At 44.0% G+C, this 70,077-nt stretch overlaps 1 protein-coding gene across 1 annotated transcript; it reads right to left on the bottom strand.

The window, feature by feature from the left end:
* Window positions 1-29,515: 29,515 nt before the first annotated feature.
* On the bottom strand, window positions 29,516-64,839 carry PRR13 (proline rich 13). Its single transcript, XM_073613589.1, has 4 exons — window positions 64,732-64,839; window positions 45,996-46,041; window positions 42,507-42,850; window positions 29,516-29,815 (listed from the first exon to the last, which is right to left on the bottom strand). The coding sequence occupies exons 2-4, from the start codon at window positions 46,012-46,014 to the stop codon at window positions 29,783-29,785; spliced, it is 396 nt and encodes a 131-aa protein (XP_073469690.1). The 5' UTR covers window positions 46,015-46,041; window positions 64,732-64,839; the 3' UTR covers window positions 29,516-29,782.
* Between the last annotated feature and the right edge of the window lie 5,238 nt (window positions 64,840-70,077).

The following is a 70,077-nucleotide window of genomic DNA, read 5'->3' as shown; positions in this document are numbered from 1 at the left end:
GCTTTACTGAGTGGCGGAACTACTGCCATAGCGACCCACGTGGGCGCTATGGGGCCCGCAGCCGAGTGGGGCCCGGTCATAGTTGCCAAAAGAATTATTTTTTTCCCAATTTTTCACCGCTAGAGGTCTGCAGCCAGTGGAGATAATGTCTCCACGGGCCGCCATTTTCCAGAAGACCAGACGAGTTAGAAACGGGAAGCGGAGCCTGACGAGTGGCTACAATAGAAATAGAGCTGCGGCGCTGCCCACCCCCTGTCCCCAGTCTGTCTGTCTGTCATCTGTGACCTGTTGTGGAAAGGGGTGGGGGGTGGGCGGTGCCGCATCTCAATTTCTATTATAACCAGCCGGCTCCGCCTCTATTTTTTTCCCCCTCGGCCTTCAGTAATGGCGGCAGAGACACAGCTTCTGGGATATAGAAGGGCTCCAATGGGAGGGAACACCTGAGATGTAAGGAAGCACTCCGCTGGCTGGGGACAGTGACACCTGAGATGTGAGGAAACACTCCGCTGGGGACACCTGAGATGTAAGGAAGCACTCTGCTGGGGACACCTGACATGTAAGGAAGCACTCCGCTGGGGACACCTGAGATGTAAGGAAGCACTCCGCTGGCTGGGGACAGTGACACCCGAGATGTAAGGAAACACTCCACTGAGGACACCTGAGATGTAAGGAGGCACTCCGCTGGGGACACCTGAGATGTAAAGAAACACTCCGCTGGGGACACCTGAGATGTAAGGAAACACTGCGCTCCACTCCGAGGAATGTAAGTTTACTGTTAAGCCTCCCAGGCCCCGCGAGTCCGGCCATGTCCCCACACAGGCAGCCGCATACAGCAGAGAGCAGAGTGGGCGGGGCAGAACGCTCGAGTGCACCTTTGAAGGGACATAGTTTTCGGCACATGAGGCTCTGGAGTCTGGACAGGAGGTAGGAAGGGAGTGGGAGACAGACTGTCATCTGTTTTGCACAGTGCCTGGAAAAGCACCTTGTCCCCGTGCAGATGGGGACAAGGGACTCTTCCCCATAAGCCCTGGGGCGTTAGTTGTGGTGGTGCAAAAGTTGAAAAAAACTTTTTTGACTTCACTTACACTATAATGTACTAAATGTAACCTGTAGATTTTATTGGCAAATTTTTGTTTTGTTGTTTGAAATTAATATAAGCTGTTGCCTGGGTACTGTGCCACATGAGTGTGGTAATCTGTTGTTCAATGGCATGTTTTTTGTGGGAGGGGGCTGTTTGCAGGGGGGGGGGGGGGGGGGGCATACAAAATTTTGCTATGGGGCCCGTGATTTCTAGTTACGCCCCTGGCTTTACTGTACATATACACAGCGGCTTTACATGGATGAGCACCAGACTCCTTAACATTGTGAGTGTAAATCTTTTGTTTTTACATTAAAACTGTGGTCCTTCTTTTTTTTTTCAACACAGAGGTACAGTACAGTATTCCTACTAGCTTTTGCTCATATTTTGATCATTTGTATATAAATAAATGGTTGTAGAAGGAATCATCTGAGTTTCCATTATTTCTTTTGGGAAAATTTGCTTTGACATAAGAGTGCTTTTGATTACATACTTCTGGAATGAATTATGCTTGCAAACCAAGGTATTACTGTATATATATTTTTTTTAGCAGAATAAAATGGCAATTGTTGCAATTTTTGAATTTACACAGTATTTGTGCAACGTTTTTTTAAATGCAATTTTTTTGAAAAAAATACACTTTAATTAATTTAAAAAAGAACCCACACTATATATCTTATTTTTTTTTGTAAAATATGAAAGATGATGTTAAGCTGAGTAAATAGATACCTAACATGTCATGCTTTAAAATTGCGCACGCTCATGGAATGGCGACAAACTACGGTACTTAAAAATCTCCATAGGTGACGCTTTAAGCTTTAAAAAAAATTACAGGTTACCCATTTAGAGTAACAGAGGAGGCCTAGCACTAGAATTATTGCTCTAGCTCTAATGCTTGCGGCGATACCTCACGTGTGGTGTGAACACCGCTATGTTGTTCACTTGAATCCTGGGGTTTACTTCCACCCTGGTCATGACATCACACTGATCCTCCAAGGCCATAGAGGCGATCAAAGATGATCTAGACTTTTATCGCCTCTGTGACCAACTGGCCACACCGTGGGATCGTTTCTCAGGCGCACTGGTGAAAACAGTAAGCCAGAGAAACACCGTCGGGAGGGGGCGCTTCTGAAAGCGTTCCAGCGGCTCATGAGCCACCTGGAGAACTGTCATGAGAAAGCCAGTCGCTGGCTGAAGAAAAAGTTATCGGAGTTATGGCTGATAGCTTAAGCCATAACTCCGTATATATACGTATTGCGGTTGGCAAGTGGTTAGACAGTACAAACAATATGTACACATTAACAATATTAGCACTATTCATACCAACTAATCTGCCTGGCTTTAGAAAATAAATATTAATCTGTCCTGGAAGATTCCTGGAAATTCTGTAGAGGAACTAAGGCCTTGTTCACATACTTAGGTGTACACCCATGTGAGGGCTGTCTTTGCCCATATGGGATGCGCAGGGGATTTGTACATACCCATGCAGGTAGTCCCATTCATGTCTATTGGGGCGCAGTGGCCAAACAGACACAGCTGATGCTCTTAATTTGACATCCGTGTGGATGAATGTCCTCAAGCTCACACTGCGTTAATAAAGTCATTCTGACATGTTGGGGTGGAGGATAGTAAGGTGCACAGGATGCTGCTCCAGTGATCTAGGCAGGGAAGTCTGCGGAGATCTCTGAAAGGGGGAGAGTCTGTGTTGGCAAAGACTGGCATGAGCTGAAGGACAGTGAAAGGGAGCCAGTTTGATATGCTTCTGTGTGCTGTTTTTTTATAGTGCTATTGTGCACTAACAAAAATGTGTGTGGGCCCAGATTTTGAATTAGATCATGGCTATCGAGACCTTGGTCGTGGAGGATGGTTCTGATCCAGAGAAGACATGTGTACATGCCTTTACATGCCTCCCAACTTTTTGATATGGGAATGAGGGACACTCGCTAGCAAAAGTATGTAGGCTTAAATCAGGAAGTTCATAGGAGGTAGAATTTGTCCTAACTTTTGGATCAATTCCAGTCCGGATTTCGACCTGGCTGCGGAACAGCGACGAGCCTCATCTGTGTCTATGATGATGTCCTTCACAGTCTGGAATGGGGTGACTCAGTAGCACTGGTTCTCTTGGATCTGCCGGCTGCGTTTGATACCATAAACCATACAATTTTACTGGAGCGGAGCAGTTTTGGGCATGAGCGGGTCGGCTTTGGCATGGGTGGCCTCTTTTTTAGAGGGCAGAGTTGAAGGAGTCAAGACTGGCTCCTTTTACTCTAAGAACACTGCCTTGGACTGCGGAGTGCCACAGGGTTCTGCCCTGTCTCCAACATCTATATGAGGCCTCTTACCGACCTCCTAAAGACCCACGCCGTCCAGTACCATGTATATGCAGATGACACCCAGGTTTACCTGAGGATTCCTAGGAACCAGCCGGCTGATGCCACCCTTGCCAACTGTCTGGAGGTCATCAACATAAGGATGTCCACCAATTTTTTGAAACTCAATGATGGAAAAACTGAAGTGATTATCTTCAGTGATTTGTCTATTTCTCCAGATATTCCGCCTTGGCCTCCCTCATTTGGTTCTCCTCCGGAAGCGCCCTCCTAGGTTCGTGACTTGGGATTCGTCTTAGACTCAGGTTTAACCTTGGCCCCTCAGGTAAATAAGGTGGTCAGTGCATGCCACTGGCAGCTAAAACGCCTGATGTTGTTGTTCAAATACCTGGATCTTCTGGACAAGAAAACCGTCATCTGTGCCACGATAGGCAGCTGCCTAGGCTATTGCAACTCATTATATCTCGGATTGCCAAAGAAATAGTGCAGAGGCTTCAACTCATACAGAATGCTGAGGCAAGGCTACTTATGGGTGTCCCTTTGAGGGATCATATCACCCCTGTTCTTTGTGCCTTGCACTAGCTGCCGGCCTACCATCGTACTCTGTTTAAAGCAGGCTGTATCAAGTTTAAAATCATGAGAAGCCTTGCTCCAAGTTACCTCTGTTCACGTTTCCACAAACGAGTTTTGGGCAGATCACTTAGATCGAGCAGAAGAGACCTCCTCCACATCTCCGTGCCTAAGAAGACCCGGTGTGGTGGTCAAGCTTTCTCCTACCAGGGTGCCGTGCTGTGAAATAGCCCCCCTGCTGAGTTCCAGGAGGCCCCTACATACTGGTCTTTCGCAGGAAATTGAAGACTTGGCTCCTCACACAAGCTTTTCCTGCATAGCCTTTCTGGTTCCATCTTTCATGCTGCTTCCCTGCTGTTGTCTCCTCCTAGTCCCTGGGGTTTTTTTTCTCCAGGGACTCCGCCAAGCACGTCGAGACCCTTCGGGGTAAGACTGCACCATATCAAGATACCTTTCAACTCAACTCATAGGAGGAGCAAAGAGTTCAAGGCAGGATCATCCAATGAATTGTTTAGGGAGCTGTCTAGCATTCCAGATGGCTCAGCAAGAAGATTTACTGCCAGACACAGCAGAGGTTCTGTGTTCAAATCCAGTCTTTAAAATATGCCTTTACTAGATGGCTTTCATAATGGTCGCTAGCCATTTTGTTTGTAACACATTTATTGTTCAACATAGGTATTACTCTGATCTTTATTCTATACCAAATTGCGTTTTAATGTTACTACAGTACATTGCAATTATTTGCCTTCCTGTATGTAAGCATTATGAAAATATTTTGAATAAAAAGTTCTTTGACAAAACATTCTTTGAGTGGTTTCACCTTTTAGGCCCCTTTCACACGATAGACCCGCTCTGATCCGCCTGTCCGTTTTTCAGGTGGATCCGAGCAGGCCACCCATTGACTTGTATGGGCAGGCAGATATCAGCGGAGATGTGTCCGCTGACACCCGCCTGCCATCCAATCCGACAAGATCTTCTGAAAACAGACGGATGGCAAAACGTTCGCCATCCGTCCAGCGGATGGGATCGGATGAAAATGGACATGCTGTTTGTTTTCATCCGATCTTCCCATAGAGATCAGCGGGGCTCTGACAGGTCCGTCTCCTCACAGTGAGCAGAGACAGACCTGTCATCCGCCATCAGAGCAGGGATCAACGGATCGATCCCCCGCTGAGCTAGCGGAGTCCGCTGAGTGGATCCACCCCGTGTGAAAGGGGCCTAATATTTAAGATTGTTACATTTTTATTACACTATGTGTGATTCCTCTTTGTTTATTTAATATATCGATAATATACATGAGCTAGATGATCACATATAAAGGACCAAATAAATGCTGAGGATTAACTCCTAGATTGAAAAAGCATGTTTCCCCATCTTGAAAACAACAGGCAAAGGAGAGGGTGAGTATGATTTCAGTTTTGGTTGGAGGTGCACTGAGGTGTTGGGTGTAAACCTAAAGAAGTTCCACAGCAGAAGAAATTAAAGGACATTTACACACATTTGTCACTGGATACAATTTAAATAGTCATGTGACTGATTTAAATACATATTTTTTCCTGTGTGAAGATTCTGCATTCAATTGATAAACTTGCATCAAAAACACACATTCAATAAACTTTATCTGATTGATGATTTTCACCATAGGGTTTATTGAGTGCTGTTATATCTTGTGTTAATCCATTTGGAGGTATGAATACGATACATTTTTAGAAAGATGTGAGCAATGTGCACATTTTACTAATAATACAAATAAATGTGTAAAAAAAATGTTTTCATATACTGGGCATGCACAGCGGCTTAGTGATTAGCAATTCTGCCTTGCAGCACTACCTTTGTTTGAAGTCCCAACCAGGACACTACCTACATGAAGTTTGAAAGTTCTCCCCATGCTTGCATGGATTTCCTGCCATGTTACAAAGACATGCTGGCCTGGTAGGTTAATTAGCTCCTGTCTAATTGGCCCTTGTATGTGTTGTTAATATGTGATGTAGGAATCTTAGATTGTAAGCTCCTTGAAGACAGGGCTTGATGTGAATGTACTACTGTAAATTGTCATTGATTTATACAGTATCTCACAAATGTGAGTACACCCCTCACATTTTTGTAAATATTTTATTATATCTTTTCACGTGATAACACTGAAGAAATTACACTTTGCTACAATGTGAAGATGTGAGTGTACCAGTGGTGGCTGGTGATCAAAAATTTATTTTTTTTGGGGGGGGGGGGGGGGCGCAAACAAACTGAAAAATTCTGAAAAAAAACCACATCAATTGCAGCCTCACTGTGCCCATCATATGCAGCCACTGTGCCCCATAAAATGCAGCCTCTGTGCCCATCTTATGCAGATTCTGTGCCCATCTTATGCAGATTCTGTGCCCATCATATGCAGCATGTGCCTGTCATATGCAGCCTGTGCCCATATGCCGCTTCTGTGCCCATCTTATGCAGCCTGTGTCCATCATACAGCCTCTGTGTCCATATTATGCAGTCTGTGCCCATCATATGCAGCATGTGCCTGTCATATGCAGCCTGTGCCCATCATATGCAGCCTCTATGTCCATATTATGCAGTCTGTGCCCATCTTATGCAGATTCTGTGCCCATCATATGCAGCATGTGCCTGTCATATGCAGCCTGTGCCCGTAATATATGCATCTTCTGCCCATCATATGCAGCCTGTGCCCATCTTATGTAGCCTGTGCCCATCCTATGCAGCTTCTGTGCCCATCATATGCAGCCTCTGTGCCCATCTTATGCAGCCTGTGCCCATCATATGCAGCTTCTGTGCCCATTTTATGCAGCCTATGCCCATCACATGCAGCTTCTGTGCCCATCATATGCAGCGTCTGTGCCCATCTTATGCAGCCTGTGCCCATCTTATGCAGCCTCTGTGCTCATCATATGCAGCCTCTGTGCCCATTTTATGCAGCCTGTGCCCATAATATGCAGCTTCTGTGCCTATCTTATGCAGCCTCTGTGCCCATCTTATGCAGTCTGTGCCCATAATATGCAGCCTGTGCCCACCATATGCAGCTTCTGTGCCCATCATATGCAGCCTCTGTGGCCATCTTATGCAGCCTCTGTGCTCATCATATGCAGCCTCTGTGCCCATTTTATGCAGCCTGTGCCCATAATATGCAGCTTCTGTGCCTATCTTATGCAGCCTCTGTGCCCATCTTATGCAGTCTGTGCCCATAATATGCAGCCTGTGCCCACCATATGCAGCTTCTGTGCCCATCATATGCAGCCTCTGTGGCCATATTATGCAGCCTCTGTGCCCATCTTATGCAGCCTGTGCTCATAATATGCAGCCTGTGCCCATCATATGCAGCTTATGTGCCCATCTTATGCCGCTTCTGTGCCCATTATATACAGCCACTGTGACCCTCATTTTATTAATAAGGCAGTCCTGACTTTAAAAAAACAGACAATTTGTTCAAAATTGATGATGCAGAAAATGCATATATTATGCTAGAATTCGTTTAACAAACATTCAGCTTAAAATCTGAACTGCCTGCTCCTGGTAGATAGTGTAGGTCAGTCACTCTCCTTCTCCCTTGCAGCGCATTCCAGTGTTTAATCAATCCTGGCACTGCTAAAGCCCAGACAATCAGTACCTCATGTCAACCCAATGCCTGTAGCCCACTGTGCCAGCCTGTCCTTCAAGAATGCCCACTGAACAGCCCAGCTCATGGTGGGAAGATTCTCCAGCCACTGTAACCCCCCCCCCGCTCGCCCATTCGCCGTCTGACCAACACACACTTACCCCATCCTGGTGGCAGGTCAGGCAGTGGGTCAGGCGACGGCTCCTGCATCCTCCATCATTCTCTGTCCTCCCCTGCGTGTGTCTCTTCTTCCTTCTACTAGGCGTCCAACCGGAGCACCTTCGCCTTAAGCCAATCAGATGATGGTAATAGACTTGCGCCACCTGATTGGCTGAGAGGCGGTTCAGTGTTAGAAAAGTGAATATTCATTATATTTGTCTACTGGTGCGCAGTCATGTTGGAACAGGAAGGAGCCATCCCCAAACTGTTCCCACAAAGTTGAGAGCATGAAATTGTCCAAAATGTCTTATGCTGACACCTTAAGAGTTCCCTTCACTGGAACTAAGAAGGCAAGCCCAACCCCCGAAAAACAACCCCACACCATAATCCCCCCTCCACCAAATGATTTGGACCTGTGCACAAAGCAAGGTCCATAAAGACATGGATGAATGAATTTGATGAATGAAACACCTTTAGGATGAATTAGAGAGGAGACTGCGAGTCAGACCTTCTTGTCCAACATCAGTGCCTGACCTCACAAATGCGCTTCTGGAAGAATGGTCAAACATTCCCATAGACACACTCCTAAACCTTGTGGACAGCCTTTCCAGAAGAGTTGAAGCTGTTATAACTGCAAAGTGTGGGCCAACTCAATATTGAACCCAACAGACGAAGACTGGGATGCCATTAACGTTCATGTACGTGTAAAGGGAGGCGTCCCAATACTTTTGATAATATAATGTATCTGTTTATAGTTTCTCAATCCCAAATCCATCTTCAGTGAACAAACTCTTCCAGCCACCAGTGAAAATACTTTATAATTCCTGTGTATCTTTCTTCAACACAATATTTAGTAACATGAATAAGCGAGTCCTCTATTGCAACAACTGTATCTTCTGTGTATCTTGCAAAACCAACTGCATGCAAAAAGAAAACAACTTCAAGGCTGTGCAGTGCCCCACACCAGTGCTCAATAAATCAACTTCCCAGAGGTATCTAACTTTACAAGACTGTTCAGATCTAAAGGCGCTTTGTTTGATAATCCTTCCATTTGTGGCATTGATGTATGTTGACACGCAACATTCGTGTGTTACTGTTGTCATCAATAGGCCCTTTAACCCCCATCTGCCCACCCCCGGCATCCTTTTAACTGCGCACAGTATTCACTTGATCAAAAGCCATTCCTTCCTGGGCCATGATCATTACTAGGGACCGGAAGCTGTCTTTAATACAGCTGCATGTCACAATTTGACAGGTATGGAGGAAAGAGTGTAAAGCCCCAAACATAGACAGTATGTGCTCAGGGCCATGCTCCCGCTCCTGCTTGCCTGACAAATTTTGCAGCTGTGTCTGTGCAGCCACTGCAACTGCATCCACTTCAATGGGCTGCCTGCATGCAGCTGGGGGGGGGGGGGGGGGGGATGCAGACACCAAAACAAATGATTCGTGTACACAGTAAAGAGCCATCACCAAGCTGAATGAGGGCTAAAGGAGCAATACCATAATCTTTGTGAATTGTCTGCTTACACTCAATATACCGTAAACATGAAGAAAAATAATATACATTCTGTAAAATCAGCTGATCTGTTTGATAATACATATCAAATTGAGGAATATGTTTTCTATAAAAAAATATATAATAATGACAATAAATCTAGCATGATGCATTTGTGAACTGAGCCAATTGCAATTTTGGGTTTTTAGAACTTATCAGTTTAGCAGTTTAAGGTGAGTCAGTCAAGTTTTAATAGTGTAATATAGATAATTTACAACATCCTTAAAGGCATTGTACACTTTACATTATCACAGTATTAAAAAGTAAACTTAATGGCATTTTACAATTAATCCAAAACCCAGAAAGGAATATTGCCAATCCAAACCTTATGGACTTGGACTTGCTGCCCTATCCCGGTCAATTCTTACGGTTTACGACAACACATTTTTGAAAATGTGCCCATCAGTACAGCCTAGTCTTTGCAGAGGGGGAAGTTCTTTCCATCTCCTTGCTGAAGAATCCACCCAATGCTGAAGGGCGTAAGAATTTGAAACAACATAAAAGGACCAACATGCTTGTGGCCCACCTTATATAGAGATTCTGGCACATATGCCTGCTATGTGGATCCGGTATTTTTTTTTTCTTAAAAATGTTAACATGAGCAGACTGGTGCAACAGATTAGGTGTAGTTCAGAAACATCTGCTATCTGCAAATCAGACTCATCTGGTTTGGACATCAATTTTGGCAAACTGTTATTTTTTGTGTGTGATCATAAATAACAATGTATATGGTGCCTTGAAAAAGTATTCATATCCCTTTAAATTTTCCACATTTTGTCATGTTTCAACCAAAAACATAAATGTATTTTATTGGGATTTTATGTGATAGACCAACACAGAGTGGCACATAATTGTGAAGTGGAAGGAAAATGATAAATGGTTTTCCAATTTTTTTACAAATAAATATATGAAAAGTGTGGTGTGCATTTGTATTCAGCCCCCCTGAGTCAATACTTTGTAGAACCACCTTTCGCTTCAATTACAGCTGCAAGTCTTTTTGGGTATGTCTCTACCAGCTTTGCACATCTAGAGAGTGACATTTTTGTCCATTCTTCTTTGCAAAATAGCTCAAGCTCTGTCAGATTGGATGGAGAACGTCTGTGAACAGCAATATTTAAGTCTTGCCACAGATTCTCAATTAGATTAAGGTCTAGACTTTGACTGGGACATTCTAAAGCCTCGTACACACGGTCTGATTGTTGGACGACCAAGTGTCAAAAGGGCGTGTGCAGGATTTTGTCTAGCATACTCAACTATCCGCAAATTGTCGTTTTAACAAACACGAACATAGTGATGTACTATGAGAATATAAAGAGGAAGTTCATTTCTCAAGCACCACCCTTTGGGCCCCTTCTGATAATTTTGTGTTACTAGAAGTTAGTAGAATTTTTGAGAGCGCTGATTCGCGATTTTCAGAACAAAACAAATGCCTTTTAAAATACGTTTGGCATAACTACATGAGTATCACCCGCAAATCAGCTTCATTATTATCCCATTAAAGAAGATGAGAATGTGTGTTGCATTTTGACATTTCATCACTTGCCGCATCACGAATGTTAATTCTAGATTACGAACGGTAGTTTACAAGACCAAACTCTTCCGGCTCGTTCCTTGATTCCGAGCATGCATGGTTGTACTTTCGAAAATCAGACGTTGAGTTCACGTCAGACAAAAGTTTTATAGCCTGCACATCCAGCTTTTGTTTGACGTAAAAGTCAAATTGTCTGTCGAATGCACCGTACTAACGATCCGAAAATCCGCAGACAGCTCATCTTCAGACTTTTCCCTTCTGATTTTCACACCATGTGTAAGAGCCTTGACACATGAATATGCTTTGATCTAAACCGTCCTAATGTAGCTCTGGCTGTATGTTTAGGGTCGTTGTCCTGCTGGAAGGTACAGCTCCACCCCAGTCTCAAGTCTTTTAAAGAATTTTGCAGATTCTAACAGGTTTTTTTCTAAGATTGCCCTGTATTTGGCTCCATCCATCTTCCCATCAACTCTAACCTGCTTTCCTCTCACTGCTGAAGAAAAGCATCCCCACAACATGATGCTGCCACCACCATGTTTCGCAGTGGGGATGGTGTGTTCAGTGTGATGTGCAATGTGAGTTTTCAGCCACACATAAAGTTTTGCTTTTAGGCCAAAAAGTTCAATCTTGGTCTCATCTGACCAGAGCACCTTCTTCCACATGTTTTCTGTGTCCCCCACATGGCTTCTTGCAAACTGCAAACAGGACTTCTTATGGATTTCTTTCAACAATGGCTTTCTTCTTGCCACTCTTCCATAAAGGCCAAATTTGTGGAGTACACGACTAATAGTTGTCCTGTGGTCAGATTCTCCCACCTTAGCTGTGGATCTGTGCAGCTCCTCCAGAGTTACCATGAGCCTCTTGGCTGCTTCTCTGATTAATGTTCTCCTTGCCCAGCCTGTGAGTTTAGGTGGATGGCCATTTCTTGGTAGGTTTGCATTTGTGCCATACTCTTTCCATTTTCAGATGATGAATTGAACAGTGCTTTGTGAGATGTTCAAAGCTTGGGATATTTTCTAAAAAACCTAATTCTGCTTTAAACGTCTCCACAATTTTATCTCTGACCTGTGTGGTGTGTTCCTTGGCCTTCATGATACTGTTTGTTTACTAAGGTTCTCTAACAAACCTCTGAGGGCTTCACAGAACAGCTGTATTTATACTGAGATGAAATTACACACAGGTGGACTCTTTTTACTAATTAGGTGACTTCTGAAGGCAATTGGTTCCACTATATTTTGGTTAGGGGTATCAAAGTAAAGGGGGCTGAATACAAATGCACGCCACACTTTTCACATATCTATTTGTAAAAAATTTGAAAACCGTTTATCATTCTCCTTCCAATTCACAATTATGTGCCACTTTGTGTTGGTCTATCACATAAAATCCCAATAAAATACATTTACATTTTTGGTGTAACATGATAAAATGTGGAAAATTTCAAGGGGTATGAATACTTTTTCAAGGCACTGTATATATCAAATGTTGTATGTGGCCTACTTTAATCACTTCCCGCCGGGCCTATAGCAAAATGATGGCCGGGTTGTGGTTCCGTTATCCTGGCTGGACGTCATATTACGTCGTTCAAGATAATAAGCTGGCACACGCAGCGAGGCAATCGGTGGTGTGCAGCGCGGCGATCGGTGGTACGGTGTGTCAGTCTGACACACCGCAACACCAATCTTGGTAAAGAGCCTCTGACAGACACTCTTTACCACATGATCAGCTGTGTCCAATCACAGCTGATCATGGTGTAAACAGGAAAAACTGTGTATCTGCTTTTTCTCTATCGCGTCTGACAGTAACAAGTAGAGTAGAGCCAATCGGCTCCTCTCCTGACAGGGGGGGTCTGCGCTGATTATCAGCCCCCCCTGAGGATGCCCACCCAGGACCACCAGGGATGCCACCCATGGCCACCAGGGATGCCAATCTGTGCCCAGAATTTATGCCAATCAGTGCCCACAAATAATGCCAATTAGTGCCCATCACTAATGCCTGCTAGTGCCTGCTTATCAGTGATGCCCATCAGTGCTATCTATCAGTGTCCATAAGTGCCACCTATCAGTGCCATCAGTGAAGCCTAACAGTGCCCATCAGTGCCAACTATCAGTGCCATCTATCAGTGCCACCTATAAGTACCCATCAGTGAAGCTTATCAGTGCCACCTATGAGTGCCCATCAGTGCCACCTATCAATGCCGCATATCAGTGCCACCCATCAGTGCTGCATATTAGTGCCCATCATCAGTGCCCATCAGTGCCACCTCATCAGTGCTCATCAGTGAAGGACAAAACTTTCGGTCTATTTTTTATTTGTTTAGTAAAAAATAAAAACCCCAGAGGTGATCAAATACCATAAAAAAAGCTCTATTTGTGGGAACAAAATGATAAAAATTGTGTTTGGGTACAGTGTAGCATGACCGTGCAATTGTCATTTAAAATGCGACAGCGCTGAAAGCTGAAAATGGGCTTGGGCAGGAAGGGGGGAAAGTGCCTGGTATTGAAGTGGTTAAAAGATAGAGGTTGCCACACCTAAGGAAATGTTTGCCTTTCAATTTCCAGTTCACAATCTGTGAATTGGCCAAGCTTGTCACTGTGGAAAGTCTATATTAAAGGTAACTTACTTTTATGATTACAAATACAACTTTGTGATAAACCTGAAATCATTCAATACATTGTAACTGCAAGAGATATTAGAAAACATTGTGTCTAAGTTACAGCAGGTTGTTTACAAAGGCTTGATCTCTCTAATAAATAATGCACAAGTCAATGCAAGCTTCTGTCAAACCTCCAGTGTTAGTTCTGAATTGTACTGTGAAATATGGTCATTGTCCCGTTTTACTTTTTTTTTTTTTATTAGCTTGGTACTAGAATGTTACTGACCTATTACCAATTAACCTAATTAGCTGCAAAATGTTCTTCCAGCTCTTCCTTGTTAGTACCAATTACTTTGCCAGCTTTTTGTTGCCCTGTCCCAATTTTTTTTTGTGATGTGTTGCTGCTATCAATTTCAAAATAACCTTATTTTCTTCTTGAAATGGTACATTTTCTGAGTTTAAAAATGTTATGTTTTCTTTTTTTGTATTGTGAATAAAATATAGGTTTATGAGATTTGCAAATGACTGCATTCTGTTTTTTGTAAATTTTACCCAGCATCCCAACTTCCTTTGAATTGGGGTTGTAGTGTTTTTAGAACATATTTGATTACATAGAGCATATTTTAGTATCCAGGCATACTATACAAGCACAATCTGTCTTGGCATGGAGTATTTGGCATGCTGTGCAATTTTCATCTTGGGGGCCACAGGACTTTGTCTCAGCACTGCTTAAACCCACTATAAAGGTTAAGTTCATCTTCGGGAACATGTTCCATCTGTTTTTAGGGTGGAACATGTAACATGTTTCCGCTGCTGCTGTGGCTTGGCAATCTGAGCCCTCTGTGTGACAGCAGTATGGGGAGAAGTTCCCCGAACTAGCTGTCACTTTTTGAGAAGAGCAAAGCCATGTGGGGCTCAGCCCACATGGCCGCGTTAGTCGTTCACAGAGTTCCGTGAATTCATGAACTGCAAGTATGGACATCCTTTGCAGCTGTGGGCTTGTAGTTCTCCATGAATTACCATGGTGCCGTTAAAAGATGTAGTAGTTTATTGATTTTTCCTGTCAGTGTGAAACTGCTTGGCCATATGATGTATGCCAAGTGTCAAAACTACCTCCCCTTTCACAGGGTCAAGCTGAATGTAATTATTTTATGGATTATTGGATGCATGTGCTACTATACCATGTGAGTGGAGAAAATTATTACTCAGGAATTTTTGGGGCCTCCATATTCTAGGTCTGTGTTAATTAGGAATGGTAGAGTCACTTGTCATTCGGGACAGGATAGTCATTGCACTGGCAATAGGCTCATAAAAGAGCTTACAATTTAATGTCCTACCAGAACTAGTTTTAGGTTATACAGTGTTGCTTAGAAATATGTCAGGTATCCCCCCCCCCCCCAGTAGCTGTTGCCTTGGAAGCGTGTTAAATGAAAAGGCCAGTAAGAACAGTCTGTAGAAAATCCCTGTAAAAGTAATTGAAGAACCAGGTTCCTGTATACTTGTTAACTGAAATGCCTTTTTCCTGCAAAATACCCTAATAATGTCCTACAGCCCAGAGGCACAGCATGAGAATGGTGTTCACTTTCACAATCCGGGTGAGAACATCTCATTATGAAGTGTAATCTCACAAGGATAATGTTATGCAAATGAGACAAATGGTTGAAAATAAAGTTATGGCTTTTATAGATCAAGAAACACAAGGAAGAATTCTGATTTAAAAATGAATGTGCTTTTAATGACCACTTCCATTTTTTTCCCACTGGAACCACTACCTGACTCTGTAACAATACTTTACTACTATCCTGATGTCTGCTTTGAAAATGCCTCATTAATAGCTTTGGGGAATCGCGAATCTACTTCTTGAAACATGCCTGACCTGTGACTGGATTCTGTGGCTCCCCACAGAGGCATAACTATAGTCATAGTAGCCCAAACTATAGGGCCTGAGGGTAGCAGGGTGACCCACTAGGGAGGCTGTTGAGGCAACAAATACAGAAAATCATTGTATTCATGATTGCGCCGATAGGGCAAGGACAGGGCCCACAGAAAAATTCAGAGTGTTGACCAGAAAAAATAAGAAGGGAAAGGCCTTATAGTGTAGTAAAAATATATATGGAATATATTTGTAAAGTGCTGGTTTAAATAAAAAAGTAGGACAACTTATATCTGACAAGGCTGTGGTAACACATTCATGAAAAATATGCAACTTTTCGTGGGTGCAAGTGGAGAATATTCCTGTATCCATGTAGCGTAAAGTTGGTTGCTCTGAATGCCTCAGGAGTCCCTGTTCTACAGTATCTCACAAAAGAGAGTACACCCCTCACATTTTTGTAAATATTTTGATCTATCTTTTCATGTGACAACACTGAAGAAATTACACTTTGCTACATGTAAAGTAGTGAGTGTACAGCTTGTATAACAGTGTAAATTTACTGCCCCCTCAAAATAACTCAACACACTGCCATAAATGTCTAAACCACTGGCAACAAAAGTGTGAGTACACCTCTAAGTGAAAATGGCCAAATTGGGCCCAATTAGCCAATTAGTCATGTGACTCGTTAGTGTTACAAGGTCTCAGCTGTGAATGGGGAGCAGGTGTGTTAAATTTGGTGTTATCACTCTCACTCTCTCCTACTGGTCACTGGAAGTTCAATATGGCACTATGGAAACTACATTTCCCATGATGCTCAACTACACTGCAGAGTGCATGAGCATCTTGGGAAATGTAGTTCCAAAACATCTGGGGTGCCAAGGTTCGCCATCACTGGCCTAGGCTATACGAAGATTGCCAAGACCCTGAAACTGAGCTGCAGCACAGTGGCCAAGACCATATAGCGGTTTAACAGGACAGGTTCCACTCAGAACAGGCCTCGCCATGGTTGACCAAAGAAGTTGAGTGCATATGCTAAGGGTCATATCCAGAGGTTGTCTTTGGGAAATAGACATATGTGTTCTGCCAGCATTGCTGTGGAGGTTGAAGGGATGGGGGGTCAGCCTGTCAGTGCTCAGACTATACGCCGCACACTGCATCAAATTTGTGGGCATGGCTATCATCCCAGAAGGAAGCCTCTTCTAAAGATGATGCACAAGAAAGACTGCAGACAGTTTGCTGAAGACAAGCAGACTAAGGACATGGTATCCTGGAACCATGTCCTGTGGTCTGATGAGACCAAGATAAACTTATTTGGTTCAAATGGTGTCAAGCATGTGTGACGGCAACCAGGTGAGGAGTACAAAGACAAAAATGTGTCTTGCCTACAGTCAAGCATAGTGGTGGGAGTGTCATGGTCTGGAGCTGCACGAGTGCTGTCGCCATTGGGAAGCTACAGTTCATTGAGGGAACCATGAATGCCGACATGTACTGTGACATACTGAAACAGAGCATGATCCCCTCCCTTCAGAGACTGGGCCGCAGGGCAGAATTCCAGCATGATAACCACCCCAAACACACCTCCAAGATTATCACTCCCTTGCTAAAGAAGCTGCGAGTAAAGGTGGTGGACTGGCCAAGCAAGTCCCCAGACCTAAACCCCAGTGAGCATCTGTGGGGCATCCTCAAATGGAAGGTGGAGGAGCGCAAGGTCTCTAACATCCACCAGCTCTGTGATGTCATCATGGAGGAGTGGAAGAGGACTCCAGTGGCAACTGTGGATGGGTCGAACACCTCCCAGTTCGCAGCAGAACATGCAAACATGCGAAAAGTTCATTCGAACATGCGAACGCTGTTAAAATCCGTAGGACACGAACGTGAATAATCAAAAGTGCTAATTTTAAAGTCTTATATGCAAGTTATTGCCATAAAAAGTGTTTGGGGACCCAGGTCCTGCCCCAGGGGACATGCATCAATGCAAAAAAAAGTTTGAAAAATGTTTTTTCGGAAACAGTAATTTTAATAATACTTAAAGTGAAACAATAAAAATTAAATATTCCTTTAAATATTGTGCCTGGGGGGTGTTTATAGTATGCCTGTAAAGTGGCACAGTTTTTCCGTGTTTAGAACAGTGCCACAGCAAAATGACATTTGTAAAGGAAAAAAGTAATTTAAAACTGATCGCGGATGTAATGTATTTTCGGGTCCCGGCAATATAGATGAAAATCATTGAGGAAAACGGCATAGGCCCCCCCCTCCAGCCCATTACCAGGCCCTTTGGGTCTGGTATGGATATTAAGGGGAACCCCGCACCCATATTTTAAAAAATGGCGTGGGGGTCCCCAGGCACTATATACTCTGAACAGAAGTATATATACTATACGGTCTGCCCTATATACTCTGCAGAAAATTGGGCCTTAGGTGTTGGTGGTACCAGAACACTGTAAGCCCTCACAGTTACTCTTGGTGGGCTCAGGAATGGGCTCTGCTGTGAAATATTAGAAAGGTGAAAAATGTGCAGCGCTATAAAAAACAAAAAAATTAGGATATTCAACAACCGTAATAATGGCTATGGTCAAAAACCACACAAGTGAAGATGTGATAACAAAATATTAAGAAATATAATAGATAAACCAATGAAAAATCAAATAGAATGATTAAAAAACATTATGACATAAGCTCGGTGAGGAGTAGTGTCCATTTAAAATAATGAGGGACCACAAAAGATCATGATAAGTCCCAAAGGTGTAAAATCCAAAATAAAACAAATGGCAGTCACTGAAGTCTTGAGCAAACATCAGAGTGAGTAATGAGTGATATAAAGAATCTACCACCAGAACCACCAGTCTCTTACCGGAACGATTGGACTTGTACAGGTGTACACCTGACAAGCCAATCACGCTTTAGGGTTAACCAGAAAGGCACCTGATTATTCCATAGACTGCAATCTCCGGGTGGGCGTTCCAAGGTGATGGGTTCAGCAAGATGGATGCAGATCAATCCAGAGGCAGATCAGCCAAACCATGAGAATAAGATAGAAGAGATGGGGCACATAGAGTAATTCCGTGAGGAATATTTACTGTAAAAAGAACATAAGAATTACACTTACATTTTCCAATAGTAAAACAAGTGCTTCAAAGTGGAAACAGTAACTGCAGACCAGCAAAGAACCCGACGTGTTTCGCCTAAACAGGCATCACCTGGGGTGCTGGTCCCTCTCAGTTACTGTCTATATTTAGATAACAGGAGCCACATAATGAGCAACAGCCCTGGCGTTCGTATCCAGCTAATCTGTGTTAACTTCTGGTTTTGGGCAAGATGGCAAAAAGGACTCCACCGCACAGGTAGATCCAAACCGGAATAAACAAATCCTTGACTTCCAGGGGAGAAGAACCCCAGGTGCTGGCTAATGCTGAGACAGGCAGGAAGTATACGAAAAAAGTTCTGGACAGCCGCACAACACTGACGCGTTTCCCACTTGTACTAAGTGCTTAGTAAGCACTTAGTACAAGTGGGCAATGCGTCAGATGTTGTCCTGTACTTTTTCGTTGTGGTGTCCTGTGTACTTCATGATCCAGTATCTTCAATAAAGACACATGAAATTTCTCCCGGTGTGCGGCTGTCCAGAACTTTTTTCATATACTTTGGGCAAGATGGCCTTGACGCGTGCATCGCAAGATGGAGCGGCTGCCTGTGTTCCAAGCCTCATTATGACATGCAGGAGCAGGAAGCAACTAAATATGATAACAGGCAATGCAATGGAATGCACAGGGATGTAAATAGCGGTGTTAAGGGCATAATGAGAAGGAAAATAAATATATATGCCAAAAAAAGAGAATGTAATGTCTCACATAATCCGTTAAAGGAGAAGTAACCAAAAGAAATTTAAAATTAATAAAGGTTAAAATTAAAAACGGTGGCGTCAGTTTTAAAGGAGACAAACCGCAAATAAGTGGTAATTCACATTGGATGATATAAAAATTATTTTAAGTATAGAAAATAATAAATATCATGATCAAATTTATATATGGTACTAATTCAGAGCTGGTGATCACAATAGTTGCCCATATAATAATCGTAAACATATAGTGATCAATAAATAATAAAGTACATACAAACAAATGTAAATAAGCAAATATGTAAACGAGGGAGAAAATATTAAAAACATATTATTAAAATGAGAAAAAATGGGAAGAAAGAAAAAAAAAAGAGAGAGCGAGCAATAACGTACACTTAGGATAAATAGTCTATACAGGAGTGGGTTAACCTTGATTAATAAAGGCATTAATGTCCCACTCTATGTTTAGGCATGGGGGAATAAGTTTGAAGCTGGTAGATCCAGTAGGTTTCTAAATGGGAGACTCTCCTAGTTTTAGCATCCCCTCTCCAAATGGGGGTATACTTATCAATAATTATAAATTGGGAGCCTCTAGGATGCCGATCATGATGTTTTCTGTAGTGCCTGGGTAAATTGTGTTTGGTGTCCCCACCCTTGATCCTTGCGATGTGTTCTCCTACCCCTACGGAAAATGCACGAATAGTGCGTCCTATGTATTGTTTTCCGCAAAGGCAGGTAATCATGTATACAACATGTGTAGTGGCACAGGTGCAAAATGATTTGATGGAATAAACTTTGTTGGTGACATTTGATTTAAATTCCAAACTTTTGCGTCTACCACAGACATTATGTTGGCAAACCACACATTTCTTGCAGGGAAAGTATCCAACCATGTTGTGAAAGAAGGAGGGACGTACAGGGGGATGGTATTGGGGGCAATTTTGGCTCGGAGTGAGGGTGCACCTCTAAAGATGACTTTGGGTCGTTTGGGAAGCACCGTTTCCAGGATATGATCATTTTTAAGAATGCCCCAATGACGATTGATAATATTTTTGATTTCTCTATGCTGAACAGAAAACTTAGTGAGCATAGAGCACTTATAGGAATCGTCAGATTAACACAGAGGTTTTGATGTAAGAAGAGAACCTCTATTAACCTCTGCCACCTGTTGTATCTCAGAATTGAGTGATGACTCATCATATCTCTTTTCCATGAACCTCTGTTTCAGGACAGATGCTTGAACCAGATAAGTGTCAACATCTGTACAATTTCTGAATTTCTGCGCAGCATGAGAAATTGGCTGCGCAGCCTGAGAAATTGGCTGCCAGGAACAGATCTAAGCCACGATCGATGATGACAGCTATCTGTGGGTATGAAGCTGTTTCGATCCATGCTCTTAAAATAAGTCTGAAACTGAAACTGTCCCGAAACAATCTCTATCTCGAGATCCAGAAAATGTATTTTTGAGGAACTGTACTCATATGACAATGAGATGCCATGATCATTATCATTGAGACACGTGAAAAAATGTTCAAGAGATTCGGGGGTGCCTTTCCATAGGAGGAGGATGTCGTCTATATATCTGGCCCACAGAACAAGAGAAGGTCTGTGTTCAGAATAGATGACATCCTCCTCCCATTTGGCCATAAAAAGATTAGCAACACTGGGGGCAAATTTGGCCCCCACTGCGACGCCTTTTTGTTGCAGAAAAAATTTTTGGTCGAACCAGAAGTAATTGTGTGATGTAGCGAATTCTAATAATTCAACCACGTATTCTTTCTGTTGACCAGTAAGGGAATATTAGATCAAGAATTGTAATTACATGGCCCTATTAAACAGGGGCAGAAAAATTGGGCCTTTGGTGGTGGTGCCACAACACTGTAACCCCTCACAGATACTCTTTTTGGGCGCAGGAACGGGCCCTGCTGTGAAATATTAGATCAAAAATTGTAATTACATGCCCCTGTTAAACAGGGACAGAAAAATTGAGCCTTAGGCAGTGGTGGTGGTGCTCTAAACCAAAAATATTGTTGGAAGCTAGCATCATCAAGATTGAGGAGGAATAGGATAGTCACTCAGCATAGGCAGTCTTCAAGGGATCCTACATCCATAGAAAAATCAATTAGTTACATCAGCATCAGGTGCTTGATAGCTGCTGATCTAAGACTGATTCATTTTTATGAATGTGAGCCTATCAACGGAGTCAGTGAACAGGCGCACTCTATGATCCGTTACAATCCCTCCAGCAAACCCTCCAGCAGCACTGAATGTGCGTTCAGAAAGGCCAATTGCATATTGAGCAAGTTCTGGCCATTGGTCCATCCTCAAGACCCAGTAACCCAGTGGATGGTCTGTTGGAAAGGTCTCCAAGTTTGCTCTTGCCCCTAGATATTCCTGCACCATGTAATGCAGGTGCTGGCGATGGTTGCTTGAACTGATCAGACCTTGGCACTGAGGACTGAAAAATTGTCTAAAGGCATCGGTCAGTCAGCCACCTTCTCCACTGCTCTTCTTCTGACTGAACGAAGCCCCAGTAACACGTTGTCCAGCACCAGGAAATTGTAGCCTCCCAGGGTCTGAAAATGCATTGCACAAACCTTTCTTTAAGGCCTCCTGAAGTTGTTTCATTCTCTGCTCCCTATGCGAAGGCAAGATGAGTTCTGTAACCTTACCCTTGTAAGGTGGATCAAGAAGGGTTTCCAGCCAGTAATGATCCCTCTCCTTGATACCACGAATCCTAGGGTCCTTTCGCAGGCTTTGCAGAATCAGGGAGGTCATGCAGCGTAAGTTTGCAGAGGCATTCGATTCTGAGTCCTCTGGGTCACTAAGGTTTACATGATCTGTAACAACCTCCTCCCAGCAACCTACAACTCCTTGGGTTTCTGGGGACTGAAAACCATCCCTTGAAGACTGCTGCTGAGTGTTATTCTCCACGTCCATGCTGACACAATCCTCCTCCCCCTCCTCCTCTGTGTTTGGCGGACCCGCAGGAATACTATCTGGATAAAGGGGGCCTTGAGAGGTAAAGAAGTCCTCCTCTTCCTCCCGCTGTTCTGCCTCAAGTGCCCTGTCCATTATTCCATGAAGCGTGTGCTCAAACAGGAAGACAGTATTACTGATGAATGCATTGACGCTGCTCACCATCCTCGTGGCCTCCTCAAATAATGACAATGCATGCATCCTTGATCAGTAGCCACTGGAGTGGCAAAAAGAAGCCAAGCTCCCCTGACCCTGTCCTGGTGCCATACTCACACAGGTACTCATTAATGGACCTCTGCTGCATGTGCAGCTGCTGCAGCATTGCCAACATTTAGTTCCACCTGGTGGGCATGTCACAAATGAGGCGGTTGGTTGCCAGGTTGCATCCCCTTTAAATGTCAGCCAGCCGAGCACTGGCATTGTATGACCAGCGGAAATGACCACAGACTTTTCTGGCCTGCCTCAGGAGATCCTGTAAACCCGGGTACCTGCTCAAGAACTGCATGTACCACCAAATTCAGGACATGTGCCAAACATGGAACATGGGTCAAGTGTCCCTGTCGGAGGGCGGAGAGAAGGTTGGTGCCATTGTCGCATACAACCATTCCTGGCTGAAGCTCGCATGCCGTCAACCACCTCTGAGCCTGCCCCTGCAGAGCTGACAGAGTCTCTGCCCCAGTGTGGCTCCTGTCCTTTAAGCAGACCAACTCAAGCACTGCATGGCATCTTTTTGCCTGAGAAGAAGAGGAGGAGGGGGTGGAGGAGAGAGCTGTGGCAGAATCATCAATAGCATTATATAGGCGTGGTGGCGGAACAAGTTCCAACAATACTGAACCCTGTCCTGCATCCTTCCCCGCTGCCAGCGAGTTACCCAATGCGATGTGAAAGAAAGGTAGACCATGAGTCAGTGGTAATATGCACCTTACTGCTGACCGCCCTGTCCAGCGAGGCCAAAACATTGCCTTCAACATGCCAGTAGAGAGCCAGAATGGCCTTCCGTTAAAAGAAATGGCGTTTTGGAACCTGCCACTAAGGTACAGCACATTCCACAAATTCAAGAAAGGGTGCAGAGTCTACCAGCTGAAAAGGAAGCAGTTGCAGTGCTAGCATTTTGGCCAAGCTAGCCTTCAGACGCTGAGCATGTGGATGGCTGGGACCAAATTTCTTATTACGGTTTAGCAACTGGGGTAGGGAAATTTGCCTGCTAAAATCAGATGGTGGTGTACTGATAGCAGATTGGCTGCAAGCACTTAGGACACCTATTGCTATACCTTCATTCCTCTCAGTGCAGGTTTTTGAGAGGACTGGAGGTATAGTGGGGTTGGAGATCCCAGATGAGGAGCAAGGAGAAGTCCGCCTTTTTCTTTGATGTGGGTCTTTCAACTGCTATTGCCAACAGACTGCATGGGAGGTCGTCATATGTCTGGTCAAGCATCTGGTGCCTAAGCGGCTGCTGTTCTGGCCGCTTGATCCACTTCAGACTTGCAAACATCGACGGTGCGATCTGCTGCACACTTGTCAAAAAAAGCCCACACCAAGGAACTTTTTCAAAATCAGCGGGGAGTCAGCAGCGCCCTGCACCTGCGGAGCTCTGCGGTGTGATGCAGTAGGGTAGCTGCCCTTAAGCTGCCCCCTAGAGGACATCCTGCCTTATTGGAGTTGTGCTGCCTCCTCCTCTCTTCTATCAGACACCCAAGTAGAGTCAGCGACCTCATCATCCCCTTCCTCCTCGTCACTGGAGCAAACTTGGCAGTATGCTGCAGCTGACATGACTGCCACGTTACTCCCTTCCTCAACCTGGGAACCAACAAATCGCTGTGCATCCTCCAGCAGCATGTACCTGAAACTGTGGTCGAATAGTTCGGGGGACTCCTCCATGCATGATGGTGGGGCTACGGAAGGAGTGACTGTTGACAAGTAGTCGGTGGAATAGGCCGCTTTGGCAACTGCATCGGAAGGCAAACTACTCTGAGCCTGGGTGACAAAGGATGAGGACGGCTTTGTTATCCACTCCACCAACTCTTCTGCATGTTCTGGCCAGCAGCAGAAAAAAAGGACAAGCGTGCCCCACGGCCACCTGCAGAGGATGCACCATGTCCACGACCAGCACTGTTGACTGTAGACACAGAGGCTGCTTGCTCTCTTTTAGTAGCCTGTGAGCGTCTGCCTTTCCTTGGTGGCCTTCCGTACATGATGTATATTTTGTTTCGCAACACCACACTACACTGTATTGTGTACTGAGTACACTACCAGAAGTGTAGTAGCAACTGCACTACAGCTGCACTGTATTGTGTAATGTGTACACCACCACAAAAGTAGTAGCAACTGCACTACGGTTGCACTGTATTGTGTACTGTGTACACCACCAGAAAAGTAGTAGCAACTGTACTATGGCTGCACTGTATTGTGTACTGCACCAGAAAAGTAGTAGCAACGCCACTACGGTTGCACTGTATTCAGGGCCAGATTAAGAACATCGTGGACCTGGTGCTGAGGATTTTGGTAAGGATTTTTATAATAAATAAATAAATATGAAAAAAAAATTTTGTTATAACAAATGAAATTAAATAGAAAGAGGGAGGATGAGAGAGAGAGAGAGTGCGGGGTGAGGTAGAGAGGATGCACATGAGCATGCGTGGGAGTGACAGCAACGCAGCCTGGCCAAGACAAATGACCGAAGGCACAGAACCTGGAAGGAAGACCAGGTGAAGATGGAAGCACCCGGGACCCGCCAGACTGATCACAGCGCAGTCCTGGAGGGCTCAGTCTGACAGATAAGTGTACCGTAATGTGCTAATATGCTGTGCATACTAGTACATTATGCCATAACCTACCTCAGGGCCTCTAAAAAGTAGTAATGTTACTACCGCTTTAATATCATAGGATCCCAGGAGCCTCTTATGCAGCCCCCCACTGACCCGGTGGCCCTTGGGCAGTGACCAGGTGCATAGTTGCCAACATAGTTGCCAGTGCATTATGGGGCATTCTGCGCCGCTTGAATTTGCTGTGAATGCCCTTATGTTTGACCCGAACATCGAGCTCATCCGTAGTGGCAACCTGTGAAGCTCTGGTGAACTCCATGCTCAAGGGGGTTAAGGCAGTGCTGGAAAATAATGGTGGCCACTTTGGGCCCAGTTTGGACATTTTCACTTAGGGGTGTACTCACTTTTGTTGCCAGTGGTTTAGACATTAATGGCTGTGTGTTGTGTTATTTTGAGGGGACAGCAAATTTACACTGTTATACAAGCTGTACACTCACTAATTTACATTGTAGCAAAGTGTCATTTCTTCAGTGTTGTCACATGAAAAGATATAATAAAATATTTACAAAAATGTGAAGGGTGTACTCACTTTTGTGAGATACTTTAGGTCCTTTAGATGGGTGAACAAGGGTGGTGTATTTGGAGTAGGAAAGAAGGTGTAAAAACCCATCCATGGTCCGAATGGTAGATTCACCCATTGGGAGTGTGAAATGTTGTAGGCCTGAAGATGGGTTGGAGTCATTGTAACGGAAGGACATCAAGTTATTAATCACTTAACCTAAGAAGGTTTCACCCCCTTCATGAGCAGGGCATTTTTTGCTATTCAGCACTGTGCTACTTTAACTGGCAATTGCTCTGTCAAGCAACACCGTATGTGAATGAAATTTATATATTTTTTTCACACAAATAGAGCATTCTTTTGGTGGTATTTGATCACCACTGCGTTTTTTAATTATACAAATGAAATACAGAATATTTTTGAAAAAAAAAAACAATATTTTCTTCTGTTATAAAACATATCCAAAAAAAAAAAAAATTGCTTCATGAATTTAAGCCAAAATGTATCCTGCTACATGCCTTTGGTAAAAAAGAAACACAAAAATCCCAGTAAGTGTATATTGATTGGTTTGTATGAAATTTATAGTGCCTGCAAACAATGGTATATATACCAAAATGTACACAGCCATGACGCTATACCAGTAATGGCGGTGATCAGCGACTTATAATAAGACTGTGATAGTGTTGTGGGAAAAATCTGGCACTAACAGACCCTCACTGGGATGTACACTAACATCAATAGTGACGCTAATACAGTGATCATATATAATACTGTTCTAATGACACTGGTTGTGAAGGGGTTAACTTCAAGAGGTTAACTGTGTACCTAACAAGTGTAATGTGTGCTGCTTTTATGAACACTGATCCGTGTACAGAGCCCTGTGTGTTTGTAATCACAGTACTCTGTCCTGTGATTGGCTACAGCTGATCAGCAGGTCTTAGCCATAAATCATTGGTCGGGACCTGCCTACAAAATCCCACTTTAGCCAGCTAACAGGTGGCACTTGCATGCACGTCCCTAACCGAGAACAGGTTGGATGACGTACTGTACATACAAAAGCAAGTGAAGGGCGAAAACAGAGCAGACCTCCTGTGTAGTAAAAAGATCAAAGAGCGTTATTAAAAACAGCATATTATATACTCACTATAAAATGTGAGATAGTACATATAGTCCACGAGAAAGAGCCCACTCAACACAGTCACTAGGAAAAGATGGATGAGCAGCCAGTGTCCAGATCACTGTGTGGCCAGCTAACAGGTAAAGAGCTAGGCTGAATACAAGAAATCTCTGCTCCCGCTCGGCTCACTCAATCCCAAGAACAGCACTCAGTGGACGGTGGTCTCCTGTAAAAGTGGGGTGCGTTTCGAGGACTCCTCTTCAGCTCAATGGATGATGTACATGTACGTGATCCAGCCTGCCTGTGCCACCCGCACACAGTAAATGTACTGTGGGCAGGCGGGAATGGGTTAAATAACTACTGCACAGATTTATTACCTTGAGGCTGGGTTCACACTATTGCAAATTGGATGCGGGTTTCTCCACATCCAATTTGCATTGCAGGAGACTGTGACCGGCTCTCTATGGAGTTGGTTCACACATCTCCGCAGCGGCTCCGGTGCGAATTGCACAGGAGCCCTGTGCGTCTTTTAGTCCGTTTCAGGTCCAAATTCAGCCAAAAATTCAGGCTGAAACGGTGAATGAAGATGCACTGCACTCCTGCTGTGAGCCGCTGCATTCTCAAGTGTGAACCCAGACTCAGAGTTACTGGTCATCCTAGCCAGCTCTTTGATATTAAAAGCCAAACTCCAGCTTTTTGTCACTTTAAAATAGTTTGTTTAGACCAAGCTATTACATTCACTAACAGATGCACCTACTATAATAGCTGTATAAATGGTTTGTAGCATCAGCTACATACAGTGCTGTGTTGCAGCAGCATGACAACTTCCCATCCCACAACAAAGTCGAGTCGGCTGGGCACTGATCAGCCATTCACATGAAGCTTTGTATTTTAGGAATGAATACAAGGCTTCCTCTGATTGGCTGGTGAGGGGCAGGTGGATAAGGTTACGATCCCCATCTCAGCCAGAAGTCTTGTACTCTCACCTTGTGTTGAATAGAGTGAGAAAGAATAGAACTCATTGGGGGTTATTTACTAAAGGCAAATCCACTTTGCACTACAAGTGCACTTGAAAGTGCAATCGCTGTAGATCTGAGGGGTAGATCTGAAATGAGGGGAAGCTCTGCCGATTTTATAATCCAATCATGTGCAAGAAAAAATGCTGTTTTTTTTATTTTCCTTGCATGTCCCCCTTAGATCTATAGTGACTGCACTTCCAAGTGCACTTGTAGTGCAAAGTGGATTTACTTTTGGTAAATAACCCACATTGTCTGGTTTCTATGTCAATGTGGAGCCCATTAAAGGGATTTTCCTTCCCTTCCTGTCAACAACAGTCTTACCACACAGGACATGAAAGGAAAGCTACAATAAGAACACAAACAGAAATAAAAATCGGACAGGGATTCTAGCCTCAACTTACTCTGCTAAATACAGCACTTATTATTTTTGTCTGTGTTGCTGATGGAGCATTCCCCTCACTTCTTCTCTGGTAAAATGCTGTCAGCAGGACAGGAATTGAGAGCAATTCTCTCTAACAGAGCCTCAGATAGCAGTAGAAATCAGAGATGGGTTCTATAAATCGTCTCTACTCCAGATCTATGGGGGAAGAAAAAAAAAAAGTTTTGGCTGCATGTAAAAAAACTGATCACACTATTGACCTATTTAACACTTCTGGGTGCCACACAGAGAAGTCACTGGGGTGGGCATGAATTGAATTAGATCCCTGGCTCCATAAATACATCATCCAGCACATAAAACAAAAAAAACTTGACACATGCAACTGCACGCAGGGGAGGCTGCGTATATAATTGTGTCATTTAGTACCGATTCACACTAGTGCGCTGCCAGACATCGCATGCGATTCATACCGCATTGCTGTGCAGATCACATGTCTGGCCGATGCGATTTCAGCCATACAAACTGTATGGCTGAACTCACATCGCATTCACGCCAAAATGGTGCAGAACCGGATCACATGGGTGTTCACTCCTATGCGATCCGATTCCTGCACCATGTCACAGTTTGCACTGCAATCCGATTTGGTTCAGAGATCTCAGTGTGAACCACTGTGCGATGCGGGAACCGGCACTGAATCACAGAGTTTCGCACCAGTGTGAACCGAGCCTTACCCTTGCTCTGACTCTCCTTCCCCACACCCATTGTCAGTCTAATCATTTGGTGAACTAGGGGTGATAGGCATCTAGTATAAGCAAGAACTACAGTTATAAATGATGTATTAAATATGTCATGTTTTGTTCAGAGAATAAATTACCCAAATTGAGTTTTTATGTTTTCTATCTTTCAGTCATGTTCATCGAAAAAGATTGCCACCAAAAAAATAAAATAAAAAAAATTTATCATTTCTGTTTACAGGTATTTTTGTCCATTAGTAGTCCGTCTTTATTTCCATTAGTGACAACATATGCAGAAAAAAGGAACACAGAAGCAGCTCTTCCCATGACTTTTAAGTGGTCAGTCAGATGCATGGACATCTGATTGTTCACCCCTTAGGACTCATCTTTGGCCCACTGATCCATTCTTTAGATGTCCAGTTTAGGGATTTTTTGGCATCTGTGGTCCTATTGGAGAGATTTACCCTAACTTCCTGTGAAGGGCAGGGAGTGTCAGGAAATCTATCCAAAGGTGAAACAAACAAATTTTTAGTGAAAGTGGAGAAGAGTTAGGACTTCAGATAATGCTTTTATTGCTGTCTCTGCGGCTTTCTATGGGGGCACTCGCTGAAAAGGAGGAGCTAGAAGAGCCAGCGGTCATCCTCAGAAGAAGCGGATTGGGGGTTGCTCTGTGCACAACCATTGCCCAGAGCAGATAAGTATGACATTTTTATTAAAAAAAAAAAAAAAAAATAGAGATATATATATATATATATATATATCTCTATCACACCTTTTATTAAAAAGTCATAATCAAAAACACAAGCAGTTTGTATTTGTGTACAGAAGACTCACCACAGAGAAAATTAAAACTTTATTATTAGAAGCAGGTTAAGGAATTAAGTTGTGTTCACATCACAGTAATAATATACAGAAATCAGGAATGCATAGTGTTGTTCTTGCAGTGTAAATGCCTTAGACCTCTGCAGGAATGATTGAATTCATCTGTGATGACAACAGTTTAGGGTATGTATTGTTAGCTATTCAGCTACAATACATACACGGTGCATGCTACTGCTTAGGAGATTATCCCTAGGCTTCTTCAGCAAGCAAGGTTTCTGCTTTTCTAGTCACTGCTGGAGGAAGATGATGAAGATCTCTGAAAAAATAAGGGGAAGGAAAGTTAGTATAAGCCCATGTACAGACTCCACACAGTCATCTTCAATAAGTTCATAAGACTTATAATAATTTGCAGACTTCTTATTTATACAATAGTTGTGTCACCGGCGCAAAATATATATGAATTGTAAAATCAATCATTTATATACATGTATCAGCTGCAGCTAAAGTGTTTTCACCCCAATGTGAAACATTGAACCAATAATATCAGGAAGCTTCCTGATGATGTATTGAGCATGCGAAACATGTTGAAGCATAGTGACGCGACGGATATGATAGTTCCTGCCTTTGGTCACTAGCACAGCTGAGATTTGGAACACACGCCAGCTTCAATGTATGGAGCGATGTGACAGCCACAAATTTGGTTTGCCTGATAGACTTAGCGCCAGTCGGAGAGCACTTGCACATGTGAGTTGGCATTTCGTTTTAACACTGTACCCTTTTTTTATGGAATAAATATGTTGCACAAAGATAGCATCTTTTTTTTTTTATATGACTGAGCGTAAGGAGTGCAATATAACATACAGGATCCCTGGATGGTTAAAAAAAAAAAAAAGACCAAGGTTACATTGATTAGCACAGTTGATTCAGCATCTCTGGTGGAGTAGATAATTACAGTCAATATTGGAGGATTTCTGGTGAGAGAGTAGTTTGGACGGTGGAGGATTATACTCACAGTGGTGGTGAATAGCATCTACGGAACTTAACTGGAATTTGGAATCACAGAGGAGTGATTACACACCCATTAATTTTGTACGAGTGGACATTTTTGTGTATATTATGGGTTCACTTATGGGCTGACAATATAGTGATGCAGAATTATTTAGCTCTGCACAGAAGTTCCTACCTGATGCAGCCCATAAAACACTGACGACCTCACCCCTCGGTTTACAGTCTGTAATAGTAAATCAAGGGACATAAATTCTATATAGACAGGCCACCAGCTAAATCAAAACGAAGGCTACAAATGGGGGAAATGAATGACTTGTATAGCGCTACAAATCCGAACTGAATCGCCTCAAGGCGCTTGTTCCATCCTGTGTTATCCTGTTCTTAGAAGAGGTGGGTCTTGAGTTTTTTTCTGAAGGGCCGATGGTTTCCTTCCATGCGGATATTAGTGGGTAAAGCGTTCCAAAGCCGTGGTCCTTGGACTGCGAATCTTCATTCTCCTTTTGATTTGTAGCGGGACTTGGGGACAAGGAGGAGGTTTTGGTTAGTTGATCAGAGACTGCGATTAGGTGTGTAGGGTTTTATTTTCTCACATAGGTAGCAAGGTGCATTTCCTTGTATGCATTTGTGGGTGAGGCAGAGGGTCTTGAATGTGATCCGATCCTTTACGGTTAGCCAATGTAGGGTCCTCAGGGATGTGGAGATGGATTCCCAGGGTTTTTTCCCGTTACCAGTCTTGCTGCCATGTTTTGGACGACTTGTAAGCGTGCAATCTGGTATTTAGGTAGTCCTATGTAGAGGGAGTTTGTGTAGTCGAGTCGGGAGTTGATGATTGTTCCAACTACTACTGCTTTCTCATCTTCTGGAATGCAGGGGATGAGTCTACGTAGCAGGCGGAGAAGATGGTGAGATCCGCTGACTACTGATCCTATTTGTGCATCCATAGACATCTATGAATCGAGGATGACTCCGAGACTTTTGGCTTTGGTGCTTGCGGAGATGGTCTGTCCAAGGATGGTGGGTGGTGTCCATGGAGTCTTAGTTTTTGTATTTCGGTTTGCTTGGAGGAGAAGAAGTTCTGTTTTGGATCCATGGAGTTTGAGGGAGCTTGTGGTCATCCAGTCATCTATCAATGCGAGACATTTTTCTAGTCCCCGATATTGGTCTTTTTTGTCCGGTGATGCGAAAGTAGAGTTGAGTGTCTCGGCGTATGAGTGGAAGCATAGGTTTGATTTGCTGATGATTTTGAGGAGTGGACGGATGTAGATGTTGAAGAGCACGGGTGATAATGGTGATCTTTGAGGAACTTCATAAGAGATTGCGCAAGTTTCAGAGGAGAAGGCTCCTAGTTTCACTGTCTGTGAGCGATTTCCTAAGAAGGATGCGAACCATGGTAGATCTGCATCTGTGACTCCTGCTACTTCTGTAAGGCGGATGAGTAGAGTGTTGTGGTCGACTGTGTCGAATGCTGCACTGAGGTCCACAGTACCAGGAGATATGGTGCTGCTTCGAGGGCGTCGTCCCATATTTTGAGTAGTGCAGTTTCTGTGCCATGGCCAGGGCGGAAGCCTGATTGAAGTGGGTCTAAGAGTTTGTGTGTGTCCAGATGGAGTTGTAGCTGTTGTACTACTGATTTTTCCATAATCTTGGAGATGGTATTTAGGCTTGTTACCGGTCTGCCGTGGTTAGGGTCTTTGGGGTCGAGGTTGGGTTTCTTTAGGAGGGGTTTAACTATGTCTTGCTTGAGGGCGATCGGAACAGTCCCTTCTTTGAACGACTGATTTATGAGATGGAACCAAGATTTATGAGTAGGAACCAAGATGTCGAAACATTCTTTCAGGAGTTTTGTGGGAATGATGTTATTTGGTGTGTATTTTGTGCTGTTTCGGAGGCTTCTGATGATGTTTTTTGGTGGTGTCAGTGGTGATCGGGATCAGTTTTGTGGGAATGATGTTATTTGGTGATGTGCTGTTTCGGAGGCTTCTGATGATGTTTTTGGTGGTGTCAGTGGTGATCGGGATCAGTGAAAAATTCGGTGCTTTTGTGGTGCTCGTATCTATTTCCTCTTTTTGCTTCAGTTGAATGAGGTTGGTTTTTTTTTTCTGTTGAATTATTTTCTGAATGTTGTCAATTTTGTCGATAAAAAATGATAGATAACTCATCGCAGAATTCTTGAGTTTCGTTTGCTGGGGGCTCTAGGCAGGAGGGGTTCATAGTCTGAGCGACTAGTGTGAAAAGTTCACGAGGGCGATTTAAGGCCTTTGAGATGGATTTTGAGAAATGTTCTTTTTTTGCTTTAAAAAATGCTTTGTGATATTCCTAGATTGTAAGCTCTAACGAGCAGGGCCCTCTGATTCCCCCTGTATTGAATTGTATTGTACTTGTACTGTCTGCCCTAATGTTGTAAAGCGCTGCATAAACTGTCGGCGCTATATAAATCCTGTATAATAATAATTTCTCAGTGAGTGCTTTGTACTTTGTGTGGTTTTCCTTTGTAGAATTTCTTCTCCACACTCTTTCAGCTCTTCTGTGTTCCTGCTTCAGTAGAGTAAGTAAGAGTGTCGTTAAACCATCCAGAATTTTTTTTGCGGATGAGTGCTCTATGTTTTGGGGCGACTGAGTCTGCTGTTTGTAGTAATGCCTTGTTTAAAGAGTTGAGTGTTTGTTCCGTTGAGTGGTTTAAATTTAGCATTGCTATTTTGTTTGCTAATGTGGTTTTGAAGACTTCCGAGTGAAGTTTCTTCTGAGATCTGGTCCAATGTGTTGTTGTCGAGTTTCAGTTTTTGGAGGGTGGTGTTGGTGGAGATTTTAAATTTGATAGCGTGGTGGTCCGTCCAAGGTAGCGGTACGTTGTCGAGTATGTTGATGTCCATGTTTTGTTTGAAGATGAGGTCCGGAATGTGCCCAGAACCATGCGTGGGAGCATTTACCAGTTGCTGAAGACCTAGTTCTTCTAGTTGGTTAATGCAGGTGGTGGCGATGGGGTCTTCGGTGGAGTTTGCCCAAATGTTGAAATCCCTGAGTACCAACAAGTTTTTGGCTTTCAAGGTGTGCATCGAAATAAATTTGGTGAAGGGTATAAGGATTTATTTATATATAAATAAATTCACGCACCAGTTCAGCATCTGATTTCCAAGAGAAATGTAAAGAAATAAATTTGGTGGGGGTGGGTTCCCCATCTCCATAGCTTACATTATTTGGTTAATAGGCACTTGAGCAGAAAATACAGCAGTTCTCATTGTCAACCGTTGAGAAAGAACTAACCCATGGGAATTTTGAGGTACAACAATAATAGCAGAAATGTGTGAAGTGTTAGTTCTCCTTTAGAGAAAAATGGTAACGGTGACCCAACACCAAACCCCTCCCCACCACCCAGTCACTTCTGTACTTACCGCCAGCAATCCTTAACTATCAGGGCTCCCACACAGGCTCCACCCATTCAGGGATTTGAAATCTCTGCTGCTCACTCTCTCCTGAACTGCCAAGATGGACTCTGATTGGTCAGCGCCTTCACATGGATGGCGCTTTTCTCCATCCTAAACTGGAAGGCACTGACCAATTAGATTCCCTCTGGTTCATCCTGGCAGTGCAAGACCAGTGGAGTGAGTGCAGGAGTCCTAACAGCTAGTTGGCAAGTACAGCAGGGAGAGGGTGGGTTGGGGAGGTCCAGTGTTAGGTCACCTTTACAGTTTTTCTCTAAAGGTGAACTAACACTTTCCAATAGAGATCCCAAGAGCTATAGGAGGCAAGTATACCCTAGCAACCAGTAGGAGAGCCAACATAAAGACACAGTGGGGTTGATTTACTAAAGCTGGAGAGTGCACAATCTGGTGCAGCTCTGCACAGAAACCAATAAGATTCCAGGTTTTTTAGTCAAAGCTTAATTGAACAAGCTGAAGTTAGAAGTGGATTGGCTACCATGCACAGCTGCACCAGATTTTGCACTCTACAGTTTTAGTAATTCAACCCGTCTATTAGAAGGCCATAATGACATCACTAGTGGCAGCTGATTGTAGACACACGTGGCCCCATACTTGATACCTTCTATCCTAATTTTGATTACATTGTATACAAGGAGTGGGACTTTATTGCAGCCCTATATTTGCATTTTTTTTTCGCCACAGCATGTTATATATAAAATACTACCTAGGACCTTCCGACTTATTGCTAGATGTGCCTTAGTGATAGATTTATCAAGTGTGGTCTCTATAGGGTTACATTCTTCTCAGGTGACTAGGTTAGATTTACTTCTATAGATCCTGGAGTCCCCCCCCCAATTGGCACAACCATTTGCAGGGGCATTTTAAAGATTAACAGCCCTCTATCAGTAGGGGACACTATACGTAATGGACAGCTCCTTAATATTCCTCCTGAAGAATTGGATTGTCCATGAAACCCATCAAGGTGTTTAGGGCCCAAAATAGGTTTATACAGATTTGTAATTATACTACAAGTATCTTAATGTACTAAATCATCTTTATTACAGTGTAGATGTTGATGGCCTCAGTCTGGAGTTCTTCAGTAGAATATAGTATGGACTGTATGTATAGTGCACTATTTTTATCTTATTCAGATTTTTATGGCGTACAAAAAAAAATCTTTAGATGTTAAAAATTGGTGTTGTACCTCAAAAAGCCCATTGGTTGGTTCAACCATTGTATCATACTGTTCTATCACAATATAATATTTCACCAGCAGGTGTTGCAGTCACAATTTATTGTATGTTTCAAGTATCTCCTTGTCACCTGAAAATCCAGGAACTGTAGGAGGTTTGAACCCTCAATGTTATTACATAGAGAAGAGGTCAGCAACATCGGTACTCCAGCTGTGGTGAAACTACAACTCCCACGAGACATTGCAAGACTCTTGACAGCCACAGGCATGATTCCCAAGGGCAGGGGCATGATGGGATTAATAGTTTCATTTCAGCTGGAGTGATGAGGTTGTTCTCAGAGGGTTCTCAGACAGACACAAAGGAGTCAATTTACTAATGGCAAATAGACTAGTCACTTTGCAAAGAAATTTCCCCAGAACTTAGTGAATGAGATTTAGCTCTGCTCACTTCCATCATCGAATCACGTGCAAGCAAAAAAGCTGTATTTTTATTTTCCTTGTATGCGATTTGGAATTCTTTGCAAACTGAAACTTCACCTTATTCACCAAGCTCTGGGTCAAATTGCCCTACAAAGTAAACAGACCATTTGCCTTTAATAAATCAACTCCTGAATTTCCAGTTTTCAAAAGAATCTCTTTTATCTGCTCTTCTACATGTCTGAAAGTTACCGCTATACCATTGGGTCTATTCACAAACGTTTTCACATAAAATTCAAACAACGTTTACCCAGGAGTCACATTTTTTTCCCAAACAAATTCAATTGGAAAATTATGTGTGAATCCTGAGTGAAAGTTGTAGGAAAAAAAAAACCTATTTATAAATACGAGGCGATATCAAAAAGTTTTGGGACTAGTTTTGTAACAAGCCAACAGATGGCAGCACGCAGTCACAGGGAGCATCGACCTTCATAAGTCAGTGTGCCAAAAGACATCATCCTGTGTACATCGGGAGCTGTGCAACTTAAGTGAGGAAAACCGAAAAATTAGTTGCGGGCAAGCGGAGCGGCGGGCCAGGCAGCGGGTAAGTGACCGTGCAGGCAGCTCGGCGGGTGGGTGAGTGAGCGGGCAGCTCGGCAGGCGAGTGAGCGGCTCGGTGGGTGAGTGGGCGGGCCAGTTGGAAGGTGAGCAGGCAGCTGGCCAATCAGTGGGCCAGCGGGCAGGGGAGCACAGAGATGGCATCATCTCTCACTGCCTGTCACCCGCCCTGCATCCCTGCAGTTCCGCCCCCACTGTGCAGGCAGTCGCGGGCAGCAGAGAGATTACATCATCTCTCTGCTGCCTGACTTCCCTCTTGGACACAGGAAGTGACAATCCCCACCTTAGCATGAAAGTGACAATTGTAGCAGGCAAGTGACAATCCGCAACGTGTGGCAGGCGACGTGGCAAGTGACAATCCACAACGTGCGGCAGGTGACGTGGCAAGTGACACACTTGGCGCTTCCACTGATTCTGCATTATTGTGAGTTGAACTGTTTAATTTTATATAACAATGTAATAATAGAAATAATGGTGCCGTGATGATTGAAGCGCCAAAACACCAGCCATTTCCACAATAAATTAACCGCAAAAAAAATAATATATATTTTCTGGCAGTGCCCCTCCCAAGACAAGTCTCTGGATCAGTCCCTGTGCAATTCTGACCACGTGCGTTACCACATCTGCCATTTCATCATGGACAGCAAGCTAGAGCAAAGAGCAAAACGTGAAATTCTCTGTGAAACTGGGTAAATCTGCCACAGAGACATTTGACATGATACGACAAGTTTATGGCGATGCTGCAATGAGTCGTTTGAGGTGTTTTGAGTGGCACATGCACTTCAGGAGTGGAAGAACATCCTTGGAAGACGAAGAGAGATCAGGAAGGCCTTCAATGAGCTCAACCCCAGAAAATATCGAAATCATTCGCAACTTGTGCATAATAAATCGGCGGAGAGCAATCATGTCAAACGTCTCTGTGGTAGATTTGTCCAGTTTCATGCAGAATTTCAAGTTTGCTCTTTGCTACAAAATGTTTGATACCACCATATAGACCCCCCCCCCCCAAGCATCCCAATTCTCTCAATTTCATATTAGAATCCCTTCTGTTCAAACATACTGTATGCAACCAAAATAGGAAGTTTAATTAAAGTGGTTCTAAAGGCTGAAATTTTGAGGCAGCCACCCTCCCAGCCCCCACTAAAACTTAATAGAGCCCCATCACGATCCAGCGATGTGCACAAGAGCCTTGGCTCTCTGGGGACTCCCCAACCTCATTGGCTGAGACAGCAGCGGGAGCTACTGGCTCCCACTGCTGTCAATCGCAGCCATTGAGAAGAGAATGGGGCAGGTCCAAGCTGTGTGTGAATAGACACGCAGAGCAGCGGCTCAGGAGGCCCCATAGCAAGCTGTTTGCTCAGGGAGCACTTGGGAGGGGCCAGGAGAGCCAGAAGGGGACCTGAGAAGAGGAGGATTGGGGCTGCTCTGTGCAAAACCTTTGCACAGAGCAGGTAAGTATAACTTATTTTTTAATAAACACTTTCCTTTAACATCACTTTAAAAAGGGAAATCATGGTGAATTTCAGGGAGTAAAGAAATGTATTATTATAGTATTTACCAAAAAAAAGATTATGTTGTGGATGTAAAAATATGAGCATTACATATTTGTGCTATTGTTTTAATCTACAAACAAATTAGTTGATACCCTTACAGCTGAGTGAAAAAAAAAAAGCTTTATTCCTCCTGAAAAAGTGATACAATTAAAGCAGTAGTAAAATTCCAGTTAAAAAAAAAAAAATAATAATAATTGGGGACCCAAACGGTTTAAGTCACCATGTGCTAGAATGCATCACATATGACAGACTTACCTTAAGATGAAGCTTTTCAGTGGCAAGCTGTCACCACTGTTGGCGCTTCCCTATTTCCTCGGGCTTCCTTACGGGTTTGCGACCTGGGCCGCCCAGTGAGCGCAGTGTGAATGCATAAAGTCACCGGCCTCTACAAATATGGATGATATCTCCTAAATGGTGCACCACATTTTAGGAGATAACCACTGTACCTACAGGTAAGCCTTAAAGTGGAGTTCCACACAAAAATGGAACTTCCGCTTTTTGGAACCCTTCCCCCCTCTGGTGTCACATTTGGCACCTTTCAGGGGGGAGGGGGGTGCAGATACCTGTCTAAGACAGGTATTTGCATCCACTTCCGGCACAGACTACCACGGGAGTCTATGCTTCTTCCTGTCCCTTCGCGCTGTCTCCTGGGAAACACACAGGTCCCAGGAGATAGCGGGGACCAGTTACGATGCGTAGCGCAACTCGCGCAGTAGGGAACCGGGAAGTGAAGCCGCAACGCTTCACTTCCTGATTCCCTTACCTAGGATGGCGGCGGCAGCTGCTGAGAATCGAGCGGGTTATCGGCGTCGGCTGCCGACATCGCTGGACCCTGGGACAGGTAAGTGGCCATTTATTAAAAGTCAGCAGCTGCAGTATTTGTAGCTGCTGGCTTTTAATATTTTTTTTAGGTGGATTTAGGTGGACTCCCTCTTTAATATAGGTTTACCTGTAGGCACAAGATTTAAAAAAAAAAAAAAAAAAAAAAAAAAAAAAAAAGCAGAATTTACTACCGCTTTAAGAACAATAACTTTGTTTCCTCATTTATAGTATATTTCTATCATAAATAGTAACCTGTATAGTATTTTCAGTGTAATTTTCTTTACTTGCAGGAGTTTGTATGCATTTTTTTAGAACATAAACATATATTAAGCTAAACTCCTGCAAATAAAGAAAATTACACTGAAAATACTATACATGTTATTATTTATGATAGAAACATATTATAGATGAGGAAACAAGTAAGGGACTTTTGGGTTATCTATATATTACAGCAGCCCTCAAAATTTCCACTCGCCTGCTCGCATTTGGATGAGGGCGAGTGTGGAGCCCATAGTGAAGGATTCCGGTGATGTGGGCATATAGGAGGATCAAGCAGGCAGTCAGTGTGCTACAATTGGAGTCTGATCTATGATCACTATGTGACCGCTCTCCACACAAGGTGTAATTGGCGTGTCGGTGGGAGGTGGGGGGGCCTGTCGTATGGGAGCTGTAAGGGCCTGCGGTGACCTATAGGAGAGGCATATAGCACAGAGGGGCAGGGCGGCATCCTATGTGCGTGCAACTATCGGATTGTAAAGAGAAATTGATTAGGGGTGGGTGGCGCTACCTTATCAGGGTACCTTGATTTATAATTTAATGAACCTCAAAAGGAATCAGAAAAAATATAATAATAAATGCACACCTTTTTATCCCTCATTAGGTAGTGGATCTAGATGTCCAGCGTTACCTGAATGGACTATACTAACAGATCATTCTCATACCTACATGCAGGTGTGCACCTTGTGGTTAATCAACACAAATTAATTAAGTGACAATTAATAAAAAGTCATTAGTGACAAACCAAACCTAAATAAAGTGCCTATAGAAGCCAACCATATTTTACCCTTATTTATCACAGTCAGATCAATGATATACGATTGCCAATTGCTGGTATTGGTTATTTTTATTTTTTTCCTTATACAGTGTAATTATTACACTGAGTAAGAGGGAAAAAAAATAACCAATACTAGCAATCGGCAATCATATTTCATTGACCTGACTGTGATAAATAAAATATGATAATTTACGAGGGCGTGTTTAGAGGCGGAAAGAATACCTGGATCTCTATTCTCTAAAAGGGGAGTTACTGAGAGGTGGGTTCACTGGTTGCGGGGAATTAAGGAACAGTGCTTGGAGATGGGTAGTGGGCGGAGACCAGAATTGACTCAGAAAGGGGAAGCTCCTGCATCTATTCTCCGAGAAAAAAAAAAAAAAAAAAAAAGCCCTGGTCACAGCCAAATGGTTATTATTTAACACCTGATTAATTCACAGTTATCCCTAATTATCTCCTTTCATCCACTTCTCTCCGTGGCCAATTTTTTTGCTTTCTTTGATTCTTTCAAAAGACATTGCTGCTCAACCAGGGAGCAAGCATATATATTTTTTCCTTTTATACAAATTAAAGAAAAAAAAAAAAATCTTGGGGGACAATACCACCAAAGGCTTGTTTTTCCCCAACAAATTAACACTTTGGTGTCATAAAATAAAAAAAAAGGTTATTCATAGCAGCATAACATACAATCGGAAAATGGCTTTGGAGCGGCATTCAAGAAATTTTAAAGGTCCAAAAAAGGCCCGTTTCACAACTGTTCAATATTAACCACTTCAATACTGGGCACATAACACCCTTCCTGCCCAGGCCAATTTTCAGCTTTCAGCGCTGTCACATTTTGAATGACAATCGCGAGGTCATGCGACACTGTACACAAAACAACATTTTTATCATTTTTTCCCCCACAAATAGAGCTTTCTTTTGGTGGTATTTGATCACCACTGGGTTTTTTTTTTTTTTTTTGTAGTAATAAAAAAAATAAACAGAAATTTTTGAAAATAAAAATAAGTTTTTCTTCGTTTCGATTACAAAACTTTGTAAATAAGTAATTTTTCTCCTTCACTGATGAGCAAGCACTAATGATGAGGCATATGCAGCACTGGTAGGTGGCACTGGCAGGTATCCCTAATGGGCACTGATTGACATCCCTGGTGGGCTCTAGTGGGCTTACCTGGTGGCCATCCTCGATGGGTCTGCACTGATAATCAATGTGCTGAATATCAGCGCAGATTTCCCCCCGCCCCCCCCCCCCCCCGCGAGAGCAGCCGATCAGCTCTCCTTTACTGGCACCTGTCAGTGCGAGTAGAGGAAAACCCGATACACGGCTTCTCCTGTTTACACTGTGATCAGCTGCGATTGGACACAGCTGATCACGTGGTAAAGAGCCTACATCAGAGGCTCTTTACCAAGATCGGTGATGCGGTGTGTCAGACTGACACACCACCGATCAATGGGCACGCGTTCGCAGCTTATCCTGCTGGACGTCATATGATGTCCAGACAGGATAACAGAACAACTTTGCGGCTGTCATTTTGCTATATAAACGGGCAAGAAGTGGTTAAAGTGATTCATATTGTAGCTAGATCTGCCCAAAAAAAAAAAAAAAAAAAAAAAAAAAAAAAAAAAAAAAAAAGGAAGCTATTCTGTGTGATCAGTCTTATGATTCACACTCCTGTCACATTGGATAGCCATGCAAGTCACACCCTATTTGAGCTTTGCAGCTTTCAGGACTGCCTGCCTATCCACTGGACAATTAATCACCACTGAGATGATGCTCTTTTTCATAGTCCAGTGTTTAGGTGCAGGAAAAGAACACAATCCGAAATAGTATAAGAATGTCATCTTTTAGGGACATCTGGCTATAGCTATGCAGTGTGTATTAGTATTTCACAAGACTGGCTGAACATCATTTCAGTGTTTTAGCAGGTAAATCAATACTCAATGTGTTTCAACTGTATGCTGATATATCTTTCTCCACACATTCCGAATGTATTAAAAGTCCAACTCCAGGCACAGCTACATTATTGTATTTTTACTATACTGAAAACTGAGCATGAGCCGTGAGCTTCCGCAGCTCAGACGAATAGTTCTGGCTTCTGTACAGGATAGTGATTGCACTCCTCTTCATCTCCCCTTAACCATTCACAAAAAGCCTTGTATTCTTTTCACCGATTACAGAAAGCCTTGTATAAAGGCTGTGAGGAGAGGAGGGGCGTGTAAATCATTAGATCTCTTCTCATCCATGCAGTATCATGCTGTATATAACAGGAGCTCTCAGGTGGAGCATAGCGAGATCTTGAAATAAGGCCGGGTTCACACTGTAACCCGCTGCGGATCGCACAGGAGCGCTGGGCATCCCTGTTCCCCGTTACAGGGATGAATCAGGGCCCATTCTATGCCTGAATTCGGCCCTCAAATGGAGCCAAAGATGCACAGCGATTCTGTGCAGTGCGCTCCGCAGCCGCAACGGAGATATGTGAATCGGCTCCATAGGGAGCCAGTCATATTCTCCAGCTATGTGAACTGGATGCGGGGAAACGCACATCTAATTCACATAGGTGTGAACCCAGCCTTAGAGTGGTAATTTAAGTAATAAAGATTTTTTGCACCACCAATCACTCTTTAGATGTGCTTGACAAAGGATTAAAACACACCTTCTCTGGACCATTTACAATAAACAAACAGTACTTTTTTTCTTGGTGTTTAGGAAGGTTGTATGATCAGAATGTAAGGTGTGTGACCAGCTTCTGAAGCAAATATACAAGCAACTGACTGACTATGAATTAGCTTTAACCCTACAGGAAATTAAATTAAAAAAAAACATATACCAAAGAGGACAATGCCCTTTAAAATTAAAGCAAATGGCAAAATGTATGTAAGATTTGAAGTACCCGTCATGCACACTGCCCATATATGATCACACTTACCCTTCCATGTGCATGCTTATATGCATGTTTGTTTGCCTTCTTCATTTTTTTCCTCATTTTCTTATCCATGGGGTATCCAGGCATCATGGGGTTTACTGGGTATCCTGGCATTCCAGGTCCAACATGTGGAGGGTAGCCAGGCTGATGGTGAGGATGTGGTACATGTCCTGGAGGATAGACATTCTGCCCAGGGGGGTAGACAGGCTGACCTACAGGATACCCAGGTTGTCCAGGTGGGTAGGCAGGAGGCACTGTACCAGGAGGATATGCAGGATTGGTGCCAGGGGGATATGCAGGATTGGTGCCAGGGGGATATGCTGGGTTTGGTGGGTAACCAGGTTGTCCTGTTAAGACAGAGAGACAAGCAGGACATTTTACAATTCTAAAGTGGCATACATAAATTTGGAGTGGATTACAAAGTCAGTTTATGGTTACAAGAACTCTGTTATGCTGAGCTTTTGAGGGGATTGAGGCTCAGCATCAGGCTTTTGAGGGTATTTTTATGTAAAACACCCCGCTAACGATATATTTAGTGGCCTTCTTGCAAGCGGATGAGCTGCGTTTGTACTAGTAAAACCCCCCCCCCCCCCAGTCTGTCAATGTCCAGTTTATAATCTATAACAGGGGTCTTCAAACCTTCCAAACAAAAAGGGCCAGTTTACAGTCCTTCAGACTTGGGGGGGGGGGGGGGGGGGGGGATGGGGGCCGTACTGTTGCCAATGGGAGAAGAAAATGTGGTGTCAGTGGGCGTAATGCTGCCCTCCCATTTTTGTCAGTGAGAGGACTAGTACCCCACTGTTGGGGTCAGTGGCAAGAACTATGCCCCACTGTTGGAGGGGAGAGAGGGAGAGAGGGAGGGAGAAGGAGACTTTTTGGAGGATTAGAAGACCGGTCAGTTTTTCCTTTGTCCCAGGAAGGGAGATAAACCCTCTTCATTTGTCCTGTTTCACCAATGATCGTGAAAGAAAATCCCAAAATGTTGCAGTCACCAGGATAGGAACATAGGGAGAATCTTTCAACAAGGGATTCCCCATCACTTCCTGTTTTGGCTACATGACAGGAAGTGAAGGCACTGGCACACAGATGGCAAAAAATTTTTAAAAAATACAAGTTATAACCTCCGTCCCCATAATGAAAAAAAAAGTGTGACCCTTAGTTCTACTTTAAGTCGATGACCTAGTTCCTATGTGCCGTTTCTCTGGCTCTGTCACTTACCTGAAACATGTTAGCTGACAAATCTTCTCCCCCCCCCCCCCTATTTCTTGTGAGACACTTGTCTCGGACAAGTGCTTAGAGATGGAGAAAAGTGATGGCAGTCAAAGCAGCTGCATTGTTGACAGCCAAAGAGGGAGCTGAATTATTTCACAGCACATAGGAAGATGGGGACAAATTACTACATGTGCTTTGTCCCCTAGAGAACAGAACTCATTAATAAAAATGGAAATGAGACTTCTGTATAGAAATTTTTATACCGTTACTGCTTGGACTGTATGTATGTCCCATATATGTGGGTTCCCAGTGGAACATGGAAATCACTGTAGTAGCCACTGCTACTACAGTGATTTCCGCTACCTTCTGGGTTCCATGAGGGACCCATGTATCCATTTAGGAATTGTCATACATAAACTTCAGCTTTAAATATCCCATACTGTGCCACTTTGCTAGTACAAATAAAAATGTTGCAAGACATTTCAAACAAATGTTATTGATTGGATCTCTGGATTTGAGCTGTTCATGCGTCATTTAGACAGCTATTCAAAGTCCATGTTCTGTTGTCTTAGCTACATTCCTTTAGAATGAAATGTCTTCATGGAAACTGTCACAGTCATTTATTTTTAACATCTATTTATGGTGCAACCTGTATTGCCTTAAAAAAGTAAATATATACTTGTATACAGCATGCATAGCCAAAACATTTATTTATTTATTTATTTTTTTTTTACAAGAGTAGAGAAGGGTTAAAATCCCTGTCCATTTAATTTTTATGGAAGATTTCCTTCCATTTCCTGTTCTGAAGATGCAATAGCAAGTGAGAGAAAATCTCCAAAATGAGGGAAATGTCTTCAACAACTGTCACCAGAAAAGGTGTCCCCATTGTTAGATTTTTCCCTCATCTCTTGTTCTGGTGACAACTCTAAAATTTTGGATTTCCAGTCATTTCTGTCTTAGTAAACGTGTCCATCATGACAAATAAAGTGGGCTTATTTACCTAGAGGGTATTAGATAATAGGATAGAGTCAGCTATAAAAACGCAACAGGGTTCCTAATCCTAATCTAATACCTACTCAAAGGCTTTGGCTATACTTACCCTTTAGCATGAGGTTCACTTTAATGCCCGACACCCTTCTGTATAGACTTGCATTTCCTTTGTTATGCTGCCAGTACTTCTGGGTATGGAGATAAGTGAATTACTTTCCTTCCTCTTGAAGACGCTGATGCTTACCCAGTGCTGTCATAGTGGGGTGTGGAAATTGTTCAGCCCTGAATGGAATCACAGATTATGCAAGGCTTCACTTTGCTCTGATCAGCATACTTAGGGATGGAGAGTAAAGGGAAGTTAAGAATATACTGATGCGGGGGCCAACTTTAAAGTAGGAGTAAACTCCCATGTATGCCGTTTACCTATAGGTAAGCCTACAATAAAGGCAGTAAATGTCTCCTAAACATGCATCATTAAGGAGATATTTACTTTAAATGCAGCCGGTGATTTCACCGGCGCATGCCGTTCCTTCTGAGCCACGCTGTAAAGAAAGACTGCCGCACACTCATCAGCGGCTCACCCATTCATATCGCCGAAGCCTGCAAACCTGGAATGAAGACGGGGTGAGGATGCAAGCACCTTCAGCGCTGACAGCGTGCCATTGGAGAGCTTTGTTTTCAGGCGAGTGTCATAATGGGCTAGTATGCAATGCTGCCCGGGCCCAATTTTTCTTTTTATATGCAGTTTACTACCGCTTTAAAATGTAATTGTAATTTTTTGAGTCTGTCTGTGTCCAGATTCATGTTAAAATCTGAAAGAAAGCCTTTGGGGTTTGGTAGGGGGGAGAAGGAGGATTAATACAGCTTTAAAAAGGTTTTTATTTTTATTAAGCAGATAGAAATTAAGAAATTAAGCAGATAGAAATATGGAAGTTGCAACTGCTGATTGTTTTTTAAAGGGGCAAGAGCAAGGGTATTTATTTTGATTCTGGGTTTACTACCTGGTGGGTCACTAGTCTGGAACAGCTGTGCAGTTGGGAGTTCAGACCTTCCATTTTCCAATGTTCCTTCCCATACTTTTATTCTTATAGGCTGTGACCATTATTGTCATCTGTAGCTTCCAAACATTTAAAGAGACAAAGTACTCCACAGAAAGTCAATGCTTCCAAAAACATCAGGTTTGATCCTGAAGTAAAATTCGATTCTAATAATGAGCTAGTTTTACCTCAATTACTTATAAAACTCGGATGAGATTTGCAAAAAGAAGAAGAAGAATGAACAGTTACATACCTGGAACGTTTGGATACATTGCTCTCCCTGAATGTAGATGTTCTACCTAGAAAGAAAAATTCCGACAAGTCAAATTTCTGTGCTTATAAAAAGAGAATTCAGAGGCGTCACTGCCCTTTCAACATATTACACTGCTGCTAAATATTCCAAATAAAAAAAAAAAAAAAAAAAATGCAAGCTCAATAATCTGACTTTAGTTTATTAGAATGCCAGGATAAGCTGCACTCCCTGTTACTCACAATTCTGTCCAAAGTACAAAAGGATGAAAGCAGGGTGAATATAAAACAGGGTGTGTAAATGGCAACCAGATAAATATAGAGGTACTGGACAAGGTGTGTTCTCGTCACACATAGCAAGATATCTGAAAGTGTAAAGCTGGATTCACACCACCTACGTTGCACTCAGCATGTGTTTAATGCACATTAAAAACGTACTTGCGTTGACTGTTTTTTTTTTAAACTGCATTTGAGATCCACAAACCAAAAATGCTATTTATTTATTTTTCATACTCAAAAAGCAACCTCACCCATCCACTAATTTCTCCATTCTTTATTTTACTAAGAAATCACTTTTAAAAAAAATGAAGAAAGAAGAAGTTTAAAACACAAGTAAATATGATATACTTTCCTTTCTATTTACTAATGCTAGCAGCATAAGCATTAAAAATAGTCAATGTTGACACAGAGAAATTACGCTTTAAAGTGTTGCTTACATTTCTCTTTTTTTCACAGCCAAAATAGTTTTTCTAGTATTGAATAATGTGGGAAAGGGTAAGAATTAATGGCACACCCGCATGTCTGCTAAAAAGCAGCCCATTTTGCCTGCCTGCCTAAACTTAGGCTAATATGCACCTACCTGCCTGCTATCGCTGGCCCTGTCTGTGTGTGCCAGGATAACCGATACCTGCGCATGTGTAGGAGTGAGAATATCCCACACCAGCCAATGAAGATGGCAGAAGACGGGCACACAGTAGAAGATGCCGGTGAGGGACTGGACCACTGAAGCGATGGCAAGTTTAGTTCTGCTTAAAAGGAGTATTAAAAAAAAAAAAAAAAACCGAAGTTCCCCAACTCCATGGGGAAGCAGTCATAGTGGTGATCCCAAGCCTTGGAAGGACCCTGCGCCTTGTACCACCCATTATCCCTCCTAAACGTGGATGCCAAATTGCTCGCCAAGATCCTTGCTAATAGACTGAACAGTTATACCTGCACTGCTACTTCCAGATCAGACAGGGTTTATGCCTGGATGGGGCACAGACATTAGAAGGATCTACACTCACATTTCTATGGCATGTTCTGATAATGCGGGAGTGGTGGCCTCTTTAGATGCGGAAAAGGCCTTTGAGTCGGTCGAGTGGGGGTACTGTCAAAATTTGGCTTTTGTCACCGGTTTTCAACCTGGTTACGCATGCTCTATGCTAACCCCGAGCGCGGGTATGCACTAATAGTACTTTGTCAGGATGCTTCTCCCTGGGATGGGGCAGGGTTGCCCCATCCCCGGGACTATTCACTCTTGTTTTGGAACCCCTTGCCATACTCCTGAGAGCAGATCAGGGGGTGAGAGGTAAAACTGTAAGACCAATTGAGGAAAAGTTATCCCTATATGCAGACGATACCCTGCTATACTTAGCCAATGCCTCCACGTTGCTGCGCTCTGCGTTATCCCTGTTTGAACAGTTAAGCCACTACTCGGGTATTCGTATCAATTGGGACAAGTCTGTGTTGTTCCCACTGCATCCCTCAGTTTCTTGCATTGACACACGCATGCCTCTTCAATGGGTGGACAAATTCACCTACCTGGGAGTCAAAGTCAGTGGAAACACAGACGATTACTTAGAGAAAAAAAAAAAAAAAAAACCCATCCCCTCCTAGTTCAACTTACTCATAAATGCAAGGCTTAACACACTCTGCCGCCAACACCTGTGGGTAGGGTGAACCTGCTGAAAATGATCTACCTACCCAAATTTTTGCATTCCCTTAGGAATATGCCATCTCATGTCCCAAAGTCCTTTTTTGGAAGACTGGAGGGAGTGATGATCTTGTGATGATCTCCCCCCCCCCAAGTGGCGAAGCGTATATTATACCTTCCAACTCTAACTCTATTATTGGGTGGCTGACTTCATCACGGTACGGTGGCCATTCTCCCAGCCCAGGAAAAACCCAGCTGTGATCTTGGAGGCGGTGATCCTGGGTTCATATGCAGCCTTGAGTAATTGGCGTTCGGGGGAGTGAGGGCTCACCCTTCACTGACAGAATCTATGAAAACCACAATACGGGCTTGGAGGGAGGCCAGGGCAATATACAGGAAACCTTCTCGTGTGTCTCTGCACACACCTCTTTGGGGCAATCTTCTGCTGCCTCAGTTCTATACTATTCCAGACCCTACGTTGTGGGCCAAAAAAAGGGATCACCACTCTGAAACATATCATAGTGGCAGGTAAACTCGTGCTCTTTCAAGAAATGTGGCGTCTTTATTCAGTGCCTAGTATATTTGAATTCCAATACTGGAAATTACAACATGCTATTGGGGCTCAGTTCCCACAACCGGTGGTTATTGAGTCGGATTCTTTTGAGCGCCTTTTGACCTCTAGTGTGATGGGGAAAACTCTATCCTCCCTCTACTTATATCTGACTGTAGCCTATGACACCAAAACGACTTGTTCACTTGACAAGTGGACAGCAACATCCCGACCCTTTATGAGGAAGTGTGGAAGGATTGTATCTCTCCCTTTGCTCCCTCCCTGGAAGCAGCGAAGGAAAGGTTCATCCAACTAAAGTTCCTTCATAGAGCGTATTATACCCCACAGAGACTCTCGCACATATCCCCAGCTAAATTTGAAATGCACCAGATGTAATCTCGAGATTACATAGGCACTTTCTAGAACATGGTCTGGTCCTGCCCCAAGCTGCACCCATACTGTGAGGTAGTAGCTAAAACCCTGAGTGATATATGCAAACAACCAAAGTCCCTTTAGACCCTCTTGTCCTATTAAGTCACTTGGAAGATATAGATGGTGATAGATATTCTAAGCTCTGCCTAACTTTCACTCTATTTTATGCAAGACGAGAAATTCTCTTGAGATGGAAGTCGATAGAACCACCTACTCGAAATTCTTGGATACACTCTATTAACTCAGTTCTACCCCTGTATAGAATCACATACAAGAGCAGACAATGCCCCAAAAAATTTGACGTTTGGTCGAAGTGGATAGATGCCTGTGGTTAGAGTATGTGCTCCTAAGCCTCCTATGACGCATACGCAACACGGATGTATTCATTTTCTTCTTGCCTCCTCTTTCCCTCCCCCTTTTTCCTTAATTTCATACCGTCAAAGTATACATGTTAGCCATCAGGGTATAGAAGAAGATGCGCAGCTCTCCCCAAGATACACAGAAAATAATGGTTTTCTGTGTGCCCCAGTCGCACTTTCACTTGTGCGGGGGGGGGGAAAGTGGTGAGGAAAAATGAAGCAATGTTACATTTTTCCATAGCCATTTGCGTGATCCTGCATTTTCATACTTGGTAGATGAGCTGCCATGCAGAGAAATTTATGGAATGTCATTTGTGACATTCCATTGAAGTTTACAAAACAAACAAAAAAAAAAAAAAAAAAAGGAAGAAAGGGAAACCGTACGTTTTATAATGTAGTAAAAATTTAGTTTCCTTAAATGGTACTAAGGGGACTTTTAGATAGTTGAAACATGTCATGCAGAGGAATATAATGGACAGGTTTGCTTTACATTGGGGCTGTGCTGATCTACTTGTGGTTTCAAACTTGACACACTCTAACCACTTGAAGACCAAGCCTTTTCTGGAACTTTTTGATAGATAGATAGATAGATAGATAGATAGATAGATAGATAGATAGATAGATAGATAGATCCGAGACCCTAGAGAATAAAATGGTGATTGTTGCAATATTTTATGTCACACTATATTTACGCAGTTAAAAAAAAAAAAAAAAACACACACTAAAAAGGTAGCCCAACTTTTTTGGTATAATATAAAAGATGATATTGCGCTGAGTAAACGGATACCCAACATGTCATGCTTTAAAATTGTGCACGCTCTTGGATTGTCGACAAACTATGGCACTTAAAAATCTCCACAGGTGACAATTTAAAAAATTTTTTCAGGGTACCTGTTTAAAGTTACAGAGGAGGTCCTGCACTAGAATTATTTCTCTCGCTCTAACAATCACGGCGATACCTCACATGTGTGGTATGAACACTGTTTACATGTGCAGGCACGTCTTACGCATGCAATCGATTTTACACGCAAGCAATGGAGGGATGGGGGCGGTTTACTTTTTTGTTTTGCTTATTTATTTTTACATTGTCCCTTTATTTTTTTTGATCACTTTTATTCCTATTACAAGGAATGGAAACATCCATTGTAACAGAAATAAGCATGACAGGTCCTCTTTATAAGCATGATAGGTCCTCTATCATTTACCTTTAAAAGCTAAGACATATTACTTCTACCTGCCAAGAACCGTAAAGGACGTCAGAGGTCCTCCAGGGACATAGAGCCGAGTGGGGACCATCTTGCCCTCACTCGACTTCCTGCCTAGCCATCGTCCACATCGGATGATTGGCTCCAGTAAGCTTGGAAATGACCGGGAAGCAGCTGGAGGCGGGCACCTCTCTCCCATCACCTATGAAAGGGATTCCATGGCGAATCTGGTGCTGGGACCACTTTTGTCTTTTAGAGAATCACCCTAAGTGAATAATGATACCGGGGTTATGGCAGCTAGCTGCTGCCATAAAATGGGTATTTAACGTCAAAGTAATGATGTATATTTACTGTGGGCGGTCGTCAAGTTGCTAGAGGAGTATATTGATCTCCAATGATGGCATATAAAGGATGAGCTGGTTTGGACATTTGTCATACCTCAGATCAAAGTCCTGCATAGCGCTAGGCAGTGCTTGTTTGTTTAAGGATCGCACAAAATTTCACGGCCTCACTTCCATTAAGCACAGACGTTTCCGGACGATTCACTGAAAATGTAATGTCATGCAGCATTACAAAATCACCAGACCTGCTGGCCTCATTCAGAAAGCATAAATAACATTCACTGTTACATAGATACATAGGTAGTAAGGTTGAATAAAGACACCAGTCCATCCAGTTTAACCTGAGTTGAGTGTCTACAATTGTCGCCGCTTTGAAGCCTGGCTAGAGGCAAATTTTGAGCTCTGTATATAATATCTTTCCCCCCCTTTAACTGCGGTTTACTACAGCTTTAAGATATGGGTAGTGAGACAGAAGAATGGCATATGGCCAGCTGTGTGTCCTCTGTCAGAGCACCGTTTGCATAGATTTCTATATATACACACACTGCACCTGGTTTCTTAGATGCCAGGAAAGCGTGTGGCTGGCAACTGGGTCACTTTTCTATTGCTACGTGCTCTATTTATATGCAAGTACCACGTGAATATTTGAATTATTGGATTAAAGTGTATGTTAACTCTAATGCTGCGTACACACTATCGGACATTCCGACAACAAAATCCATGGATTTATTTCCGACGGATGTTGGCTCAAACTTGTCTTGCATACACACGGTCGTACAAATGTTGTCGGAAATTCCGAACGTCAAGAACGCGGTGGCGTAAAACACGAGTATGACAAGCCGAGAAAAGTTTAATAGCCAGTGCGGCTCTTCTGCTTGATTCCGAGCATGCGTGGACTTTTGTGCGTCGGAATTGTGTACACACGATCGGAATTTCCGAGAAACAGATTTTGTTGTTGGAAAATTTGAGAACCAGTTCCCAAATTTTTGTTGTCGGAAACTCCAACAAACGTTCTATGGAGCCTACACTCGGACGGAATTTCTGACAACAAGCTCACATCGAACATTTGTTGTCGGAAATTCCGACCATGTGTACGCGGCATAAGAATACGTTTCTCTTTTTATTGCTCGCTTTTGGCCTGTTAAATACACCTTTAAAGCATCTTAATATATGTGTTTGACAAGTACAAAAGAAATAGCTGTTCACCCTCCTCTGTAATGGCAGGATTACTAGGTGAAAACAAAGGGTGTGTTAAAAAAAAAAAAAAAAACAAATGGGGCCAGTAACCTGCAATATCTTGAATGTTTGTTTTTGGATTTAGATATCCTTTAGGAAAAATTTCCTCTTTGAAAAACTGAAATTAGATCAGTGCAGCTGTCCTTAGATAATCAAATTATACCAAAGAAAACCAAAGGCGTTGCACACAGCTACTGGTCAGACAGCAGCTGTGCTTTTACAGAGCATCCAATTCGCAAGTCTTGTTACTTTGAAGACAGCAATAAAATGATTTAACGTAAACCCACTTTGAAAAAAACAAAAAAAAAACAAAAAACTAAACACCTGCAAGACAAAAGGCATAATGAGCTAGTATGCATAGCATACTAGCTCATTATGTAATACTCACCTGAGATCGAAGCCCTCGCTGCGGTGCCCGTACACAGCACTGGCCGGCGACATCACTCCCGGGGGTTAGCTCCGGGTATCGTGGCTTCGGTGCTGGAATTGGCCGGAGCCACGATGACGTCACTCCCGCGCATGCGCGTGGTGACGGCACACTCACTGAAGCAACGACGGCACATACATGCCATTGCTTCAGTTTGTGTCAGTGCACATGTGCAGCTGACGTCGGCACATGTAAATCCAGGGGATATCTCCTAAACTGTGCAGGTTTAGGAGCTATCCTGGGTAGCTACAGGTAAGCCTTATTATAGGCTTACCTGTAGCGAAAAGTGGTCTGTAAGGGTTTACAACCACTTTAAGGCAGGGGTAGGCATCCTTTTGAGCACAGTGTGCCGAAAAATGTTTTCAAAGAAATTGAGCGTGCCGATTTTATAACAAAAAAATGTCAACTTCACACTCGCAATCACGAAAAGGATTTTTTATAAAGTAAATGCTGTAAACTACTTGAATAGTAGTGAGAAATTAACATCCTGCACTCTCACACCTCAGAACAGCCCCAATTCCTGCAACTCCACAACTCAGATCACTGTCCCCCCTGCAAATTCCTCCCCACCACTGTAACCCCCTGCTCATCTGCCCTACCGCTTTACCCCCTGCTCTTCTGTCCCACCGCTGAATCCCCTGCTCATCTACCCCAACACTGAACCCCCCCTGCTCATCTTTCCCACCACTGTAATCCCCTTCTCATCTGTCCCAACACTAACCCCCCCCCCCCCATCTGTCCCATCACTGTACCCTCCTGCTTTTCTGTCCCACTGCTGAACCTCCTTCTCATCCCTCCCACCACTGTACCTCCCTGCACATCTGCCCCACCACTGTAACCCCCCCTGCTCATCTGCTCCATCAATGTACCCCTTTTCTCATCTGCTCCACCACTGTACCTCCTGCACATCTGCTCCACCACCATATACCTCTTCCGTCTCACTATTGAATCACCTCACCTTTCCTAACACTGAACACATCTGCTCATCTGCCCCACCACTGTAACCCGCTTTCTCATCTGCCCCACCAATCCAATGTACCTCCTGCACATCTGTCCCACCTCTGTTCCCCCTGCTCTCTTGCCCCACCACTGTAACCCCCTGCTCATATGGCACAGCACTGTACTTCCCTGCTCATCTGTCCCACCTCTGAACCCCCCCCTGCTCATTTTCCCCACCGCTGTACCCTCTTCTCATCTATGATATGCGTGATCAGTGACGTCACTAGGGTTGGTGTCACCTGGTGTGGAAAAAATTGGTGTCACCCCCACCAACTATAGTCCCCCCCTCAGTACAGACCCCCCCTCCCTCAGTATAGACCCTCCCCTCACTAAGTACAGACCCCCCCCCTCACTAAGTACAGACCCCCCCTCCCCACAGTATAGACCCCCCCTCCCCACAGTATAGACCTCCATCAGTGCAGACCTCCCTCAGTTCAGACCACCCCCTCTCCATCAGTGCAGACCCCCCTCAGTGCAGAGTGTAGACCACCCCCCTCCATCAGTGCAGACCACCCCCCTCCATCAGTGCAGACCTTAAACTTTACAGACCTCAGAACAGTGCGGGATACAGCGGTGTGTTCCTTGGACTCCCTCTCACACAGCGGAGCGCTGCAGACCAAAGTCGCCTTCCCCTCCTGTAGACCTAAACAGAGAAGGGGGAGGTGGCTTCAGTCCGCTCCGCTGTACGAGACAGCCGGTGAGAGATGTGTAAGGGTGAGGACCATGCAGCGTTAGTGGTGCCGCTGCCCACAGGTGACACCCCCCCCCCCCCCCCCCCCCCCCCAGTGATGCCACTGTGCGTGATATGCAGAGTGGTGAAAGGAGGCAGAGATGAGACACATCTACCTGTCCTGGCACACTCATCCTGCTGATCCACCTCTCGCATCCAGCCCACGTGCTTGTATGTGATGTCACATACAAGCGTCTGGAATGGATGCGCTGAATATTGGGTGTGGCTTAAAAGGACACAGAGTGCAGGGGTTCAGTAGTAAGTAACGCAAAGGTTCAGGAATAATTTCAACAAAGTTCCCAGAAGCTCAACAGTAATTCCACAAACTGTCACCTGATTGTGGTTTTCTCAATCACAGTGAAATCCGTTCTGAGATTGGTAGTGGCAACCAAGAGAGTCATCGTCTTCCTCTAGATGGTGGGCGAGGCTAGCAGGACTGTGATTGGCTTTAGCAGGGGCCAATGACAGTCCTCCTCCTCCTGGAAATAGGGACCGCCACCCCCCCCCCCCCCCAGCAGAACTGCACCCAATCTCTTCCCCATCACAAAAGCTAACGATTGCATCTACAGCAAAGTTAGAGAACCAAACAACATTTCCCATCTTTTACAATGTGTGGGGGCACAGTGCCTCCCCCTCAGTGCAGGTGTGGTGTGGGGAATTCTGAAACTGGAATGTATCAGTGACTCACTGACACTTCCCTGCGCTGCTCTGCTGATGGGGAGGGAATGGAGTGACAGCAAAAGAGGCTTTGTGTGCCGGGGGTTGCCTACCCCTGATTTAAGGCATCACTTCTTTACAAAATGTATATTATTGATGCATTCAAATATGAAGTTCAGAGTGCCATCAGTCACGGCAGCCAATCAGAATTAGGCTAGGTTTCCACTAGTGCGTCCCCAAAGTCGCGCGATTTTGCCGCGACTTTTTACCGCGATTTGAAGCAATGCCTGTATCTATAGACCTCAAGTCGCATCAAAGTGGGACCAAAGTAGTGCAGGGACTACTTTGAAGTCGCTGCGACTTGAAGTCGCACAGATATGAACGGTACTCATTGGAAATCATGGGAAACAATTTGTCATGCGACTTTTCAGTCCCAAGTCGCATGAAAAGTCGCACTAGTGGAAACAGAGGCTCTGTTTCCACTAGTGCGACTTTTCATGCGACTTGGGACTGAAAAGTCGCATGACAAATTGTATCCCATGATTTCCAATGAGTACCGTTCATATCTGTGCGACTTCAAAGTAGTCCCTGCACTACTTTGGTCCCACTTTGATGCGACTTGAGGTCCATAGATACAGGCATTGCTTCAAATCGCGGTAAAAAGTCGCGGCAAAATCGCGCGACTTTGGGGACGCACTAGTGGAAACATAGCCTTACTGTTTCACAGATAGGAATAAAAAATTATATATATATATATATATATATATATATATATATATATATATATATATATATATATATATATATATAAATATAAATATAAAGGTGAACGTACCCTTTATGGGCTGTAAGGAAAATGATATATACCTAAAATTACGCATTTACTAAAAAACTATACTATACTATTACTTTAAAGTGTGCAAATAGTAGTGCCATACATACGTGAGGGCTAAATAAGGCAGGGAGAGCCACAACTCAATGAAGCCCTAGATGTGGTTTTCTTGTTAAATTTAGTTTAGTTTGATTAGTTTATATACAGTGAGGGGAAAAAGTATTTGATCCCCTGCTGATTTTGTACCTTTGCCCACTGACAACGAAATGATCAGTCTATAATTTTATTGGTAGGTTTATTTTAAACAGTGAGAGAAAGAACAAAAAAAAAAAAATCCAGAAAAATGCATTTCAAAAGTTATAAATGGATTTGCATTTTAATGAGTGAAATAAGTATTTGACCCCTTTGCAAAACATGACTTAGTACTTGGTGGCAAAACCCTTGTTGGCAATCACAGAGGTCAGACGTTTCTTGTAGTTGGCCACCAGGTTTGCACACATCTCAGGAGGGATTTTGACCCTCTTCTCTTTGCAGATCCTCTCCAAGTCATTAAGGTTTTGAGGCTGACATTTGGTAACTCGAACCTTCATCTGCCTCCACATATTTTCCATGGGATTAAGGTCTGGGACTGGCTAGGCCACTCCAGGACCTTCTTGAGCCACTCCTTTGTTGCCTTGGCCGTGTGTTTTGGGTCATTGTCATGCTGGAATACCCATTCACAACCCATTTTCAATGCCCTGGCTGAGGGAAGGAGGTTCTCACCTAAGATTTGATGGTGCATTGCTCCATCTATTGTCCCTTTGATGCGGTGAAGTTGTCCCATTCCCTTAGCAGAAAATCTCGCCCAAAGCATAATGTTTCCACCTCCATGTTTGACAGTGGGGATGGTGTTCTTGGGGTCATAGGCAGCATTCCTCCTCCTCCAAACACGGCGAGTTGAGTTGATGCCAAAGAGCTTGATTTTGGCCTCATCTGACCACAACACTTTAACCCAGTTACCCTCTGAATCATTCAGATGTTCATTAGCAAACTTTAGACAGGCCTATACATGTGCTTTCTTGAGCAGGGGGACCCTGCAGGCACTGCAGGATTTCAGTCCTTTATGGCGTTGTGTGTTACCAATTTTTTCCTTGGTGACTATGGTCCCAGCTGCCTTGAACATTCTTCCATGTAGTTCTGGGCTGATTCCTCACCGTTCTCATGATCATTGAAACTCCACAGAGGTGAGATCTTGCATGGAGCCCCAGACCGAGAGAGATTGACAGTAATTTTTGTTTCTTCCATTTGCGAATAAATCGCACCAACTGTTGTCGCCCTCCCACCAAGCTGCTAAGTGATGGTCTTGTAGCCCATTCCAGCCTTGTGTAGGTCTACAATCTTGTCCCCGACATCCTTGGACAGTTCTTTGGTCATGGCCATAGTGGAGAGAATGGAATCTGATTAAATGATTGCTTCTGTGGACAGGTGTCTTATACAGGTAAGGCCCCTTTCACAAGGGTGCTCCAATCAGGTCCACCTGTCAGTTTTTCAGGCGGACCTGATCGGACGCTCCATGCACCTCTATGGAGAGGCAGATGTCAGCTGTGACATGTCCGCTGAGATCCGATCCAATCCTGTCTGCCAAAACCAGACGGATGGAAACCCTATTTTCCATCAGTCTGCAGAATCGGATTGGATGAAAAACGGACAGTCGGTCAGTTTTCAACCGATCTCATATAGAGGAGAGTGGGTCTCCGTCTCCGCTCACTCCTGTCGGTTCAGCGGGGATCAAGGGATCGATCCCCTGCTGAGCAAGCGAACGGACAAGCCTGTGTGAAAGGGCCCTTACAAGCTGAGATTAGGAGCACTCCCTTTAAGAGAGTTCTCCTAATATCAGTTTGTTATTTGTATAGAAGACACCAGGGAGTCAGAAATATTGCTGATTGATAGGGGATCAAATAGTTATTTCATTGATTAAAAATTAAAATCAATTTATAACTTTTTTGAAATGTGTTTTTCTGGATATTTTTTATGTTATTCTGTCTCTCACTGTTAAAATAAACCTATCATTAACATTATAGACTGATCCTTTCCTGTTTCAGGTAATCAGGAGATAAAAGGAAATTTACCAAACTGAAGGAAATCCTGTCTTAAGAGCTGTCATTGTATCAAATATACCCTTTTACTTCACCTCTATTCCTGTTCCAGAAACACAAACTGGTTCTAACCCCTCCATACTACAAAAAAAAAAAAAAAGAAAGAAAGAAAGAAATTGGCTTCAGATACACTTTAAAAGCCAAACAATTTGTTTTTGAAAGTTTTGGATAGCGTGGGGAAGTATTAAAGGACAAGTTCACCTTTAAAAAAAATAAATACATTTCTGCAGATAAAAAATGCACCCAACGTTAGCAGATCGTCAGGTGCGATGCCAGGATCCTGCAGACTCTCAATACACGGTCTGTCCGTACCTCTGATAAGGGCAGACAGTTACTGAATTGCAGGGAAGAATCAATGAACTGTGAGAGCACGCGGAGTTGATTGAGAACCACAAGCCGTAGGCCACATTGGCAGGTGGCACTTGTAGTTCATTTATTCACTGATCGCTGTGAATGAATGACGCAGCCATGCTTTTTTAAAATTTTGACAGTGGGTGCAGGGAGAAGAAGATCCCATGTCCGCTGTCACAGGGAGAGAGAGAATCAGGGAAAGAGGAGGCAGGAGCTGGAACATGTTACATGTTCTACTGCAGTGTCTTTGTCAGCAAGGGAAAGTTGTAGCACTCACCTATCCAGAAGGCAGCGACATACAAGCTGGCAAGTGCATTTTCCCTGCACATTTTAGCAATCCTGCCCCTGGGTGAGTTCTTAGCAGCAACAGGATCTCTAGTATGATATGACCTTACCATACAGAATCAGCACTGCTCTGAAAAGGAACAGAGGGCACATGCCTTATGCCAGCCCTGTGAATAAACATTGCCAGGATATACAGTATCTCATAAAAGTGAGTACACCCCTCACATTTTTTGTAAATATTTTATTATATCTTTTCATGTGACAACACTGAAGAAATTACACTTTGCTACAATGTAAAGTAGTGAGTGTACAGCTTGTATAACAGTGTAAGTTTGTTGTCCCCTCAAAATAACTCAACACAGCCATTAATGTCTAAACCGCTGGCAACAAAATTGAGTACACCCCTAAGTGAAAATATCCAAATTGGGCCCAAAATTTCAATATTTTGTGTGGCCACCATTATTTTCCAGTACTGCCATAACCCTATTGGGCATGGAGTTCATCAGAGCTTCACAGGTTGCCACTAGAGTCCTCTTCCACTTCTCCATGATGACATCACGGAGCTGGTAGATGTTGGAGACCTTGCGCTCCTCCACCTTCCGTTTGAGGATGCCCCACAGATGCTCAATAGGGTTGAGGTCTGGGGACGTGCTTGGGCAGTCCATCACCTTTACCCTCAGATTCTTTAGCAAGGCAGTGGTTGTCTTGGAGGTGTGTATGGGGTCGTTATGTTGGAATACTGCCCTGCGGCCCAGTCTCGGAAGGGAGGGGATCATGCTCTGCTTCAGTGTGTCACAGTACATGTTGGCATTCATGGTTCCCTCAACGAACTGTAGCTCCCCAGTGCCAGCAGCACTCATGCAACCCCAGACCATGACACTCCCACCAACATGCTTGACTATAGGCAAGACACACTTGTCTTTGTACTCCTCACCTGGTTGCCGCCACACAAGCTTGACACCATCTGAACCAAATAAGTTTACCTTGGTCTAATCAGATCACAGGGCATGGTTTCAGTAATCCATGTCCTTAGTCTGCTTGTCTTCAGCAAACTGCAGGCTTTTTTTTTGTGCATCATCTTTCGAAGAGGCTTCCTTCTGAGAAGACAGCCATGCAGACCAATTTGATGCAGTGTGCAGCGTATGGTCTGAGAACTGAAAGGGTGACCCCCCCCCCCCACCCCTTCAACCTCTGCAGCAATGCTGGCAGCACTCATACTTCTATTTTCCCAAAGACAACCTCTGGATATGACGCTGAACACATGCACTCAACTTCTTTGGCTGACCATGGCGAGGCCTGTTCTGAGTGGAACCTGTCCTGTTAAACCGCTGTATGGTCTTGGCCAGCGTGCTGCGGCTCAGTTTGAGGGTCTTGGCAATCTTCTTATAGCCTAAGCCAGTGATGGCGAACCTTGGCACCCCAGATGTTTTGGAACTACATTTCCCATGATGCTCAACTACACTGCAGAGTGCATGAGCATGATGGGAAATGTATTTCCAAAACATCTGGGGTGCCAAGGTTCGCCATCACTGGCCTAGGCCATCTTTATGTAGAGCAACAATTCTTTTTTTCAGATCCTCAAAGAGTTCTTTGCCATGAGGTTCATGCTGAACTTCCAGTGACCAATATGAGAGAGTGAGTGCAATAATGCAAAATTTAACACACCTGCTCCCCATTCACACCTGAGACCTTGTAACACTAACGAGTCACAAGACACCGGGGAGGGAAAATGACTTATGGGTGTACTCACTTTTGTTGCCAGCAGTTTAGACATTAATGGCTGTGTGTTGAGTTATTTTGAGGGGACAGCAAATTTACACTGTTATACAAGCTGTACACTCACTACTTTACATTGTAGCAAAGTGTCATTTCTTCAGTGTTGTCACATGAAAAGATATAATAAAATATTTACAAAAATGTGAGGGGTGTACTCACTTTTGTGAGATACTGTAATTGTATTATTGTATTAAGGATGGTACTGAAGATATCAAATGTACAAAAACCTTTATTTGATTGAGTGCTTTGAATAACTCAAGTCAGAAATCCAGGAGCTGCCACTGGTCACTAATTTTGAAGGTACGGGCCATCATTCTTCCCCCTCAATCACTACATGATAAGTATATTTGCATATTAGCAGTTGGGACATCTAAAATTCTGAAAGTGCATTTTCACTAAGCACCCAACTGCTCCAATGGGTTTTCTCCTAAAAGATTTCCATTCACATGGACCTTTTAGGTCCTTCTAGCTTTGAAATGACACTAAACCCAATTAAAAAAAATAACCTATGCCATACCATCACCTAGATGAAACCACGTCCCCTTTTAATGACATCTGCAGACAGCAAATCTAAAAAGATATATTTGACTTCTGCCCTGCTGCAAATTCCTTTATGAGGGCGGCTGCATTAGCTCTACATGGCCCCCGCTGTATGACGGAATGCAGCCACTCTCTTTAGAGCGTTCTAGAGGTGGACTACATGAATGCGATCCCACTACGTGAATGCGATCCCACTACGTGAATGCGATCCTACAATGCATACATCCCTGAATCATTTATACTGGTTCCTCCCAGGAGTTTACAATGGGTGGTTTACTGTGCTTTTCCAACTCTGCCTGTGACAGTATTGAAAAGCACAATAAACTTTCCATTGATAAGCTTGTGGGAGGAACCAGAACAACGATGTCAGGGACGTACGTGCAGTAGTAGTACTGGTGCAAAGAATCATGGGTGTTGTAGTCTGTGTAGAGCAGTGCATGTTTCCCCATTATACTTGCACTGCTCTTACTCAGTAAACGGAAGTAAGAGAGCCGCAGTCAGGAATGCAGAGACGACCCAAACAAATAATGTATTTTACATTTTTTTCATTTAGGATTTTCATTGAGGATAGGACAGTTATCCATGGAATGCCTTCTTTTTTGTTGTTTTTTGCTTTGGGAAATCAAATCAGAACTAAACCCTTCTGTCCTTTACAGCCAAAGAAGCTGACATCTTAGCTTCTGTTTAATCTGTAGTTTCCATGGTGCTGTTGGCTATGTCAGACTGAGGGGTGACTAAGCACACTAGTAACTGTAAAGTAAATAGAAGTAAAAGGAAATAGCAAAGGCATACCTTGAATTTACCCCTTTTGGGAAACCATTACATTAGTGGGTTTATCTACGATTTAATATTGAACATTACTGGTAAAGAACAGGACAAGTGCCCCTGTCCAATGAGGGCGGTTCATAGGTGTGCCGGATGTGCTTGGGCGCACTCTAATCACCCTGCGCAGTACAGATTCCCCCTTCTCCCTGAATGAACACAGTAAGTGGTTGGTATCGATTACTCACTGTGTTTATTCATAACTGAAGCATAGTAAACTGTGTTTACTATGCCTCTGTTTGTGAATGAACAGGAAGCTGCTCAGCACGGAGCACTTTCCATACATTCAATGTCCAGTGCAGCTGAGGCTGCAGAGAAAGGGACTCTCGAATCTCTGTCCCCAGTCCCTTTATCTGAAAAGGCAAACATCAGAGGATTTGTTTAGACCCCTTCACCAAAGCGCCCCCAATTGGGTTCTTAAAAATAAAAAATAAAAAAACTATGGACACCAATCTCTGCCCTACTGACTGACAATAGCCATTGTCCTATGGACACCAACCTTTGCTTTACAGACACCATCCAGTTCTCTACTGACACCATCCATGGTTTAATATTTTAAAATGTTTGTTTACATTTATAGGAGTGTGTGTCTGAAATTATTATATATATATCCTTGGTTTATGAGTAACACGGTTAACAAGCGTTTTGAAAGACAAGCAACTTTTTTTAAAAAATCCGGACTCGGTTTGCGAGTGTTGTCTCGCAAAACGAGATTCAAGCCAATGGGGTGTACAGTACCGCATTTGCCCAGAGGTGCGGGGGCGCCGGTGACACTCTGAGCCGTTCGGAAATACTCCGTTCCCAAGCCTTTCCAAGGGTTACAGATATCAGTCAAGCTGTCCCCGAGTATTTACGAGGCTCACCGGCGCCCCCCAACCCCAACCTCTGGCCACATGTGGTATTGCATGCAATAGAAGTCAATGCGGAACAAATTATCTTCATTTCCATTGACTTCTATGGGGAAACTCGCTTTGATATGCGAGTACTTTGGATTACAAGCATTCTCCTGGAATGGATTATGCTTGTAATCCAAGGTTCCACTGAGATATATCACACACACACACACACACACACACACACGTGTATTTGAGCTTTGAGGTGCACACCCAAATACAATAGGCTGCACACACCTATGCCCTCTGATTGGATGACAGGAGGACCCTGGGCAAAGAGAACAAGCTTCCGAAGTTGGAGAAGTCATGGCGTCCATTACAGGGTCTTCCCAGGATCCTGCTGCGGGGCTCCCCGAATGAACAGCAGTGGATTCCACTTATAGTTAGGAAGAATAGCTGGGTTCACTGGCAGGGGGTGGGTGTGTGTACTCATGCAAAAGTATTGGGACGCCTCCCTTTAGACCCCTTTCACACCAAGGGCGTTTTGCAGGCGCTAGATCGTTAAAAATAGCGCCTGCTATCCGCCCTCAAACAGCTGCAGCATTGTCTCCAGTGTGAAAGCCCTTCACACCGGAGCGCTGCGCTGGCAGGACGGGAAAAAAAAGTCCTGCCAGCAGCTTCTTTCGAACGGTGTGTTTACCGCTCCTCCACTGCTGCTCCCCATTGAAATAAATGGGGAAGCGCTGGGATACCACCGGCAAAACGCCGCTATTGCGGCGCATTGTGGGCGGTTTTAACCCTCTCTCGGCTGCTAGCGGGGGGTAAAAGCGCCCCGCTAGCGGCCGAAATTCGCTGTTAATCTGACGGTAAAACGCCGCTAAAAATATCGGCGTTTTACCGCCAACGCTATGGGCGGCCCGGTGTGAAAGGGCTCTAACACACACATGAACCTTAATGACATCCCAGTCTGTAGGGTTCAATATTGAGTTGCCCCACCCTTTGCAACTATAACTGCTTCAACTCTTCTGAGAAGGCTGTCCACAAGGTTTAGGAGTGTGTCTATGGAAATGTTTGACCATTCTTCCAGAAGTGCATTTGTGAGGTCAGGCACTCATGTAGACGAAAAGGCCTGGCTCACAGTCTCCGCTCTAATTCATCCCAAAGGTGTTCTATCAGGTTGAAAGATTGGAGCTAAGACTGTGAGCCAGGCCTTCTTGTCCACATCAGTGCTTGACCTCACAAATGTGCGTCTGGAAGAATTGGTCAAACATTCCCATAGACACACTCCTAAACCTTGTGGACAGCCTTCCCAGAAGAGTTGAAGCTGTTACAGCTGTAAAGGGTGGGCCAACTCAATATTGAACCCTATGGACTAAGACTGGGGTGCCATTAAAGGAGAAGTCCAGCCTGAGCTTTTTAGGCTGGGCTTCTCCTCTGGGTCACAGGGGTATAATTAGTTTTGCACTCCTGTGACCCGGTTTCAGCGGAGAGCGGTCTGAAGTCCATTCTCTGCTGACGTCACCAAGCACCGAGTCATCCTTACATCGGAAGTCCGGATCTGACAGGTGCCTGGACTGATGGCAGTCTCAGCCGCTCCCCGCCCCTCCATAGCTCAGCGCTCCAATGAGCATGGAAAGCAGAGCAGGAGAGATACTGATTGACAGTCAGCATCTCTCCACTCGGGGAGGTGAGAGAACCGAGCGATCGGTGGTGTTCAATGGCTCGGTTCTCAGTGAAGAGGCAGCAGGGGACTGATGCTGCATCCACCTAGGTAAGAATGAATATGGGATAAAAAAAAAAAAAAAAAATGAAATCCCATACTTCTCTATTAAAGTTTATATGTGTGTGTAAAGGCAGGTGTCCCAATACTTTTACTAATATAGTGTATACATATGAGAGAGATGCAGCAATGGGATATATGCAGGGAGGGTGTATGTGTACAGAGGCAGGGTGTGGTAATCAGAGGGTACAAGGGGCACATGAATGATCCATTGTTAGCAATGTCAGAAAATCTACTTCAGGGGTTGGAGGAAAAATCAGAGCGAATAGTATAAAGGAGTAATGTGCCTCATACACGGATATGTACAGTATGAGATTGTACATTGGGAGAGCACACTGTCCCTTCTACAGATCTGTACACACTGATCTCAGAGCAATGCCCTGGACCAATCGGTCAGTTCTGACAACAGCTCCGAGCCAGGTTCACTCCTCTACACAGCAGGGGGATCAGAGCCAGTAATCAGTCTGCTGATATCCGGAAGGTGTGTTCTGTACCGATCACCCATACAACAAACACCAACACAGCACAAACTACTCACCTGTCACTCTGACTTCTGTCCTAGACGTTCCTCTCTTCTTCCGGGAGACTTTGCACTATTTTCCCTCTTGGCTCCGCCCACCTGATTCTGAGTGGCTGATTTTCTGACTTTTTCCCTCTTGGTTCCACCCGCTTAATGGTGATTGGCCACATTTATCTTTCTTCTTTGAGTGCCCCTCCCTTTAGCACCACCCATCAGGCACATTCAGCTTAAAGCAGGGACACACCCAGGCAGCATTGCAGTCTTGTTAACCCATTCACAGTCAGCCTGTGTATTCTTGAAACTATATGTGTATCTGTGGACCCTTACCACCTTGTAAAACAATCCATTTTTAGTTTAAAATAGAAATGAAAGGCAAATATGTATATATATATATATACACACACATACACACACACACACATATATACACATATATATATATGTAGCGCTGGTAGATTTACAATCTACCGCAGGTTAGGTAAATTTAGTAAATTGTGTGATAGGAAGGTTAAAAGTTCGCCTCTGATACTCTGGTTTCTCTTCAGATCGAATAAATCTTTCGCAAAAAAAAAATAAATAAAAGTTCGCCTCTGTTCCAGCTTGGCTGACGTTGTGTGTGCTTCCGTGCTGACCGCTGGGTGTCGCTGTTACCACTGATTGGTGTTGGAAAGGCAACGTGTCGAAGTGTATAGATGCTCCTCTGTCTCAGAGACAAGCTCGGTGGAAGTGGTCCTCCGAGTTGCATTTTGGGAAGGGGGTGTTTATGGGACAGACGCCATGTTCTAGGGTTTTTTCACAGCCACCTGCTGGCCCTCCTGGCCGACAGTTATGCGTTAAGGAGCTACCTCATGATCCTCCGTTCGGGAGGCCCACGATGCTGCGGCGCAGGGGTGGGCCCAGAGGCTTGTCTGGGGCCTACCACTGCGGCCGAAGGAATGGTCCTGAGCTGTCGGTCCTGAGCTGTCAGTCCTGTGTGACGAAGCTGGACGACCGAGGAGAACCCAGGGGAGGACCCGTCTTGGAGGGATCACGCAGCGTGCTGGTCTATAGAGGGGCCTGGTGACTCGGTCGAAGGACGTATCCAAGAGAAGTAACCATACAGCATAGTGTTGCCGGCTCGGCTTAAAGGTTCAGGCACTGTAACTGACTTTCACTGCAGAGAAAATCTGATACATCCTGTGGCAGAGGATCGTATGGATTTACCCCCCAAACAGGTCTGTGGCAGAGACTTTTGATTCGTGCTGCGTACTGGCTGCTAGACCGGTGAGAGAGGCCTATCCAGACGAGCAAGGAGTGTGTCCCACGAGGGGAGTGCATTCCACCTAATTATCTCAATTCTACCGGGATATTAGTTAGTTACATAGTTACATAGTAGGTAAGGTTGAAAAAAGACACAAGTCCATCAAGTCCAACCTATGTGTGTGATTATGTGTCAGTATTACATTACATATCCCTGTATGTTGCGGTCCTTCAGGTGATTATCTAATAGTTTCTTGAAGCTATCAATGCTCCCCGCTGAGACCACCGCCTGTGGAAGGGAATTCCACATCCTTGCCGCTCTTACAGTAAAGAACCCTCTACGTAGTTTAAGGTTAAGATTCTATAAGAAGATATTTGAGTTTCTCCTGAAAGTTTCCTTTTCCGCCTCTTTCCTGCTACTTCCTAAAGTTTGTTTGTTCAATAAAGCATTGAAAACGTACTTCAGTGTTGGTGCGTGTGACGTCCAGAGGTAAACTCAACGGAACCCCTAGACCCGGTGCTGGTAAAACCAAGGGAAGCAAGGTGAAGGTAACAGACCAGCTCAAACCAGCAGCTCCACCGTGAGTTAGTGCTACATGTGGGGGCGTCGTCCGGGATTTGTTGATCGACAGTTGTTGCAACCCAGTGGAGTGTTTTACCGGGATTTTACAGAGAGAGCTGGACTTTGAGAAAAAAATCTTTTCAGGAAGAGGAAAGGTTAAACTGCGGGACTTTGCTTTTGAGTGCGTAGACGCTGGGCGCCAGAAGAGGCCCAGGAGCTACGTGACTGAAAGAACAAGTGGGAGGAGTTACCCTACTTGCTACCGCGTGGGACGCATGTAGTGTGCTTGGCGCCAGAAGAGAAGCCTCGTGATCGTGCTGAAGGATCAGAGTGTGGCCATGTCTTTTCCGGCGTTGCAATCGGTTGTGGGACCCAGAGTGTTCCCTGCAAGCACCGTGATGAATACTGTGCAATCTGGAACTCTGCTCACGGATACGGGAGTACGAATGAAGCCGCAGGGGAGGTTTGTCCTGTATACCTCGGGAGATGTTGAGGGACTGGGCATGACCTGCCATCGATGTGGAGAATTGGCCTGCATCTTCGTCCATTCGGCCGATGTCCGCAGTGTGGAGAGTACTTATTTGTGGTGGAGCCATCTACTATGCCACCCCGTGCCTATCGGATGGATTGGGTGACAGGTATCGCTACAGTAGAAGCTGCTACCGTTGCAGAGAGAGAGCAACGGGCCGATACTTTGCCTGTTGCTACCGAAAACGTTTCAGAGAGAGACACTGCTGCTGCCGTCTCATCAGGAGACATTACTTTGATTTCTGAGTCCACTACGCCTGTTCCTGTAGTACCTACTCAGAAGAAGGTGGGCTATGTGAAGGCTTCCCGCGGCCGTGGTCAAGGCCTACCCCCGAGGTTACCTGAGCCGGAGCTACCAAAGTCTACGCCTGGGACGGGTAAGCCACTGTTGGGGACTGTGAATAAATATTTGCCAGCGGAAGAATTAAGGGACTCAGAAATAGAATCCATGTCGGATCTTTCTGAGGATGATGACTTGTTCGAGACCATGTCACAAGAGCTATTGTGGTCACGAGGCGAGGATGTTGCCTCCACAATGACCCTTCCTGAATGGACTGCCATGAGTTCTGGGAAGACGTCACCCTGTGTGGAGACGTACAGTACCGTTGCTGGGACTTTGTCAAAAGTTATTGATTCGCTACAAACACCAGCTGGGTCTATGGTGAAAAAGTCATTAGATTCCTGTGTACCGCCTGGTATGGGGAGAGACAGACCTTTGCCAAAACTTGCTCGCTTGCAAAGGATGTTAAACAAGCGTGTGGCTGCAGAGTATGGACTGGAGTTCCCCTATGTGCCTCCAGATGTAATGCGGGAGATTGAAGCTAATCGGGAGCTTTGGTATAGTGACGCTATTTGGGACTACTTGTCTGTGCCTAAGCCCTTTAGAAAGACTGGATGTTCTGTCCGGATGGATGAACGTTTCAACGGATGCTTTGTACATTGGAACTATGGTCGGCATATCTATGCTGATAAAGTGGTAATCTGCAGACCGGGAAAGGACAATGCTATGTATTTTATTACCACTGTGGATAAAGAAGGAAAATATGTGACTTTGCCAGATCCTCGGTTTTACTGGTAATTATGGACACTATCACTTTGAAGTTAAGGGTAAAGAGATCTGCGTGGTCAAGATTTACAGATCCTTTTCTGTGTATTAATCCAAGGACTTCTGTTACAGAAAGAGTTCTTATGCAGGGATGGGCTTCAAAAGTATATATATTTTTTTATATAAATGATAGGAAGAGAGTCTCATTCTAAATGAAGCTTTGCTCCTTGTGTTGCGCAGGATGTATATATGTGTGTTTAAATATGTTTCCTTTTCAGGGATCATCGGATCATATGTATAGCTGGGAGGCTTTTCAGCTAGTTAGTTAGTGAGGATGTGTAAAATTATATTGTGGTTTTTGTCTTTAAACTGTCCTTTTTTCTCTCTCTTTGCCTATCTAAAGTTATGAGAAACTCATATGCTACTCTCAGGCTTGAGAGTTGCTGTTATTGTGTTGAGACAGACGTTGGGGACAATGTCTATTATAGTGGGGGGAGTATGTAGCGTTGGTAGATTTACAATCTACCGCAGGTTAGGTAAATTTAGTAAATTGTGTGATAGGAAGGTTAAAAGTTCGCCTCTGTTCCAGCTTGGCTGACGTTGTGTGTGCTTCCTTGCTGACCGCTGGGTGTCGCTGTTACCACTGGTTGGTGTTGGAAAGGCAACGTGTCGAAGTGTATAGATGCTCCTCTGTCTCAGAGACAAGCTCGGTGGAGGTGGTCCTCCGAGTTGCATTCTGGGAAGAGGGTATTTATGGGACAGACGCCGTGTTCTAGGGTTTTTTCACAGCCACCTGCTGGCCCTCCTGGCTGAAAGGTATGCGTTAAGGAGCTACCTCGTGGTCCTCCGATCGGGAGGCCCACGATGCTGCAGAGGCTTGTCTGGGGCCTACCACCGCGGCCGAGGAATGGTCCTGAGCTGTCGGTCCTGTGCTGTCGGTCCTGTGTGACGAAGCTGGACGACCGAGGAGAGCCCAGGGGAGGACCTGTCTTGGAGGGATCACGCAGCGTGCTGGTCTATAGAGGGGCCTGGTGACTTGGTTGAAGGAGGTATCCAAGAGAAGTAACCATACAGCATAGTGTTACCGGCTCGGCTTAAAGGTTCAGGCACTGTGACTGACTTTCACTGCAGAGAAAATCTGATACATCCTGTGGCAGAGGATCGTACGGATTTAACCCCAAACAGGTCTGTGGCAGAGACTTTTGATTCGTGCTGCGTACTGGCTGCTAGACTGGTGAGAGAGGCCTATCCAGACGAGCAAGGAGTATGTCCCACGAGGGGAGCGCATTCCACCTAATTATCTAAATTCTACCGGAATATTAGTTACTAAGATTCTATAAGAAGATATTTGAATTTCCCCTGAAAGTTTCCTTTTCCGCCTTTTTCCTGCTACTTCCTAAAGTTTGTTTGTTCAATAAAGCATTGAAAACGTACTCCAGTGTTGATGCATGTGACGTCCAGAGGTAAACTCAACGGAACCCCTAGACCCGGTGCCGGTAAAACCAAGGGAAGCAAGGTGAAGGTAACAGACCCGCTTAAACCAGCAGCTCCACCGTGAGTTAGTGCTACATATACATACATACATACATACATACACACAATTGTGCTCATAAGTTTACATACCCTGGCAGAAATGTTTGATTTCTTGCCCATTTTTCAGAGAATATGAATAACACAAAAACATTTCTTTCACTCATGATTAGTGTTTGGCTGAAGCCATTTATTATCAATCAACCATGTTTACTCTTTTTAAATCATAATGACAACAGATACTACCCAAATGACCCTGATCAAAAGTTTACACACCCTGGTGATTTTGGCCTGATTACATGCACACAAGTTGACACAAAGGGGTTTGAATGGCTAATAAAGGTAACTATCCTCACCTGTGATCTGTTTGCTTGTAATTAGTGTGTGTTTAAAAGGTCAATGAATTTCCGGACTCCTGACAGACCCTTGCATCTTTCATCCAGTGCTGCACTGACGTTTC

This window comes from Aquarana catesbeiana, linkage group LG02 (genome assembly GCF_042186555.1).
Source record: "Aquarana catesbeiana isolate 2022-GZ linkage group LG02, ASM4218655v1, whole genome shotgun sequence".
NCBI lineage: Eukaryota > Metazoa > Chordata > Amphibia > Anura > Ranidae > Aquarana > Aquarana catesbeiana.
The sequence above is the reverse complement of the archived record's forward strand: the minus strand, read 5'-3'. Positions and strand labels throughout refer to the sequence as shown.

What these genes read in the sequence shown, in the direction of transcription:
- PRR13 (XM_073613589.1), bottom strand. An exon ending in ATAAGCATGCACATGGAAGG is followed by an intron (nt 29,816 to 42,506) that starts GTAAGTGTGATC and finishes TTATTTTTTCAG; the next exon opens with AGATCTTCATCATCTTCCTC.